Source organism: Juglans microcarpa x Juglans regia, chromosome 6D (genome assembly GCF_004785595.1).
Source record: "Juglans microcarpa x Juglans regia isolate MS1-56 chromosome 6D, Jm3101_v1.0, whole genome shotgun sequence".
NCBI classification, from domain to species: domain Eukaryota; kingdom Viridiplantae; phylum Streptophyta; class Magnoliopsida; order Fagales; family Juglandaceae; genus Juglans; species Juglans microcarpa x Juglans regia.
Window position 1 is genome coordinate 2,390,964 of NC_054604.1, and position 60,948 is coordinate 2,451,911.

The following is a 60,948-nucleotide window of genomic DNA, read 5'->3' on the forward strand; positions in this document are numbered from 1 at the left end:
CAAGCCCATAAGTCATGGTGTACATTGCTGTGTCCACAAGTAGCATTAGTGCTCAACCATATGTAGAAGAGCAAGAAACCCAGAACTCCTCTGATTGTGACATATCTCGAACTTTTTGAAGATCATTGAGCATATAATCGTGATGCCTGCTGGTTTCAAATGTTGGAAGCTACGGAAAAAAATCATGTTTAAAGTTATTATCCAACCACATGAGTATGAGTAAGTTTGTTATGAATCCATAAACCATCTGAAATTATAAATTCTTTTCTTTTTATTTTATTTTCTTTATTTTTATGTCCATAATAGAAAGTGTTGAAAATCGAAAACCATACATATGTCGATTGAGTAGAGAGAGAGAGGAGCGATGGCTCTCGATATATATAGTCTGTCGAACTAACATTAACCAGCGAAACTGATCATGACTTTGCTCTTCAATTTCCTGTAAAATTTATTAATTTCTATGAATTTATTAGTCATAATTAAAGCTAAAAATGCATGAGTTGAGGAAACTAAAAAGACATGCATTAATATTATCTATCCTGTGCTAGTATATATGTGAAGATATTGTTGAATTATGTCGATATATATGCTTTCACATCTCGTTCATGAGTGGTTTCTATTGATCAAAAGGTCATATGAAACATAAAAAAAAAAATTAAAAAAAAAAAAACAGCCCAAATTGACAACTATGCGTAAAGCAACATTGGTCTCGATCAACAAGTTTTGAGATATCTGTAAAATTTAACAACCCGTAAGGTCACATTCACTGATATTGCTTTTTAAAAAAGTAGATTCTCTGAGGTTTTTGTGGCTTTCTTTTTTGTGGTTTTGTTTTTCAAACGTTTTAAATTCCTGCATGCTTATGATCATGAGCACCAAATTCTTGTGTAAGCTATGTTTTTGGTTTGAAAATTGGTCCCGGATGTGCAATGTCTGTCTAGCTAGGCCATGTGGTATGTTCTGGCAGCTTTGCTATGTCAGTTTGCAGTTTCTTTGCTACGTAGTTAATGTTGGGGATCGATAAGCTGTAGTACTATATACTTTCCCAACGTTAAAAGATCAGTACTAGGCTAGGGCATGGTTATTGGTTTGTTGTCATCTTTCATTAAAGAGCTAGGAGAAAAGGAAGTTGTTTGTTTCAAAAGTAAACACATCTTGCATGCTCAATTCAATTCTATGATAAAAGGTATCTATCTATCTATCTAGGGTGAAAAGGGTTAAGCAACATGTAAAGCTTGTTGATATTGCAGAAGTTTAAGTCTCCTGCAATAAGCCGTGAGCTGAAATTGAATTGTCAAGAGATATATTCAATTACTGAGAGGTATTTGAATCTGTAATTACAGTATAATTGATCTGTTATATGCAAGTGATCTCTCTATATTCTCCTATATTTCTATTTTCTTACTCATATATCTGAAAATGTTACATGAAAAGAAGAAATCCTCAAATAAGTAACAGTAGCAAAAGCATTTCTGTTCTTTTCTTTTTCTTTTTCTTTTTATCTAATACGTGCCCTCTGAATCACTTGCTATATATGCTGAAGAAAGTATCAATGCCCAATCTCTTAAAATCTTTATTTCTTCACCTATCTAAGAAGATTATTTAATTCCAAATTCCCATTCCATCATACATATATAATACTTTTACTAGCTGGCTGGCTAGCTTGAAGATAGAGCGAGGCCCTTTTTTGCTTTGTGTATACCTTTGTATATGAAAAGTTGCCAGCCATCTTAAATATTGGGAAATTATCAATTTTTGGCAAAGGTTTGCAGAGAAAATGGTAGTCATCTTGAGAAAGGAGATTATAAGAATCAACTCATGTCTGTCGAATTTCAGTCCGCACCCACCCAACACTAGTTTGGCCTTCCCCATGTTTTCTGCAGAAAAAAGGTGCTTCGATATATTAGACAATAGACATGCATTTTGTCAACTTGGAGTATAAGTGCTTCACAACCAAATGAGAAGTAGTACAAAGTTATGATCAAAGATCAGCACTTTTTTTTTTTTTTTAAGAAGAAGACGGAACTTCAATTTTATTGATAGCTCTCATTTATGATGAAAGAAAACCGTAGTAACAAATCAAACACATGAGAGTTACAAATATTCATAAAAAACCAACAAAACCCAGGCATAAAAAAAACCATAAACATCCAACCACTTTACAATATACCCAAAAAATCACCCTTATGAATAGTATTAAACAAGTCTAATATAAGGTAGACCCATCTTTTCTATGCGCAAAATTCCTTTAAGACGAGAAGGAATATCCATTGAGGACCACCATTGGCAACTAATCCCTTTCGCTCCCATCTTTGCCATAAAATCTGCCGAAGCATTCCCCTCCCTGTATATATGATACTCGAACTTGAAAGCACTTAACAATATCTATGACTTCCTCCCAATAGTCCTCAAGATACTAGTTTTCACAACTCTGCTCCTTTAACCACTTAACCACCAACAAAGAATCTAACTCCACATCAAAATGCACAATACCCATGTTTTTTAACATCTGAAGGCCATGTAACAAACCCATCAATTCAACATAGTTATTAGAACTTGTGCCAATAGCAGCTGAGAAGAATGCCATAAGTAAGTTACCTTCCGAGTCTCGAAGAACAACTATAGCACCTGCCAATCAATGATTCCCTCTCGAGGCCCCATTTATGTTAAGCTTCAATCTGCCTGCTTGTGGACGCTGCCAACAAACAAGCCGTGTAACTTTCCTTTTTGGAGGCTTGACTAGGATGTTGAAATTGTTGAGAATAGCTTCATCCCGTGGAGTAAATAACTTCCTTGTCTTTAACTTCTCCCCAACTTCACCATCCAAAGCTTAACTTGAAGCCAAACCGTCGCCGACGACTGAAAGACCCCTTCCATCCTAGCACGACAACGCCTATGCCACAATTTCCAGGTAATAATAGAAGGTAAGATGCTTAGAATCTGCCCCATTTGTGAGCTCCTAGACTCCTTTATAAGTTAGACATCAACAATTTGATTCCACGTAGAACCTGACACACAGCCTAACCCAACTTGAGCTGCCGCACGTTGCCAAACTTCTCTTGCAATATCTCTTATTAAAAGCACATGATTTAAATCCTCATACCCACTATTCAAACAACAATCATATTTTGATACCACCAGGATTCCAATAGATTTCAATTTGTCATCAACACTTAGTGCGTTGTTAAACGCCTTCCACATGGTGACCGAAATATTTTTAGGACAAGAATGTCAAACCCACTCAGCCCATCGGATTTTAGGAGCTCGAACTCTATTACATTGCCATGCACTCTTAGATGTGAATTTCACATTAGTATTCTCCTTCCACACAAGCACATCCCCACCATCCCGTGCCTTGCTCAAAATTTTCATGACCTCTTTAGCTTTTTCACCACCAAGGAGACTAACTAGTAATTCAACATCTCAGCCATTCTCCACCCTACACTCATTCACTTGTAAGTTTGAATTGCCCACAATAGGATAATCATCTACCCAGTTATCCAACCAAAAAGCCACATTTCCATCCCTAAATAAGGACATCTCCGGAATACATGAATGGACCATCTTTGGAACCGAGTACTCTTACCATGTTCCAAAAGTGAAATATGGTGGTTTTTGACATATTTGGCTCGGAAAAATCTGGACCGTAAAGAATCTTCTGTAATTACCTTCCGAGCAAATTTCATAAATAAGAATTTTTGAATATCATGAAAGCTTCTGAATCCCAACCCCCCTTCCACCGCTGGCAAACAAAGTTTATCCCAAGACCTCCAATGCTTCTTTGACTTCCCATCTTTAACACCTCAAAAGAAATTACTAAAGCTCCTACTAATACTCTTCATCACCAATAAGGGAACATGAACAATGGAAAGCAAATGAATGGGAAGACACATTAGAACATGCTTCAACAATAATACTCGAGCACCATTCGATAGCAATTTATTTTTCCAATCGTCAATCTTGGGTTTAATTTTTCCCATAATTTCTTCTAGATGCACTACTTTCAAACGACCATAAATAATTGGCACTCCAAGATATTTAAAAGGCAAGGAACCTTCCGCAAATCCTAGAATTCTTAGCAAGGCTCAAAGTCTAGCAATCTCATAAATACTAAACATATCTGAAATAGCCCGTACCGAGGCTTTACTACCATTTGAAAAAATTACTATATCATCAGCATATAACAGATGTAAAATAATAGAGGTAGATCGAGGATGTGTAAACGCACCAATTTTCTTTTGTTGAAACTGATTTTGATCAACCTTGAAAGAGTTTCTTCAACAATAATAAAAAGATAAGGTAAGATAGGATCACCTTGCCTCAAACCACGTCCAACTTGAAAGAATCTTCTTGGTACCCCATTCATAACTATAGAATACCAAGGTAGGGAAATACATTTCTTGATGAAACGACAAAACTGCATCGAAAAACCAAAAGAAGCCAGGACATGCAAGAGAAAACTCCAATCAACACTATCATAGGCCTTCGCCATGTCAATCTTAAGAATAATATTCCACCCCACAAACCGATTTGTTGATACTATGCATTAGTTCTTGAGTTAGACTAATGTTATCAAAATACTACGAAGCCCAAAAAAACCTTGCTTTGGGGACACCATCCGTGAGAGAAGAAGAGATAATTGACTCACCATAATTTTTTAACAAACCTTGTAAAAAAACCAAGCATAAGCTGATGGGTCTAAATTTGTCAAAACTAGCTGGAGCCTCAACTTTTGGAATTAGGGCCAACTAAGAAGTTGAAAAAAAACCTGGGCAGGTCAGCACCCAAGAAAAATGCATGCATTGCCTGTACTAAATCCTTGCTAACGATGTGCCAACAGGCTTGATAAAAGCCAGAACCAAACTCGTCAGGTCCTAGACTGCTATCCATAGGGATTGATAAAACTGCATCCTTAACGTTTTGGATTGAAGGGAGCTGGACCAATCTATCATTATCCTCCTCCAGAATAACCTGTTGCACCAAACTAGAAAAATCCAGATACTCCTCCACCTAGTTGTGAGCCAAAAATTGACAAAAATATTCCACTACCCCATTATGTATTTCTTTCGAACTTTGTAACCATCTCCCATCATGTAAATTCATCTCCCTAATGTCTCTTTTTTTCTTTGAGTTGAAAGCCCAAAAAAACAAAGCCAATGCTTCTCCTTTATTCAGCCAAATCTACTTAGCTTGCTGATGAAGTCGCATCTCTTCTCGGTCTCGCCACACATCCAATTCTGACTTTGCCTCTAAATAATCCTGCTCATCTTCTTCATCGTCCCCTTCCTGCAATCTTTTCTCCAATCTCTTCAACCGATCTTCTAACTGATTAATATGTTGACCCATGTTACCAAAGACCTCACAATTCCATAGTCGAAGAGTTAGTTTAAGTTTTTTGAGCTTCTTGGCCAAACTTGGCATACCATGATCATCTATCCCATCCTCCCAAGCCTTAGCACACAATCCAAAAAAGACTCATGTGTAACCTACATTTGATGAAATTTAAAAGCCGGGAAACCATACGACAAGGACTCAGGTTCCAATATGATCAAGATTGGTGCATAAACTGATGTTGTGCGTGGTAAATAATGCATATAAGCCTCTGGGAAAATCGTGATAAAATCTGCACTAATCAAAGAACAATCTAATTGGGCCCAACGCTTCACCCTCCCCTCTTGGCCATTACACCACGAAAACTGATTCCCTCAAACCGTAAATCAAACAATCCAGCTACATCAATAAAACTATTAAATTCTTCCATTGCTGAGAAATGTCGTGGACGTCCTCTTCTTCTCTTAGATTCCTTCCTTATGAAGTTAAAATTACCCACAACGACCCAAGGCATTGAATCAACTACACCAGACACAAAGAATTCCAAAGCTCCCTACGTTCAATCTGCATACACTTTGTGTAAACAAAAGAGATGCAAATACATTTATTATGGGCTGTCATGGTTATAGTAATAAATTGATTAGTGGCCTCCACCATCGAAATTGATCCATAACTTTCCTCCAAACTCTTCATTAGACAAACAACTTGCCATATTCAATCTTTGTTGTAAACCACACAAATGACTCGCAGACAAAAACGGCTCCGGCACAACAATGATCTCCGACATATATTTCCTTACCAACTTTTTTAATATCCGCTTAGAGGCTCCAACACCGTAAGATTCCAAAATAAAATGAGATTCATCATAAATTGAGCTTATCAGGCTTTCTTTTAGCCTAGGTGGAGCTCCTTACCTTCATACCTCCTTTATTGACAACTATGTTTTCGGAGTCTGAAGAATGTGCATTACATTTTCCAGAGTTCTCCAACCCCTCCTCCGCCTCAAAATCTGAGTGAATCTTCAAAGTTTTATCTCTAGTATCTTCTTCTTCCATTTCAACTTCCTTCACAACAACAATCTCACATTCTTCCTGAACACCACTAGTCGTGTCAAAGTCTTCTTGAACTAGAGGACTCCCCACAACTACAACCCCATCTTGACTTACCCCAAAGGTTCCCACGAACCCCTGGGCTGCACCCTCCTTAGTCCTCACCTCTACTACTCCTTCCATTCCCACCTCCTCAAGTTGTAATCCCAACTTAGCCACCACTAGCTCACAACTAATTTCCTTCTCTATACTTAATCTCCCTCCTTGAACACCTTCTTCCACTGCTTGCACAATCTGGTCTTCCTCACTTTGTTTATTTTCCCTGTATCTTGCACCATCCTAGCAGTATCGTTAGGCGGACCCTTTAGATTGTGATTCACAACATTCTAATTACTAGTCTCCGCCCCATCATTCACTCCATTATCTATTACTATTTTTTTTAATCTTTGTGTATCCAAACTTCTCGCGCCTTGCCTCTCTCTCCCTAAGGCTTCTCTTCCCTTTTTTCCTCCTATTTACAGGTGATTACGTTATGACCTTGCATGTAGCAACGAATACAAAAGCCAGGAAGGGTTTCATAAACCACTTCTTGAAGCCTGCTCGAAGACTGATGGGGCATACCAATCCAAAAAGACTTCAGCGGTGGCTTAGAAGCATCCATCCTAATGCAAACTTGAGCACCATCTATTTGCGTTGCACACTTTGTGTGAGATCCCTATTTTTATGGGTTTTAAATTATTTATTTAAATTATATTATTGGGTTATTTTATTATTTTTAAAGTGTATTATTTTATTGTTAATTATTTTTGGTATGTTGGGATTTTAATTTCCTTATTTTTATTTTTATATATGTGTTAGTAAATTTTTGTGTAATTTTATTGTAGTGATTATTTTGCTGGGCTCTGTGTGTGTGTGTTTTTTCATTATGGGCCGTGGGTGTGTGAGTTGGTGAGCTGGTTTCACCCAGCCCGTGTGTTTTACTTGTGGCCCAGTCGTGTGGTCTAGCTCAGTCCGTGTGCGAAGCGCGGCCCAGCCCGTGAGACTCAGCCCTCACTTATAAAAAACGGCGTCGTTTTGGAGGATGGCATTAGGGCTCCATCGTTACCTTCATGCGCCGCACGACTTCCTTCTTCCTTCTTCTTATTTCTTCTCCTTTCTTCTGCAAATTTCTTCTTCCTGCAACTTATTCTTCCACACAGCTACTGCCGACGCCAATCGGGACTTCGTTCCGCAAATCAGCCGCAAGCCGCCACCTCCACCTTGCCTCTTCCTTTCCGTGTCTTTTTGTAGTGACTCCGAAGCTTGCTGTCGAGCTGCCGTTCCCCACGCCACCACCTCATTCTTCCGTAAGCATTTCGGTGGCGTTGGGCATGGGCTCCGAATGTGTGGTCTTTGCCGCCGCACCACACGTCCGTGCGAAGACATCTCACTCCTCCACGGCTTGATGCTGTTATTTTTCATCTTCTCTACCCGTGCGACACACAGCTCCTTAAACCGCCATTGTTGGTCTACTTATAGTCCACGGGTTCGTCAGATTAATTTTTCGGAGATCCTCATCCTCTTTCTCTCTTTCAAGCCATTTCACCTCTTTGTTTTTTCTGTGTTGATCTGTAAAAATTTTGTGTTAAATCCGAGAGCTTGAGGAGTTGTGACGTGCTCTGATTGTTCTTAAAATTGTGAAAAAACTCAATCGGTTTGTTTTGGTAATTGTTTGGAATTTCCGTGTGTTGAGTTTCTCAAGTTTTATTTCGTAGATCGATTTCTTTTGAGAGAAAACCCACTAGATAAGCCACTGTTTGATTCTTGAAAATTCACTGTTGCCGCTGTTGAGCCGCCACCTTGAGCAACGCCCTTGAGTGATCTTTCAGAAATACCCATCATCGTGTGCATGTAATTTTCCATCGTAAATCAAGTGATTTAAATTGACATTTCAACTGTTGTTCATTTGTAAATTATTGAACTGTTGGTTTTGTTGAAAATTGAGCCTTGAGCCGTTGGAGTGTTGGGTTTGTTAAATTGGAGTTGTTGGATTTGGGCCTTGTGCCGGATTGGAGGACGGGATTACGCGTGTATTTGTGAAACTGTATAATTGTAAATGGAGGTTTATTTTATTGTAAATGAAATATTTAATATTTATTCCAATAAACTGTTGCAATGCATATTTATCGTTTATAATAAATTGTGCTGTGATGTCACGTTGTATGTTGGAATTGAGACTACTGTATTTAATGGCGTGGGTGCGTGTGTATCACGACCCCAAGCCGAGATGGGGCATTATCTCGGTGGAGCTCCTTTGGTCACTCGGGAGCGTAACAGACTGACGTGACATCCCCTGAGTTGTCGCAGGGCGACGATGGGAACGGACGAGACGGTAACGCTCTCGTACCGATTCTGTGACCTTTTGACTGGCGAGGTTAGAGAATGCTTGGCCATGTACGCCCGAGGGCGGAACTGGGCATCGCTCGTTACGAAGTCTCATGCACGGACGTTACCCGTGATGTGACGAAGAGGGCCAGGGTGTGCGGACGGTCCATAGGGGAGACCGTGGTGCATGCGTAATTTCATAATAAATATGATTGGGACCAAAAAAATGGAATTTTAGTATAAGTATAAAAATGGTATTTTCGGAAAAATGAATGTGGGTTGTTAGTCTGTCTGTATGGGAACGCGTGTTTATTTAAATGTGTTTTAACTCTCTTGGATGTTGTTTTGGTTAATTACTTGCTGAGATGTCATAATCTCATAATGGTGTTTTACCCTACGGTTTCGTTTTATGGTGCCGTAGAGTTTGACGCAGAGCCCGAGTATGAACCTGAAGGACCGACTCCGCCAGAAGCTTAAGTCGTTGTTATGTTGTTCAGCGTTTTGGGACTTGTTTCCCTTATGTTATTTGTTTTATTTAAATTATCTGTCGGAAGACTGTAAAATTCTTGTAAAGTTATTTTACTGTTTTTTGTGCAATTATGGTACTTAATAAAGAAATACCCTTTTAATTTCTCCGTTGCGAATATTATACTGTACATTTATTGTATGTTGTACACACTTTGAGCACTGGTCGTTGGGGTGCGTGATCCATGTGATCATCATCCCGATGTCACGAACTCCACAAAAATAACACGTGGGGGTCGAGGGCACCACAGGTGGTATCAGAGCGGTCTGGCTCTGGGTAAAATAGTATAAATACCTAGGTACAGTACCAGAAAATTTTATTATAATTTAAAAATATTGAATTTTGAAAGGGCACATTTTTTTTTTATTCAATAAGATGGACCGATTAGGAATACCACATCCGAAACCTGAGATTGACTTGTCTCGTTCTGATGGGAATCTCGCCGTGGCTAGAGCTTTAACCCGTATGACAGAATTTCTTCAACATAATTTTCTGCCGCAAAGGGAGCAACAGAACGGTTGTCCGTACGAACGCTTTTTAGCTCATAGGACCCCTGCTTTTTCTGGACAAGAGGATCCACTTCGTGCTAGAAGGTGGATTAGTGATCTCGAAAAGATATTTAAGATCTGTGGGTGTACTGAAACTCAGAAGGTGTTATACGCAAGTTACCTGTTGCAAGATGACGCGACTGCTTGGTGGGGAACCAAGTAGGAGCTTCTGGAAATGGAGTTAGGATCTATTGCAGCGGTATCTTGGCCACGGTTTAAAAAGGAATTCAATGATCGTTTTTTCCCGAACACTATGAGGAAACAAAAGGCATGAGAGTTTAACAATTTAGTACAAGGGGAGATGACGGTTGAGCAGTATGCCCGGAAGTTTATAGAACTCGGGAAGTTTTCTACACATTTGATTGCTACGGAGGAGATGCGGATCGAGCGATTTCAGGAGGGTCTACGGCGAGAGATCCGTAGACAGGTTGCTTGTTTGCAAATTCTGACTTTTCAGCAATTAGTAGAGGTTGCTTCGATTGCAGAGCGGGAGTTTATTGATCCTGTTGCTGCTCCAATTGGGCAAAAGAGAAGAGTTTTCGGGGAAGGAAGTAGTTCGGGGTCTGCACCTAAGTTTATTTCCAGGACTGGGGCCCGACCGCAGATGGCCACCGGAGTACGAATGGGGGGTCGAGTGCCAGTATATGGCAAATGCAATAGGTCGCATGTCGGTGAGTGCCACATGTCTGGGATTCAGTGTTTCAAATGCGAGCAAACAGGACATCTTGCTCGTAGCTGCCCTACCATGATGCAGGCGAACCGAGGCGGTTACCGTGGTGGGAGGACTACCCCAAGACCAACTGTTCAAGCTAGGGTCTACGCAGTGACACCTGGTGAGGTAGATGATGAAGCTCAGGAAACCCAAAATGCTGGAGTCATCACAGGTATAGATTTCTATCCAATCATTTGAAGTTACTTTACTGGGTATTTTGTTTTGTTAGACTTAATTGGTAGTTTTAAATCTTTTTAGGTAGAGTTAGACTATATGATTATTATGCTTGCACTTTGTTTGACTCGGGAGCATCTCAGCCGTTCATTTCTGCCACGTTTGCACGGATGTGCAACCTGGTCTTTAAACCTTTATCACAGTCTTTGGTAGTGAAGTTACCAAATGGGAAAACTGTGTGGTGTTCGAAGGTTACCCTAGGTTGTCCTCTAGTTATAAATGGAATGACTCTTAAGGCAGATTTGATAAGGTTTAAATTACTTGAGTTTGACATTATTTTAGGAATGGATTGGTTATATCATTATTTCGCCAGCATTAATTGTCGTAGTAGGATTGTTAGTTTCCAACTACCTGGGGGAAAGTATTTGGAGTTTGCAGGAAGTAAGATTAAGGCGAAACCTACAGTTATATCTGCCATTCAAGCAAGCAGGGACTTAACTAATGGGGCAGATGCCTATTTGGTTCATGTGGTGTCTGCACTTTCGGAAAAGAAATCTGTAGCAGATATTCCGATTGTGATGGAATTCTCTGATGTATTTGTGGATGATTTGCCCGGCTTGCCACCTGTTTGTGATTTGGAGTTCGCCATTGATCTAGAATCCGGTGCGACACCAGTTCATAAGGCCTCGTACCGAATGGCGCCAGCAAAGTTAAAAGAGCTGAAGAGTCAATTACAGGAATTGGTAGATAAGGGGTTTATTCAGCCTAATTTTTCACCTTGGGGAGCACCAGTGTTGTTTGTTAAAAAGAATGATGGTACCCTTAGAATGTGTATAGATTACCGAGAACTCAATAAGGTAACCATTAAGAATAAGTACCCCCTACCTCGGATTAATGATTTATTCGATCAACTTCAGGGTGCTACTACTTTCTCAAAAATTGACTTAAAATCGGGATACTATCAATTGAGGATAAAGGATCAGGATATACCTAAGACTGCTTTTAGGTCTAGGTATGGGTATTATGAGTTTAAAGTGATGCCGTTTGGATTAGCAAATGCCCCTGCAGCATTTATGGATATGATGAATAGAGTATTCAAACCCTATCTAGATTCCTTTGTGATAGTTTTTATTGATGATATTTTGGTTTATTCTCGAGAACCGGAAGAGCACGCCAGTCATCTTCGATTGGTTTTGGGTAAGTTAAGGGATCATCAACTCTTTAAAAATCTGAATAAGTGTGAATTTTGGTTGGAGGAGATTAAATTTCTTGGTCATGTTATGTCCTGGGATGGAGTAGCAGTTGATCCAAGTAAGGTCGAAGCTGTATTGGCATGGCCACGTCCTTCAACGGTGCACGAAATTTGAAGTTTTTTGGGACTTGATGGTTATTATCGAAGGTTTGTGGAAGGCTTTGCTCGATTGTCTGGACCTCTCACTACTCTTACCAGGAAAAATGTGGAGTTTGTTTGGTCCGACAAATGCGAGAAGAGTTTTCAGGAGCTGAAGAAGAGGTTAACTACAACACCTGTTTTGGCACTTCCGGAACCTCTTAAGCCGTTTGTGGTTTTTAGTGATGCTTTCAAATTTGGTTTGAGATGTGTTCTTATGCAGGAGGGAAGAGTTGTGGCGTATGCATCTTGCCAACTAAAGGATCATGAGAAGAATTATCCCATGCACGACTTGGAGTTAGCAGCTGTGGTTTTCGCTCTCAAAATTTGGCGGTACTATTTATATGGTGAGACTTGTGAAATTTACACTGATCATAAGAGCCTTAAACATCTTTTCTCGCAGAAAAATCTTAACATGAGACAGAGGAGATGGTTAGAGTTAATCAGTGATTATCAGTGTGAGATTAAGTATCACCCAGGAAAAGCAAACCTGGTTGCAGATGCACTAAGTCAGAAGTCTTATTCAGTTGATGAGGCTGAGTCATCAGGGTGAGACTCTCTCCTTTCTGGAATAAGGAGACTTCTTGCTGCAAGTTCACAGCAGGAAGAGGTGTTGACTTCAATTCATGATATCCGAGTTCTTGATTTTGAGGAGTTGAAGACTCTGCAGGAAAATGACTCTAAGTTGTTAGATATTAAAGAAAGAGTCAAGAAGTCACAAGGACCCGCGCATTTCAGTCTAAGGAGAGATGACATTCTTTTATTCCGTAATCGTAGGGTGATTCCTACAGATTCAGAATTTAAAGAAAGAATCTTGACTGAGGCCCATGCAGCGCCTTATTCAGTTCATCCTGGAAGTACAAAAATGTACCGAGACTTGAAGAAAAGTTTTTGGTGGAAGGGAATGAAAAGAGACATTGCTTTGTTTATTACGAAATGTACAACTTGTCGGCAGGTTAAAGCTGAGCATCAGAGGCCCACTGGCTATCTTCAACCACTCCCTATTCCTGAGTGGAAATGGGACGACATCGCAATGGATTTTGTAATTGGTTTACCAAGGACGCCTAGTGGGAAGAATTCAATCTGGGTTATTATTGATCGGTTGACCAAGAGCGCCCATTTCTTAACTATTTCTAACACTGATACTTTGGAAACTTTGACTCGGATATATGTCAAGGAAATTGTGCGTCTTCATGGAATACCCAAGAGTATAGTGTCAGATAGAGACCCACGATTCATGTCTCACTTCTGGAAGAGTTTGCAAACAGTTTTGGGCACCAAGTTGAAATTCAGTAGTGCTTATCATCCTCAAACCGACGGTCAATCAGAACACACTATTCAGACTCTTGAGGATATGTTGCGAGCTTGTGTTTTATATTTTAAAGGAAGTTGGGAAAGTCATCTGTTGCTTATAGAGTTTGCTTATAATAACAGTTTTCAAGCGACTATTCAAATGGCCCCTTATGAAGCTCTTTATGGGAGGAAGTGCCGATCTCCCTTATTTTGGGATGAAGTTGGCGAAGGGAATCTACTTGGACAAGATATTGTTTAGGAGATGAAGAATCAGGTTAAAATTATAAGAGACAAGATGGCAGCTGCACAAAGTCGTCAGAAGAGCTATTCGGACACAAGGAGAAGAGATTTATTATTTGAGGATGGTGATTGAGTTTACCTCAAAGTTTCTCTAATGAAAGGTGTTAAACGTTTTGGTAAGAAATGGAAACTTAGTTCGAGATATGTTGGCCCTTTTCAGATTCTGGAGAAGGTTGGACCAGTTGCTTATCGTAAAGGTTCCCACGAACCCCTGGGCTGCACCTTCCTTAGTCCTCACCTCTACTACTCATTCCATTCCCACCTCCTCAAGTTGTAATCCCAACTTAGCCACCACTAGCTCACAACTAATTTCCTCCTCTATACTTAATCTCCTTCCTTGAACACCTTCTTCCACTGCTTGCACAATCTGGTCTTCCTCACTTTGTTTATTTTCCCTGTATCTTGCACCATCCTAGCATTATCCTTAGGCGGACCTTTTAGATTGTGATTCACAACATTCTAATTACTAGTCTCCACCCCATCGTTCACCCCATTATCTATTACTATTTTTTTTAATCTTTGTGTATCCAAACTTCTCGCGCCTTGCCTCTCTCTCCCTAAGGCTTCTCTCCTCTCTTTTCCTCCCACTTACAGGTGATTACGTTATGACCTTGCATGCAGCAACAAATACAAAAGGCAGGAAGGGTTTCATAAACCACTTCCTGAAGCCTGCTCGAAGACTAATGGGGCATACCAATCCAAAAAGACTTCAGTGGTGGCTTAGAAGCATCCATCCTAATGCAAACTTGAGCACCATCTATTTGCGTTGCACACTTTGTGTGAGATCCCTATTGTTATGGGTTTTAAATTATTTATTTAAATTATATTATTGGGTTATTTTATTATTTTTAAAGTGTATTATTTTATTGTTAATTATTTTTGGTATGTTGGGATTTTAATTTCCTTATTTTTATTTTTATATATGTGTTAGTAAATTTTTGTGTAATTTTATTGTAGTGATTATTTTGCTGGGCTCTGTGTGTGTGTTTTTTTTCATTTTGGGCCTTGGGTGTGTGAGTTGGTGAGCCGGTTTCACCCAGCCCGTGTGTTTTACTTGTGGCCCAGTCGTGTGGTCTAGCCCAGTCCGTGTGCGAAGCGCGGCCCAGCCCGTGTAGCCCATGAGACTCATCCCTCACTTATAAAAAACGACGTCGTTTTGGAGGATGGCATTAGGGCTCCATCGTTTCCTTCATGCGCCGCACGACTTCCTTCTTCCTTCTTCTTATTTCTTCTCCAAATTTCTACTTCCTACAACTTATTCTTCCACGCAGCTGCTGCCGACGCCAATCGGGACTTCGTTCCGCAAATCAGCCGCAAGCCGCCACCTCCACCTTGCCTCTTCCTCTCCGTGTCTTTTGGTAGTGACTCCGAAGCTTGCTGTCGAGCTGCCGTTCCCCACGCCACCACCTCATTCTTCTGTAAGCATCTCGGTGGCGTTGGGCATGGGCTCCGAATGTGCTGTCTTTGCCGCCGCACCACACGTCCGCGCGAAGACATCTCACTCCTCGACGGCTTGCTGCCGTTATTTTTCATCTTCTCTACCCATGCGACACACAGCTCCTCAAACTGCCATTGTTGGTCTACTTATAGTCCACGGGTTCCTCAGATTAATTTTTCGGAGATCCTCATCCTCTCTCTCTCTTTCAAGCCATTTCACCTCTTGGTATTTTGTGTGTTGATCTGTAAACTTTTTGTATTAAATCCGAGAGCTTGAGGAGTTGTGCCGTGCTCTGATTGTTCTTAAAATTGTGAAAAAACTCAATCGGTTTGTTTTGGTAATTGTTTGAAATTTCCGTGTGTTGAGTTTCTCAAGTTTTATTTCGTAGATCGATTTCTTTTGAGAGAAAACCCACTAGATAAGCCACTGTTTGATTCTTGAAAATTCACTGTTGCCGCCGTTGAGCCGGCACCTTGAGCAACGCCCTTGAGTGATCTTTCAGAAATACCCATCATCGTGTGTACGTAATTTTCCATCGTAAATCAAGTGATTTAAATTAACATTTCAACTGTTGTTCATTTGTAAATTATTGAACTGTTGGTTTTGTTAGAAATTGGGCCTTGAGCCGTTGGAGTGTTGGGTTTGTTAAATTGGAGTTGTTGGATTTGGGCCTTAGGCCGGATTGGAGGACGGGATTACGCATGTATTTGTGAAATTGTATAATTGTAAATAGAGGTTTATTTTATTGTAAATGAAATATTTAATATTTATTCCAATAAACTGTTGCAATGCATATTTATCGTTTATAATAAATTGTGCTGTGATGTCACGTTGTATGTTGGAATTGAGACTACTGTATTTAATGGCGTGGGTGCGTGTGTATCACGACCCCAAGCCGAGATGGAGCATTATCTTGGTGGAGCTCCTCTGGTCACTCGGGAGCGTAACAGACTGACGTGACGTTCCCTGAGTTGTCATAGGGTGACGACGGGAACGGAAGAGACGGTAACGCTGTCGTACCGATTCCGTGACCTTTTGGCTGGCGAGGTTAGAGGATACTTAGCCATGTACGCGCTAGGCGCGGAACTGGGCATCGCTCGTTACGAAGTCTCATGCACAGATGTTACCTGTGATGTGACAAAGAGAGGCAGGGTGTGCGGACTGTCCATAGGGGAGACCGTGGTACATGCGTAATTTCATAGTAAATATGATTGGGACCAAAAAAATGAGATTTTGGTGTAAGTATAAAAATGGTATTTTGGAAAAAATGAATGTGGGTTGTTAGTCTGTCCGTATGGGAACGCATGTTTATTTAAATGTGTTTTAAATATCTTGGATGTTGTTTTGGTTAATTACTTGCTGAGATGTCATAATCTCATAATGGTGTTTTACCCTACGGTTCCGTTTTATGGTGCCGTAGAGTTTGACACAGAGCCCGAGTATGAACCTGAAGGACCGACTCCACCAGAAGCTTAAGTCGCTGTTATGTTGTTCAGTGTTTTGAGACTTGTTTCCCTTATATTATTTGTTTTCTTTAAATTATCTGTCGGAAGACTGTAAAATTATTGTAAAGTTATTTTACTGCTTTTTGTACAATTCTGGTACTTAATAAAGAAAGACCCTTTTATTTTTTCCGCTGCGAATATTATACTGTACATTTATTGTATGTTGTACACACTTTGAGCACTGGTCGTTGGGGTGCATGATCCGTGTGGTCATCATCCCGGTGTCACGAACTCCACAAAAATAACACGTGGGGGTCGAGGGCGCCACACTTTGTACTATTATCCTGGCGAATAAACTGACCAATAGGTAGAGTGATATTACGCAGGAAAGGCTCATGATAATAATTCGGTGGCAAACTAGGCAAAACTATCCATACCAGCACCATGGATGTCTCACGATTTTCATCGAAGTCAGGACTCTATTGAAACACACGTACGACACTCGATGCAAGACTCCCTCGAAAAGGCTAATGAAATCTGGTTCATTGGAGAACCTAACAAATACAGATCTAGGATTGAACATTGCCGAAATCACTGACTGTGCCTCCAGGCCCCATCAACTTTGAATAACGGCTCTTATAATGACCAACGATGGCCTCTGTCTTGTAAACTTCATGACCAGAGAAAAACAGAAAGGATATGCAGAGCGATTGACTTCCTCCTTCGTGAAAGTAACATATGGAACTCATTCAAAAACTTTCAGCGGTCGCAGCGGAATCTCCACCTCAAGAAGAGGTTGAGGAGTTTGTGCCACCATGTCTGCGAGAGTCCACTGCCTCCCTGGTGGCGCTGGGAGACCTTGAAGGACCCAGGCGGTAGCCATACTACGTGCAAAGACCAAACCCTAGCAAAACAAAAATAAATCGCTGCCATGTTAGCAAGGCAAAACCCATCTGTACTCGAAGATCAGTACTTGGCTTTACATGCAATTATTTAATTTTTCACTGGTTATATCACATTGGAAAGTGAACGGATTAGATTTACTCGTTTAATCTCAATGAATCGTGTCCCTTCATTTTCATAACTGGACATATTTAATAATTGTTTTTAACTAAATGTAAGCCAAAATTTTATGTTCTCTGTCTGTTGGTAGAATTAACCAAAATTAACTGCACAATTTCAGAAGGCTAATTATGAGTATATATAAAATGAGTGGAGAAGGCCTTAGAAATTGCCTTTTGGATATTAAAAGGCCCCAAATCCTGACAAAGGGTCGGGAAAACTTGTACATCAGTTAAAATGTGATAAATTCCTACCACATTGTAAGACCCATGTTGTGTGTGCTTTTTTTTTTAGGATCATGACATTCAAAGTGCAAATGCCTAACCATAGGGTCAAGGGCCATCAAAGTCCCCGTCTATAAAATATGAGGACCAGACGAAAAGATGCTCCATTCACAAGCCTAAGTAGGCTAAGGTCAAATATCACAATGGACTAAAAAAACTAGGATAATAAAGGATAGAAGAAAGCACAAAGCTCAAGAAGTTTTCTTTTTTCATGTTCTTTTTTCCCTCTTAATTAAAGGGATCGACGTAAGATAATGGAAAAAAGGTAGAGCTCGAAGGGTGCTGTGTGACATATCCGTTTGGCCTGCAAAACTTGACAAAAGAGAATCTCTCTTTTCTTTTTCTTTTGTGGCTTTGAGAGCAACGACTCTTTTTCTTGTAGGAACTGTCAATCCACTAGCTACCTAGCATCTAATCTTTGTTATTTTCGCTCTCTTAACCCCCAGTTTTTGTTCTTTGTGTATGTGTGAGAGGGAAGCCAGGCACTTAAGAGTGAGAGATCACTAGGAATTCATGGAAGAAGCGCCAAACCATGGAAATACTGCAGAAGATATGGAAATACAATATTGCAGTTCCAGAATGATGTCACCTGAGATTGTGGAAATAGTAGAAGATAGCAAGAGTATTGCCAGTAGTAACCGAGACGGAGGAATTCTGCATGATGTTTATGTTGCTGTGGGAAAAGATGATCTGGATGTGCTGAAATGGGCTCTTGATCATGCAGTTTCCCCCGGTGCTCGGGTTTTTCTTGTCCATGTTTTTCCTGCTATTACCTACATACCTACTCCTGGTAACACCATTAATGTTTGGTATTATTATCTCTCTTTCTTTTTCCTTTTTTTTGTTTAATAAATTTTTTCTGTGTTTGGGATTGAGCTCAGAGCAGTGTAACAAACTGCAAATAATCTACACGTACATTCAAGCTGCATCCGTCAAGATTTTCTTCCATATATATAGATATATTGACGCATGTTGTGCTTTCCTGTCTAACATTATCAGTCATGAGCACGCTGAAAATACTATTCCTAAGATCAAAACTTATCCTGATAATGCTACCAAGAATTTTGATTTCAAAAGTTGAAAAGTGCCCTTTTTAGAAATGCTGTCCACAAAGAGCACTTTCATTCATCCTTAATTTTATCTTCCCAATCACATGACTCACTGATATGACACAATGTTTTAGAAGAATTCATAGGTTAACCATTTAAATATTGATAAGCCTCTTAAAATGTTACACATCAGTCAGTATAATTACAGATGATAAAGCTGAGGATGAAAAACAACATAAAAGAAAAGATACAGACTGAACTGTATGTGTGGCAAATCTAGGTAGGCCAATTAGAAAGTCTGGCAATGTGTTCATAATCGACTGCTCTCATGATATTAAGAATCGTTTGGATGGATCTCAAAAGATGCAAGCCAATCAAAGTTTACATCATTCATTGTCTAGAGCAGGATTTTCTTAATTTAGTGTTCTGTGCACATGATCCCTCATTGTGACTGTCTTCTGAAGTGAAATGCAGACACATAAAAAGAAATTTGTTTAGCTGTAAATTCCCCACTGGACTCAACTCCTTGACTATAACAAATATTACTGTCTTCTGAACCTTTTAATGATAGTTGGAAGATTATCAAGGAGCCAATTGAGCGCGGAACAGGTGAAGGTTTACATAAATGAAGAGCATAACAGGAGGAGGAATCTGTTGCAGAAATATATCCACTTGTGTAATGAGGCCAAGGTGCAGAACTGTGTTACTTTATATGTAGCTAGCTAAGCTCAAATGTCATGAGTTAATCACATACCAAGCACACCAGAGAATGCTTGGATGATCAAAACACTTTTTTCGCCTCTGACAGGTCACGGTGGAAACAATGCTTCTCGAGAGCAATGTCACAGCCAAAGCAATCCTTGAACTTATTCCTATCCTTAACATTACCAACCTTGTCATGGGAACCAAACGATCGCCACATTACTCAAGGTATGATGCCTGTTCTCTTGCTGCATATGACTCTGGACCTTTTAGATCATGAACTTAATTAGGAGGAACTGCATATATACCAATGACTTTGGCATTTGACTAGTTAATTAAATTTATCATTCTTTTTAGGAGATTGGGGAAAAAAATGGCGAAAGGGGAATTTGTAAAGAAGAATGCACCAGAGTTTTGTGAGGTCACCATTATTCATGAAGGAAAGAAGGTAGTGGAAAGTCAAGAGATAGAAGAACCAGCTTGTTCTACTGATCTAGCATCCAGTCTGGGGAGAGCAGAAAAATATAACACCCACCAATCTGACTGGAACTTCTTTGAGTGTGTGTGCTTTTCAGGCAAGCACCTCGATTGAAAATCGAAACTAAAACCTTAGCTTGTATGTGAATGTAATGGTATTTGCAGAAGGTTACATTCCACAATATCTGCACAAACTGGACATAACCAACTTGCATGCATGCACAGGACTAGAAGCCATTTATTGTGTATATATTGTGTGTGTGGGTAGATGATCAATTACAGATACTAAAACTTGATCAGTAGGAGAAATAGGTAAAAAACGAGCAAGGCATTGATCCAAACGTTTTTTTTAAGTGATTATATATATATATATATATATATATATCTCATCTCGATGAGGTACACCAAAATTAATTGATCAGGAAGAATAAATACAGATATAACTATTTTATAACTCATTTTATAAACACTCATAGAATAGTTACACTTCATTAAAAAGATTTTAATTTTAATTTTTTTTTTCAAATTTCAAATTTCAAATTTTGTATTTCCTGATCATTTCCAACAACACAGTCACACTAATGGGTGAAGCTTTCAGATGCGAATTGAGATGCAAAGTGTCAATGAAAAGTAAAGGTCCAAAACTTTTGCAAGATCGAAAGATAGAGTTCTGCTACGTATAGTTATTTTTGCGTATTTTTTTTTTACTCTATTGATGTTATTGGAAAAAGTAATTATTTATATTAAAACAATGATATAGTCAATCATATTAATAAGGTACACAATGAGTATATAAAAATGACTGCACATAAAACTTTTAGGAAAGATATGCGGTTAAAAAAGTAAAATAAGAGGCATATTAATGATGAACATGCTCCACTCGTTGAAAATTAAACTCAAGGGCTTGATTTAGTTCACATATTAAAAGCCCACGGCCCAATTTAGTTCACACTATTGAAATTTGACACCCCTGACCTCATTAAAAAAATTTTTAAAAAAAAAAAAAAAAAAAAAAAAAAAAAACCTCTTGAGATTCTTTAAAAAGTAAAAACTCATACAGTTCTATTTTAAATCCTTGAGTCTTCGTAAAAAAATGAAAAGTGATTTCTTGATTTTCATAAAATTAAAAAATCTTGCCTCCGATCGAGATCTTAAAAAGATTGCACACACTTAAAAAACTTAATAAACCGAGATTTTTACATTTTCAAGATATTAGTTTAAAAGAAAGTCTAAAATTTTGGCCGCTAAAATACATATATATTTTGTGAAAGAGAAAATACTAAATACATTTAAGAAAAACTTATAAACAACTTACTTATCCACATATCAGTTATTTTTTTATTTTTTACAGAAATCATAACTTTATTAATAAAAAGGAAAAAACGATTACACACAATTATCAAGCCATATGACTTAAGAAATACATCCTAGAATATAATCCCACCACATATTAATATTTTCCACCTTACAACCATTTCTAGCTAGCGTATGTACTGCCATATTACCCTCTCGATAAAAATGTGAAGAAAGACAACTACCAAAACAAGAGGAAAGCTTTTTAATTTCATGATGTAACACTCACAACACAGAATTATCCATGCTATTTTCATGTAAGGCTTCCACGATTAGCAAACTGTCGCTTTCCATCATAAGTTGTTAAATTTTCATACTAGCACACAATTGCAACCCTCTGATTCTTTGAAAATAGCCAAAAATTATATAGTTTCAGTGTCTTCAACCTCAACCTCAGCTTTACTTGCAGCCATAAGCACTTGACCTGAATCATCTCTCAACACAGTACCAACACCTGTTTTTCCCAAAGTTATAAAAGTTATACCATCAACATTTAACTTCAACCAGTCAGATTGAGGAGGTTGCCATCTGTAATGTTGCTTAATCTGTAAACGATTCTTCTGCTTCACTTGATCATAACTTCTAAATAAAATTAAAGCATTGTTAGCTACATGTTTAGGACTAAGCAGCAACTGATCATGCACATATTTATTTCTTCTATACCAGAAACTCTAAGCCAAAGCAAAAAAACACAGACAACTTTTCACTCATTGGCCTTTCATAGATTTTTAGAGCTAACTCAAATACTATAATCCTTTTGTCAATGACTAACCCAGGTAAATAAGATTGCCAAAACCTCTGGAGAGAATCAAAGCTCACCAAAGCATGATGAAGGTTCCCACATTCTGACTTTAATAATCTGTGCATTAAAGAGCTCTCATTTTGGAATAATCTTCACCCTTGCTTTGCTAGCAAAATCAAGTTGAAAATTCTTAAATCTTTAAACCCCATCCCTCCTTGAGATTTCCTTTGACCAATTTTATTCTAGCTCAACCAGTGAATCTTCCTCTCACTACCCTTTTAGCCCCACCAAAATTTTGACATCATACCCTCCAACTCAGAACATAAACTAGAAGGAAGAAGAAAACAACTCATTGCGTATGTTGAAACTTTTCTTTCCAAGATTGAAATTTTTGCCAAACCCTTTGTTTTATAGATTGAAAATCTTTGTTTTTTGACCTCCCAATAACAGGTGGAAGCCCAAAATACCTCTCATATTGTTGAATATCAAAATTATTCCACATATTCTTGATCTCATTCTTAGCTTCCACACTCACAATACCACCAAACACAATAGCAGTTTTTTCCTTATTAATCATCTAACCTGAGACAGATTCATACTTCTCTAGAAATTTTTGCACTCTTTTATTCTCATCCACTTAGCCTTATAGAAAATAACACTATCATAGACAAAGAGCGGAAGATTAATATTCAGAGCCTCTTTATTGATTTTTATACCATAAATATCCTTCCTCAACCCAGAAGTCCTCAAAAGGGAGATCAAACCCTCAGTACAAATGAGAAACAGATAAAGGGACAGAGGGTCCCCTTGTCTCAAACCCCTAGTAGGGGTGATAGGACCCTTAGGCTCTCCATTGATCAAAAAAGAAAAAAAGACAGACCTAACACAACACATAATCAACTCTATAAAACTCTGATGAAAACCCATCACCTCTATAACAGATGTTATAAACTCCCACTAAACCTTATCATAGGCTTTACTTATATCCAACTTTAAAGACATGTATCCATTTTTTCCCTTCCTTTTTTGTTTAAAATAATGTACCAATTCATAAGCAATTAATACATTATAAAAATTGAGACTAGGAACAAAAGCACTTTGACTCTCACTAATAACAAATGATAAGATAGTTTTCATCCTATTAGAGAGAACCTTGGAAATGAGTTTATAAACGACATTACGCAAACTAATGAGCCTATAGTAAGCAACTTTAACAGGACCCTTCTTTTTAGGAATAAGGGTAATATGAGTATGGTTTAGAGAAGAAGGAAAAACACATGAATTTAAAGGTTGTAGAACTGTTGAGGTAATAGAATTCCCAACCACATGCCAATACTTAAAAAAAAAATATTGGTGACATCAGGACCAGGGGCCTTCGTAGGATTCATTTGTTGCAAAGCTTCCTTCACATCATCAGCATTATACTCATTAGTCAAATCCACATTCATCTAATAAGAGACTACCAGCTAGAGGTTCCAAAAAAATTCAAAGAGCCACTCAGATTAGAACTTGTAAACAAATTCTAAAAATAGTCCAGAATGATCCTATGTCTTCCAACCCTTTCTTTCCATTGCCCATTCTCATCATGAATCTTTAAAATAATGTTATTCTTCCTGAAGCTTTCATGTGGAAATACTTAGTATTGAGATCACCCTCTTTAAGCCATAAAGCTTTTGATCTTTGCCTCCACATTACCTTATTTTTTTCTATCCAAATCTGAATCTCTTCTCTTGCCAAATTCACATCATCTATATTGACTCATGCTGGATCCCTCTCATGCAATCTTTGCATATTCAAATGAGCTTTACTAAGTTGCTTTTGAACATGACCAAAGACCTATTTATTCCTAACCCCAATTGTGCCCCACAGTCCTTAATCATTGTAGCTACCTCTCCCATATTAGACTGGCTACTACTCCTACTCCAAACACCTTTGATCTCCTCATAGTTTTTCTCACCCACCCACATAACCTCAAATTTGAAAGGTTTCTTTACTCTACGAGACTCAACTTCCCCCTCTAAGTCAACCCAAATAGGCAAATTATCAGAATAGGCCACTAGACCATGTGTAACTCTTACATTAGGAAAACAATTCCACCAAGCAGAATTAGCTAAAGAACTTGTCAATCTTTTCACTAATACAATGATTGCCTAGTCTCCTATTGTACCAAGTGAACTTATGACCAGAATATCCAAATCTCTCAAATCACACTCTCCAATCACCTCCCTAAAAGTAGTTAGTTGCCTCCCAAGCGTTGGTCTCCCTCCCATTTTCTCATGATGAAACAACAACTCATTAAAATCCCCCATAACCAACAATGCATCCTCATTAGGTTTACATAATGAACTAATCAGATTCCATGTTCTATATCGCAAATGTGTTTAAGGATAGCCATACACAACAGTTAAAAACCATTGCCCCATACTCAAATTAACATCTTTAATAACATCATCAATATGGTAGGAAGAATAATTAAGAATAGACAAATCAATATCTCTAACCCATAACAGTGCAATATCCACTTTTCTTCCACAAGAACTAAAAGCCAAACAATTAGTAAACCCTAATTTGTACTTTCAGGTTTCAAATTCACGAGTAGTGAGTCTGGTTTCCTGCAAGAACAACACATCAGGCCCTTTCCTCTTGACTAAATCATAGAGGGTTCGAATGCCCTGTGGGTTCCCAAGCGCACAGGCATTCCAACTTAGCATTTTCATGGCTCCCATCGATGTTGTACCACAGCCACCGTCGATCTCTTAGAACCTCCAAGCGAATTCTCATCCTCCTGAAATTGTATAAGTTGGACCCTTTTTGCTGACCTTCCTTAGGAAGCACCATCCTTTCTTACCTCATTTCTCTTCTTTGCAACCCCTTGCAATTGAACTTTCGACAATTGAACAATTGTTGAAAATGTGTGTACTCTTTTCCATTTCCTGCTAGATAGCCCATCAGGCTTGTTCTCAACAGGCCTGTTAAACACATCCCTATCGACATTCAACTTGGTTTTTAAAAGCCCATCAGGCCCAGGATCAACATTAACATCATTCAAGTAAGTTACATGAGCATCTACCTTTCTGAATTCCTTATCTTCTACAACGGACCTTGTAAACGAGCCCCCATTAACCTGCCCATTCCCATTCTCCTTTAATTTAGCGCCTTTGTTCTCCTGAATTTCAACAACCCTTTCCTCCATTCAAGTCGTCATAACCGCATCATCAATTACAGTTTGAATTTGAAACTGACAACCCCTACCACCATCCTCCGCTGTACCGTCCACATCTCCCTCCATGGCCTTTGACTCATTTTCCTGAATCTCCGGCGACTGCACATCCCGAGAAGAAGAGTGTGGAGAATATTTTGCAGATTCCTTTGCTCTGTTTTTCCCTGCTGAGAACCGATCACCATACCCACCAACACAGAGCCATACCCCATAAGGATAATCCTTCATGGAAGGCAGCTCAGCACGCTGAGGAACACTACCACACTCATTCTCTCCATGTCCCAAACGACCACACCAATAGCAGGAATTTGGGAGTCTCTCATAAGAGAAACGGACCCAAACAGAATCACCACCCCAAATTGAGAACTTAGTGCCCCTTAGCAAAGGTTCATAAACAAGCAAAGTAACCCGGACCCTCATATACTCCCCCCATACCATCTCCCCTTCATCCAGGTCCACTTCTTCGACTATGCCAATCTTTTTACCCAGTAAACGACCCACATATTCATTCCTAGCCATCAGTGGTAGATCATGGATCCTTACCCAAAACATTTCCGTCATTAGCTGGATCTGTTGCACCTGTTTCCTGCCAACAACTTCCTTCATCAAGACTAGCAGCTTATCAAAAGGCCAAGGGCCCTCGTGAAGGACCTTCTCCTTATCCCTCCTATCTTTGAACTCAGCAAGTAGAAGAGATGAATTGAGATCTCTAAATTTCACCCCCATCACAAGATGCCAGGCTTTCCTCATTGTACTTTTGAAAATCTCCTTATGTAGTGCTTCTCAATTAGCAATTTCAAGATCAAACCCTTACCCCCACAGAGAATAACATCCTCCAGCTGCTCTGGCTCCACCACCACCTCATTATTTTCCTGTTCAGTCAATGAGAGGTGTTGGTACAGATCATTAATAGATTCCTCCATGAAAGAATTTATGAGACTTGCCTCTATGAAAGAATCTAAGAAACAAAGAAGAGGAAGATTGCACCCCGACAGTAAAATTGCCTCTACTCAGGAAAACCTAGAGAGGAACCTCATCATACCACATGTCAATTATTAATATGCTAAAAATCATTAAATCTAAAATTTAAAACTTGAATTTCAAAAGAAAACTAACAAAATAAATCAGTTTGTAAGTAAAATTGTAAATACATGTTTCACTACTCTTTGCAAAAGTCAAAAGTCTTCCAATTTTGTTAAATTTTAAATTAGTGTATTTTATACCCTAATTTGATGCAATTTTTTTTATTAATTTACTCAAATTATAAATTATAATATGACTAATTATTTAGTCGATAAAAGCTTGTTTGTTATACATTGAACGGGTATAAAATAAAATTGTATTTATTGCATATATTTGCTTTTACAAATTATAAAACAAAAAAAAAATGCACAATAGATCGATATATAGGGTGTCGGTCTGATTGTCGTATTCAAAATTTACTCTGTACCTATTTAAATGCATGCATCAGAACCAAAAAAAAAAAAAAAAGAAAAAAGAAAAAAAGAAGAACAACAACAACAACAACAAAATTCCACACAGCAACGAGACTATATATGATGATGAAGAAGACGATGGAGCTCATGAAACTGGTAGGAAACAAACGGACAAGAAGATTAATAGGCTTTATCCTTAGGACTCAGCCGCCTTCATGCATATCTATTCCGGCCGAGCATGCAGGCGAGGATGATCAGTACCAGACCAGACCAGACCCAACAAGAAGACACATATAGATACTCAATAATTGATGATGGGTCTGGTCGATCTGGTCTGGTCTGAATTTTGGAACTGGGTCTTAATTAGACAAATGCTACAGTACTACTACTTGTTGTGTATCTAGAACTGATTAAAAGGGTGCATGCATGCATGCATACATGGCAGATCAGACCAGATCGATCGAGCTAGCTCGGAGGACCAGTACTACTCTTGCATGCATGCATGCATGGGGGACCAAAATTATATGTCTCAATCCAATCGTGCATGGTTGGTAATTATTTGTCGATCCGAGTTAATTAGCACGAGCGACTGCTTATGTAATAACAGCATAATATAATATGCATGCGTGCCATTATCCCGTTATTCTCCATACTGATCATATTAATTAATCTCTGCAGATTTTGGATTATTATTCGGCCTAGATCTATATATAATATACTGCTGGAAAACTATAATTTTAGACCCTGATCTACATGAATGATCCAAGTACTACTTCACATATATAACCAGCGCGGAACTAGGATTTGGAGTCTGACGGGCAATCAGCAAAGTGTGCGGTATGTGTTAGCATAAATAATATGTACTTTTTGCAGGCGACTATATAAAAAAATAATCACACGTAATAAAATTATACAATTTTTCTCGATTTACTCAATACTTTTCTAAACTTTAAGAAAAATTTATAGATTAAGAATAAACCTAAAAACGTATCTAATAATATAAAAATCGTTAGATTTTTTATTATATAATTGTATTACTATTAATAAGTTAACAAAAAAAAGCACGTGAATAACTAATAAATTTTTCACAAAAGAAAATAAATTCTACACATACTCTCTATCTCTCTAGAAACGTCTCATCAATCATCTATCTAGATAAATTTACTACCTCTCATATGTAAGAATCTTCCAGATTTGTTTTAACTATTAGATAAACTCTCTTGAAATTTCTAGCTAGTTAACTAATTAATGTGGTTAAAAACATCTCAAAGGTTGTAAAGGAAGATTATGTATAAGATAGACAAGAAATTCAATGAAGTTGAGAATGACCCAAATGAAAAAAAAAATTATGTAACTATATATGTAAACTCAGAAAGACAAGAAAAATTTATATGATATCATTGATATGAAACTAAACAAACCGCATAATGCACACTAAAGGCAAATAAAGAGAGATAGAGATGTCAAATTAAGACTATTATGTTAATGAACTTAAAGATATTTGAGTGACATACTTTGTGTTTGAGTATTGGGAGGCAATCTTAAATATTATAAAAATATTTACACTTAAAAATTATAATTATATAATATATAAGACTATTTTTTAAAATTTTTGGGGGCTACCTACAACATAGTTCCGCCCCTTAATATAACTGCAGACTCTTCCAGTGCTTTTTTATTTTTATCCCCATTAATTATTTTTCTTTTTTGATATTGATCTTGCTGTTCATCCTCGTGTCCTCATCTTCTTCAAAAACAATACAACATTAACCTCACTTCCTCTCAGGTATAGTTATGTGGTTGTTATATATTATTATTATAGATTCTATTCACCTCGATCGAGGGTCCATCATGGAAAATGAAATGGATGTTTTCCGGACGTTTCTGCGTCCACAATACTTCTGCTGATATTTTAAAACTATTTAGATATTTTTTTAAAAAAATAATCACATATTTATTTAAAAATACTTACTTAATTTCTAAGTAAAAAAAAATTAAAAAAAAATCAATAGAGGATTTCCTTTCCATTATCCCCCCTCCCTCCCCTCTCTCTCTCTCTCTCTCTCTCTCTCTCAATTACACACATAGCTTGCTACAATCATAAATAAATTTTATAACAATATATATATATATACGTAATTTTTTTATAATTATATTTTAAATTGAAAATATTTTTATAAAACGATATTATTTTTATAAATTATTTTATAAAAATACTTTTCATTTAATACAAGATTGTGTAAAAAGAATGGCATGTGTATCATTTTAGTATAATCAAATCGATCAACAAAACATAGGTCTTGGCGAATGGCGCCGCCCATTACAAGAGTACAGACATACTTCATATTCACAATATCAAAAAATATAGTTCTTGTTCATGATATGGAAACGACCTGTCGCCCACTTTCCAGCGAGGATGCTAAAGGTTATTACAGTGCAAATCTAGTAGCTTTATAATATTGTCAAATAGGCAGCTAATTCCAGTCTACAAATCTTTGATTTTTTTTGTCTTGTTTGAATATGTCGAATTATATATGTTTTTATTCTCTCTGTCAGATATTGGATCATCATCCACTACATGAATATTGTCGTTTTATTATATATATAGCTTTTTGCTGAAAAAAAGAGAGTAAAATAACCTAACTAATATATATATATATATATATTAATTATTTGATATCGATTTTATAATATAAAGATGGTAGTTAAAATAAAAATGAATAGTATTTAGCATTTCTCTATGAATTACACCATATTGGATAGCGAAAATGTTTCATTACATTTAATCTCATCTCATCTTATCATTATAAATTTTCTAAATTTTCACATAAAATATAATAAATAATTCAATTTTTCAAATTTAAAAATAATAATAATATTAAAAAATAATATTTTTAATATATTTTATTCAACTTTTAACTTTTATCTAAACTCATCTAATTTCAAGTCACTATCTAAACGACACCTAGCTAGATTCAAAACTCCAATAAATAAAGCATATATAATTCTTGTTGCATTGATCAACTTAATTAGCTATGTTTGGTGTCAAACTCATCTCAATCTATCTCAAATAATTAATCATTATGAGGCTCACTATTTTTTCAACTTCTCAAAAAATATTAAACATATCTCAACCTACTTTATACATTCAAACACATCTAAATGAGACTCATAAAATACTATTATCAACAAATAAATTCCAATCATCTGCGATCTCCTAGGCAACCAAATGCAGCCTTAATGATCTGAGTTCATGTAGTGCATGCAGGACCAGAAGAATTAAACAAACACATACAAATATATATATAATTAATATAAAATATAAAATATTAATGTTTGAACAATAAGAATATATATGTAGGAATTAATATAAAGTATACAGTAACAGTAAGTAACTAATCTGCCAAAAATAATAATGGTTAGTGGAGGTTGGTGCAGATCGATCGAGGGAGGTAATGATCACTCCGCTTGGATTAAAGGAAAACGCACATCTTTATCAAAGTGGATGTCTATATGACCATATCTTTTTCCACCACTGCTTGGACTTCCTAATGAATAAATAAAATATATTTAACATTGTGCTAGCTTCGTGATTTTAATGAGCAAAAGGCATGGATATTGGATATATCTTAGAATTACAAGTGGTTTGTAACCCATAAAAAGATTTTATAGAAGTAAATTTTCTTTCAAATTTATAAAATAGATTATAAAATAGATCTAATATACGTATCATATCAAGTCATGTTAATTTATGAGATTATTTTTATAAAACTTTTTTATATAACTGTAGCACTTCTCTGTCAAGATATGAATTCTCAAAAAGTTATAAGTTTTAAAAGGAGTGAGATTCAGTGGGCATGCAGCTTGTATTTAGCCTAGTGGCTTTAGATGATATAGACATATAAAGTTGATAATTAAACATGTCCACCTGTTGTTTATAATTATCTATTCGCCACTGTGAAAAAAAAAAAAAAAAGGAGCCTGATCTCCAAGGAAGGGTGGAGGAGGCAGCCAGTTTCCGTACTCCCGGCCAGGATGCATGGCAAAAATATAAAAGGGAGTGAACAAGTACCTTCACTACCAAGTATTTAACAGAATAATTAAAGTTTCGCTACAAAAAAATTAATCTTTTACTGTTAATTATTTTATATAAAAATAATTATTTTTTATCAAAATAAATATATTCTCATAGTAAATGATCATTTTCGTTATAAATATTCATTTTTAATTTAGAGAACACGTACACTACTACTGCGCTCAGCCTCGATGATCGATGGATACCAGCTCCCGGTCTTAAGCTGTTGATGTAGCATTCAACGATGCATGCACATGGAAAAATTTCAACTACCATGCATGTATATGCTCACGCTGATCTGCGACCCTCACTCATGCTTTGAATATTGGTCGCGCGACATCCTTTAAATAGAGTACTCTCCCTTGACAGGAAGGGCCTCTGGTACTGGTCTACAATATAGGCTCATTCGCTATCTCTCACATCATCATCATAGAGATCTAGCGACTCCCAATCTATCACATCCTGCACTCGACATCTCCTTCAGTTGGATCAGATCCAATGTATGAAGTTATGAACAATGTTTGAATAATTCCACCAAAGTTCTGAGTTTGGATAAGTCAAAGTATTACTTCTCTCCTTAAAATTATCCCAACGTCCAAATATGTAACTGTTGTGAAAAATGATGATACACAAAATAAAATAAACACAAACAAATCAATTATAGGGTATAAAATTAATATAATTTGCCTATGTTTAACGAATTGTAGAAGATTTTATTATATTAAAAAATCACAAAATATATTTTAGGATGAAATCTTACTGATCAGAATACTTGAAACTAGTTAAAATGTTTATTAAGTACATATTTATAATGGCACTTAACAGAAATATTAGTTTTATTTTTCTATATTATCTACTCGAGCAAAGTGTCGAGTGTTTCTAGAACAAATTCTATGTCCGATATTCGTTTAAACAAGAATTGAGCGAATTTTCTACTAAAATTTTGCTTGAATTACTTGTCCTACGAACATCGAACGAATTTTTTATTTGACTTCTTGAGTCAAAACAGTGCTAAAACTTTTTACTTGATCCAAGGCTATACTCTATTATCCAAGCCAAAAAATCATAACGCATCTTTCTCAAATCAAATCATCAAATCGAATCGACGAATCAACAAAATAAAACTCCACAAACTTTACAGTAACAAAAGTAAGAAGTAAAAACTGAGCGAAACCATTGGGAAATCAGAAAAACAAAGTCCCGACAAGAAAATAACAAGAATCTTTGTTTGTCCTTATCATGGTAAGAATATGAAAAACAGTAGCAGATCGCCCTATCAGCCCCACGTCCATATTCTTATCGTTTTGGTTCCCACCACCTGGCAAGGACCCACGAACTCCACGTTTAAGAAATTAAAATAAATAAATAAACGGGAGCGATGCACGTGGTGGCCTCTGTGCTTTCTATCTATATAAATCCATTCCTTCTTGGTTATGAAACTCATTCTTGGACTCCAAACAAGGCCTTGCATGTTTCTCTGAGTGTAGGAGTCACTGGTGTGGAGGACTGACTGAGCAAGACACAGGGAGGGAGAGGGAGAGGCAGTGTGAGTTCGGAGACTAAAGCTTTGAGTGCTGCATGTCACACGATTGCATTGAGACCTACTGCGGTGGATTTGGAGAGCTTGTTAACCCCTTGCAATGGCCTCAACTCCGCAAAAAACGACGGTCTCTGCTTCTTCCTTTCTCGCCGACGATCTTCCTTCTTCTTCTTCGTCTTCCTCCATTTTCCAGGACGCCACCGCTTCGGCTTCGGTCTTGGCCTCCGCAGCCAATGCCGAGCAAGATTGTAGCGTCGCCTCCACCGATCGCGGCAACGATCAGCTCGGTAAGAAGGTTGCCATGGCGTCAGTGATCCACGCCGTAGATTCACTACCAGAACCTTCCGCCAATACCTCTTCCAAAGGTCCCCCCCCCCCCCCTCTCTCTCTGCTATTATTCGTTTTCTGTTATCCTCTCAGCTCTAGTTCAGTTCCAATCTTGATGCTTCATTGTATTTACGGCCGTCTTATCCTCTTGATTGATAGCAGTTGTCTTAGCTTCTGAATTTCTAAAATCAATGTCACAAGCTTCATGCCTGTTTGTTGCTTGCTTCTAGCATATTTTTAAAAAATATGCAGATATTTTCTATACTGAACCAGAATGTTCCTGATTATATCCCAAATTATAACTAATGCAAATGCAAAGCTAATAAATGATGCATCCCTATCTATTTCTTCTGGATGTTCTTGATGAATTTTGCTCTACTTGACTGTATCCCTTTGTTTTATTATCACGCAAACTGCTAATATGATCTTTTCCAATTTACTGATCACTCAAGTTTGTTGCATTTGATCTGTAGGGATTCAGACTATGCTGAGGGCTCAAACAAGACATCCTTTGGATCCTTTATCTGCCACTGAGATCTCAGTGGCAGTGGCAACTGTCAGGGCAGCTGGAGCCACACCAGAGGTTGTGATTGCACTATATATTGTTTCTTTGGAAGACATCTTTTTTTTTTTTTTTTTTTGGTATAATAATCTTTAATGTTTACTTTGAACCTGGTGAACTCATCGATTTTGGTCCTTTCAGGTCAGAGATAGCACGCGCTTCATAGAAGTGGTTCTGTCTGAGCCAGATAAACACGTTGTTGCTCTGGCAGATGCATATTTCTTCCCTCCTTTCCAACCGTCTTTAGTTCCAAAAACCAAAGGCGGACCAGTGGTCCCTAGCAAGCTCCCACCAAGGCGAGCTAGACTTATTGTCTACAACAGAAAGTCAAATGAGACAAGTGTATGGGTTGTTGAGTTATCAGAAGTACATGCTGTAACCCGCAGTGGACATCATAGGGGTAAAGTTATTTCATCACGATTTGTTCCAAATGTTCAGCCTCCAATGGTAATTTTCTTTCACCACATTTGAGCCTGTAGTATATACCTGTATTCTTTGTTCACTTTGGGTAAGATTATTAACATAGGACTGGAGTTTGAAATTCTGTATTACTTACTGTCAACTGAACTCCTATGCTTCTGAGGAACATGGAGCAAAAGCATTGCAATTGTTGGTTTTTCCCCTTCCTTTTCTGGTCATTACAACTTTTGATGCTGTTTTACGTGAGTTAAAAATGGAAGAGCTATGTTGATTTAACATAAATGCTGGTATTAGATTTCTGTGAAAACTGCGGCATGTCTTCTTTGCATTGTGGTGGTAAACTTTCAACATATCATTTTGCTTTTGTATGGTTCAGTCAGAGGCAAGTAACTTTTGCGGATTCTTTTCTGGGGGGATTTTGGACATCTGGGGATCTCTCTCTCTCTCTCTCTCTCTCTCTCTCTCTCTCTGTGATTGGATGAAAATCCTATCTAAAAGTAAAAAATAAAAAAATAAAAAAACCATGAAAACCATAAAAGCTTGCCTTAAAATTGAAGTTTATTTTATCTAAACATGAGTTGCAGTTTGAGAATGGATTGTTCTTTTTCATATATAACTCATGCCTCACAACCTGCTGGTAAATTTTAATATTTAGGGTCAACCAATGTGCAGGAATTGGATTTTCATAATTTTACTCTTTCCTGATACAAATCTGACAGACAAATCCACAGAAAAGGATAAAAGAAAGCCAATTTTGGTTGGGTTTTGTTTTTCCGGGTTTTGGTCTGAACTGCTGGCTCTAGATTCAAGTTTGCTCTGAAAAACTCTCTTTCCTCGATATACAACTGTAATTTTCTAGAAGGCATGTAGTACTTTGTTTTTGGCATACTTATTCTGTGATGTTGTTTTACTTGATATCATTCAGGATGCTGTAGAATATGCTGAATGTGAAGCTGCCGTGAAAGACTTCCCTCCATTTAGAGAGGCAATGAAGAGGCGGGGTATCGAGGACATGGATCTTGTGATGGTTGATACATGGTAATTTAATTTCTAAAGCCAGTGGTTTCTGCATGTTCTATGTCAATAAGTAATTGACTTTTGCAAACTCTGTTGTTAACTTTGCTTTTACACATTCTCCATGTAGGTGTGTTGGTTATCACGGTGAAGCTGATGCTCCTTGCCGAAGACTTGCCAAACCACTTATATTCTGTAGAACTGAGAGTGACTGCCCTATGGAAAATGGATATGCACGCCCAGTTGAGGGTGTCTGTGTACTTGTTGATATGCAAAACATGGTGGTGATTGAGTTTGAAGACTGTAAATTCGTGCCCCTACCTCCAGCTGATCCACTGAGGAATTATACTGCTGGTGAAAGCAGAGGTGGTGTTGATCGAAGTGATGTAAAGCCTTTACAAATTACCCAGCCTGAAGGTCCAAGCTTCCGTGTTGATGGCTACTTTGTAGAATGGCAGAAGGTAGATGTTATTTTGCCAGACTAGGTTGAGTAATTTTTGTTATTCTAAGTTCAGAAACTTATTCAGAATATCTATATTTTTTATGGTTGTCAGTGGAATTTTCGTATTGGTTTCTCTCCTAGAGAGGGTTTGGTTATATATTCTGTTGCGTACATTGATGGTAGTCGAGGACGAAGATCTGTGGCCCACAGGTTGAGTTTCGTGGAGATTGTTGTGCCTTATGGAGATCCAAATAATCCACATTACAGGAAAAATGCCTTTGATGCAGGGGAAGATGGCCTCGGAAAGAATGCACACTCTCTTAAGAAGGTTTATAATTGTTACTCATTATATTTGTTTGTGACAACTTACAATTTCTACCGGTGGAACTTGATTTGTTTGAAACAAAACTACCATGTACAGGGATGTGATTGTTTGGGATATATCAAATACTTTGATGCCCACTTCACAAACTTCACCGGAGGTGTTGAAACAATTGAAAATTGTGTATGTTTGCATGAAGAGGATCATGGAATTCTATGGAAGCATCAAGATTGGAGAACAGGCTTAGCAGAAGTACGAAGATCTAGACGGCTGTCAGTGTCTTTTGTATGCACTGTGGCTAATTATGAGTATGGATTTTTCTGGAACTTTTATCAGGCAAGTTAAATATCAGATTGTTTGAATGCAAAATCTAGTATGCTTGTGTTTCTATAAATGTCAATTAGACCTGTATGTCATCTTTGAACTGAAGGAAGTTCTGTAAAATTGTAATACAAGTGGTGCAAAAGTAAACAAAGAGTGCGTAACATGTTCTCTGGCATGATGGTAAAATGAGTGGCAGTTCTCTTTAATGTGCAAGTTATACGCTGTTACAGGATGGAAAAATTGAAGCTGAAGTTAAACTTACAGGAATTCTCAGCTTAGGAGCATTGCAACCTGGAGAAGTCCGGAAGTATGGTACAATGATAACACCGGGTTTATATGCACCTGTTCATCAGCACTTTTTTGTTGCTCGTATGGACATGGCTGTAGATTGCAAACCTGGTGAAGCTTTCAATCAGGTGCACTGCTTTGAACTTCAGGGACTGTTTTTATTGGTTATCTCGTGCCTGATTATCATGTTGTGTCAAAATAAGAGCCAGCTGGGAGTTGCACGATACTGACAATTAAAGTCCCTGCTGGGAGTAATTGGCATGAGCTATGACATTAGTTGTAATTATTAAGATTATGGTATTGCCCTATATATACTTGAATTCTTCTGTATAGGTATGCTTTGGATCCTTAATATGCTTAACAATTCAGCAGGTGATCATCTTTCCTTTTTTTTTTTTTTTTTTTTTTTTTTTTTTTTTTTTCTCTTGAAAAAAAAATATCCCTGAGGCCATCTTTGTGCTTGGAGACAATAGGAAGGCAGCTTTTAAATTACTGTTTTCTTTGTGCCTGATGATATCTAAAAGTAATGTGGATCCTTTCCAGCAATCTTTTTTAAGTAGTCTGCAGAGTATTGATTTGGTCCTTAAAAATTCAGAACCTTAATGGGGAATGCTAGTGGGTTATTTTCCATTGGTCCACTGAGAAACAAATCTTGGCAATCTATAAAAGACTAATACGGGTAAAAATGGTTGTAAGTAACCAGGCTTGCTTCCCTGAAATCAAAGCATCGCTAGTAGATTTTACGCTCTTGTAAGTTACTGTTATCGAGAACAATGCTTCTACATTGTTGTTTTTCTACATTGTTGTTTACTTAACGATATCAGATCTTTTATCCCCCCATTTTGTAGGTTGTAGAGGTTAATGTTAGAGTTGAGGAACCTGGAGAGAACAATGTTCACAATAATGCCTTCTATGCTGAAGAGAGACTGCTCAAATCTGAGATGGAAGCAATGAGTGATTGTGATCCTTTCACTGCTCGGCATTGGATTGTAAGGCATCCTATCCTTCTTTTAGAGATAAGACATTTTTTATTACTATATTGTAGTATGCATATGTTCTTTTTCTTGAGTTCCTTTAGTTGTATCAAGCACTTTTTTTGGACTCTATATGGAATTATTTATGTTGTTTAACACAACTTAAAATAAAGTCAAATCTTTTTTCATTTCTCGATTTCAAATGAAGTTATTTTCAACTGCATAGTAGTATTTATAATCAGTCGGAATTTTGAAATGACTTCATCTCATTCCTGGTTTATGTAATTTCCTTAAACGCATTTTGTGAGCTATGTTGAGCAGACAGAAGACTTCCCATATTCCCTGAAAACTGATTGGGCTTAACCACATCTAGTTTGGTGGCAAGACCAGGTGAAGGCCCAGTCAACCAACCTAAAGCAATCGATTTCCGCTTTAGGTAATAGCTTACAGTATCTTATATATTGTCATAACTAATTTTTGTAAAGCTTTTTAGTCTGGCTAATTGATTTTGGCCTTTAATTTCTAGTAAGTAGTAGCCTATAACAGCATGTCATCAGGTCCAAATATTGTTATAACTAATGCTTGTAAAATTGGCCCTGCTGATAGATTTCAGCAATTAGATTCTAAGTAGCAGCATATGTCAGTGGGGTCTCGAGTGCAAATATTGTCATAGCAAGAGTTTGTGAAGAAACTTATCCTGCTAGTTGATGCAGTCAATACACATAATTTGAAGTTGGAGCTTCTGGCTCTAACCAGAGCTTATGTGGGCTTTTGAAGCTTTTACATAACAGTTATAAGTCCGGGCTGATCTTAGAGTTACTTGTTTCCTATGGTTGAGAATTTGCACAATTTTGCACTCCAGGTGAGGAATACAAGAACCGTCAATCGCACTGGACAGTTAACAGGCTACAAACTTGTACCTGGTTCAAACTGTTTGCCATTAGCTGGTTTGGAGGCTAAGTTTATGAGAAGAGCTGCTTTCTTGAAGCATAATCTTTGGGTTACACAATATGCTCATGATGAAATGTTTCCTGGAGGAGAGTTCCCTAATCAAAATCCACGTGTTGGTGAAGGATTGGCTACATGGGTTCAGAAGGATCGATCTCTGGAAGAAACAGATATAGTTCTTTGGTTGGTCACTTCTCCTTTGGTTTATTCCCTGCAACTTATATACTGAAGCAGCTCTCTCTATATAAATAAGCTGGAAATTCTGTTTCTGATTATAAAGTACACTTTTTCTTATCATATAAAAATTCTCCCTTGTGACTTTTCACTTGATCCAGATTTCCTTTTGACTATTTCTTTAAATTATGATTGTGTGTTGTCATCTTATTTTGATCACGATTATTCATATTGCTGCTAGCTCCATTTCTCTATCACTTCTTGATTGCAATTATTTTGATTAATAATTAGTAAGTAATCTTGTGAAATGCAGGTACGTATTTGGAATCACACACATCCCTCGGTTGGAAGATTGGCCTGTTAAGCCAGTGGAGCGCATTGGCTTTATGCTTATGGTAGTCACTTGTTAAACTTACCCTGCATATGTACTTGTAAATAAATAATTAAAAAAAATCATTTGTTGTTTGCACATCTTGATTGCGGCATTAGTAACGAAAAGACATCGGTGATCGGCCTGTATTTGGGAGAATTGGCCCGAGGTGTAAATTCAACATCATGTATCTGATGTTTGTATGCCACTTGCTTGATAGAGAGAATGCAACAATGCCGGTCTGTACCTTAGGCAAGAACTACAACCCTTATCATCACCAAAGACCATTCTTCAACTAAGTTTGTTTGAATGGTCACTTAGCAGTTTGAACATGTAGTGACCAGTGACCATAGAGTTGGCTTTTATCTGTTCATATAAGCGGATATTTTGTGTAAATTGGCTTGCCAATTAGCCTCTTGAATCGTCATATATATATATATATATATATATATATATATATATATATTATGTGTCTCATATGTGATACTGATTCTGATGATGGATGTGCGTGTGTATGCAGCCTCATGGGTTCTTCAACTGCTCTCCTGCTGTAGATGTTCCTCCCAACTCCTACGAATTGGATGCCAAAGGAAATGATGTCAAGGGCAATGGGATAGCCAAGACAATTCAGCCTGCATTGCTGGCGAAGATGTGAAGAGATGTTGCTTTCTTGTGAATGTCTTTTATATGTAAAAGAAAGGTGACATTCTGTTGCTTTCAATTCAAGCAAGCAAGAAGTGGGGAGTTCTTCAATCTCTATAAAATGGAACTTTATTCTGATTTTGTGATTGGAATTTCTTTTTTTGCTTTATGGCTATTCTGAGTTCTTCAATCGTTTATTGCTTTCGTTACGGATTCTAATAAACTTTTCAGTTTATTAGCCTAAACTTTTCGGAGTTCATCTTATCTAAATCATTACAATTTTTTTAAATTTTCACTCAAAATATAATAAACAATTCAACTTTTTCAAATCTCAAATCAATAATAATATTAAAAAATAATATTTTAACAATATTTTATTTAACTTTTATCTCAACCTACTATCCATTTTATCTTATCTCATTTCATTTCCAAAAATTACTAAAATACAAATATTTTTCAAATTCAAATATTTAGTTTTTTTATTACATCATTATAACTTTTTCAAATTTACAAACAAAACTCAAAAAATAATTCAACTTTTCTAAAAATTTTAAATTTAAAAAATTATATTCTAATAATATTTTATTTTTATAATATTTTTTATTCAATTTTTTCTTTCTCATCTTTCAAAAGAATAATTCTACTTATCATTTTCATACACCACACCTATTTTAGTTTTTTTTTTTTTTAGTAGCAAGTATGTGATGTATGAATGATAAGTAGAACAATTCAATTAATTTAAGAATCAAATAAAATAAAAAATAATTTTAAAATATATAAAATGTATGGTATGGGATGATAAGTAGCATCCTCTTTTCAAAACTTAATAAAATATCATAACTTAAATTATTTTAACATTATATACAAACTGTTTCTTTTTTTTTTCTTTTTGTTTTTTTTTTTACTAGGAACATCTCTAAGACAGGGTCCTTCAGACCCACTCCTATAGAGTAAACTCCGATCTCGTACACTGCACCTTAAAAACTTTCTCATATATGAAACAGAGTAAATAATTAACTTTTTACTAAGGAGTGTAACTCTAAAAAGTTATTTGTATTTATAAGGTGTCGAATCTTGAACTTTAAGGAGCGATATCCAAAGATTAAAGCTTTCACTATTTAGACCAACCCCTTATACTTATATATAAATTATTTTACTATCATTCATAGATTTTTGTCTCATTTCCTAAAAAGCTTGAGAATTTCATTTTTTTTTTCTATTATTTAATAATATTATATTATTAGAAATGGAGAGGTGAAAGCTCAGCGAAAGGCCCATAAAGTGGAGCGAGTTGAAGATAATAACAATATTCCTACCTACCTATATTGGATTTTAATGTTGCATTTCAATCTGTTTTCCACGTTCTGTTGCTTTTCTCTTCTGTAAAGATGATGTTTGGTCAATGGAGTCCAAAGACTTGTGGAATTTTCTTTTTAAAATTGTAATTAGTTGAACACTGTGAATGTACGTGACATTTTTTAGTTCGCCTCACTTCATGAATCCTTTTTCCTTTGTAGGATGTTTTGGTCTATGGGATTCACTAACTAGTGCCCCTCCTACTGCTTTGACACGTCGTATCGAATTTATTTATTTAATTTGACCTGCGATACTAAAAATAACACCTTTCTTGCTGCTAAATTGCATATTGATCCTGTCCTGCCTCATCGTCATAGCCAGATCAATATCATCACAAATTGTTACCACATCACCATCATAGTCAACATATGTCTGGATAAAGTCAGCATCGGCAAGGATATTTACCTTAATCAGCATATCTTCATTTAAATATATAGTTTAGATAAAATGAAATGATATATTTTGAATAGTAATAAAATTTTTAAATTAAGATGAAATAAAATAATTTATAAAAAAAATATATTTGAATAGTAAGACGAGGTGAGATAATTTTTAATTTTTGAGATTTGAAAAAAGTGTGAATGCAATTGTTTTATAGAGTACCCAAATTGTGTACTATTCATATACTATTCAAGCACTGTTCATGTTAGTTTTTACTGTCCATGCATTGTTTACGTCAGTTTAACACTATTCATATCAGTTTTTACTGTTTATTTACTGTTCATTTAAGTGAATGTTTTCAAAACTTAAGAGATAAAATATTGTGTTTAGATAGTCAAAACTGCTGTATGGAATAACTCCAGATGAGATGTTTTCATTTGTATTGGTTAACCAAACTGTGCATAAATGAATCACAGATTTCTATCCTCAATCGATCCATTCCGCATCAACCAAAAGTTTTCACACACTTTATAGTATCTCCAAATTTAACTTGTGGAGCCACAAGTTCACAAGTTCACAACAGGTTACCATTTTTCCTAGCTAGCTATTTTAAGATTCCGAGGATGTATTTTCAAATTTAACCCGTTTCACTAAATGACATGGATATCCACATCGGTTGCCTGCGTTCTGCCTGCACTTACTGACTACATTTATGCCCCATTTAGATTGAGAGATAAGAGATCATCTCATCTCACTGCTATTCACAAATATCAACTCACAAATTTTACTATTATTTATAAATTATCTCAACTCATTTCATCTTATCTCTCAATTCAAACGCCAAACAGGGCTAACACTTTTTGCCAATTAATATGATGAAAATAATCCCCCTTTTTTTTCTCTTGAGGTGACATCAAATTTGAAACATATTAATAAAAATAATAAATAATTTCTCAATTATTAATATCATATCAGAAAATTAAAGGAGATGATTAAAACAATAGGCTTCGTTTGGAATATAAATTCATCTCAACTTATCATTACAACATTTTCAAATCTCAACACAAAATATAATAAGAAAAAAGCTACTTACACCAGAGACGGGTACACGCCGCGTACTCATATTCCAAGTCAGCATTATTTAAACGGTGCGTTTGCACCCTAAGTTAAATGCACAGTTTTTCTGGTTAGTGTTGTTTCTAAAATCAACACTTAAAATCAATCTGAACCAACAAAGACGAGACAATATCTTCAGACTAAACCAGGAGGTTTTAAGGCTTCACGTCGTGGTGGGCGACGCCGTTTTGGTGGCAGAAATGCAGTGCCGATACCAGCTACTGGAAGTATCGCCACGAGGACGGCTCAGCCAGCTTTTCCCACGGTCACCCTATACTCCTCACCTAGCACTACCTCATTGCAATCCTATCCCAAATCAAAACCAAAACCTTTTTCGTTCACAATTGACAAAATCCGCAACACCCATTTCATAGAACTTGTAAAAATCATGGCCCCCAAACCTCGTTTCCTTGTTGAGGTTTGGTTGTGAAGTGTGGGAAAGTTGAGGAGGTGGAGAACCAAGAAGAGGGGACTACAAGAAAACCCATGGTTGATTATCACGGGATTGATCAAGAAAAATAGAAAAAAAAAATTGCATAAAACAAAGCATACCCACAACGGCACTCACTGGACGCCTGTTACTCAACTGGAAGTACCGTCGTGCGGACGGCTCAGCTAGCTTGCCGCAGCGTGAGATCTTGGAGAACAGCTCACCGCCCGTGGCAAGCTCCATGACCCCGTGGCAAGCTCCACGACGAGATAGATCTTGGTCTTGGTGGCCATGAACCTCAAGGATTTTGAGGATGTTGGGGTGGTCCTGGAGGCGACGGATGGCCATGATCTCTCGGATTATCTGTGGTTCCATGGCGGCGTCGACGGTTTTGGACGTTGATGATCTTCACGGCCACAGTTGTGTCTTGATGGTGATGGTGTTGGGGTAGGCACAACCCCTGGTTCTATGGCTCAAGAGACAGAGAAGGGAAAGAGATGCACGGAACGAGTTTGAAGTATCACGGTGATTTTTTTTTTTAAATAATAATATAAAGCTGACGTGGTATTAACCACGTCAGAAGATTTCGCTACGGGTACCCAACGGCGGGTACCTGTAGCAGAATTGATATAATAAACAATTCAACTTTTTCAAATCTCAAAATAATAATAATATTAAAAAATAATTATTTTAACAATATTTTATCAACTCAACTCGAATCAGTTTAACATCCAAACGAAGCAAATAAGAATATCTAAGTCATTAATATTGTTAATGTAAAAACTAAAATACAATAGCATAAAATCATCAGATTATCTAGCAATATATACATCACACATTTCATCATGGCATGCTTCATATAAATATTTATATATATATATATATATATATATATATACATATTATATGGTAAAGAGCCTTCAACTTATGCCTTCTTCCCGTTCCCACTATGAGATCCATTACAGCATGCTCAATACTTCGTTAATTTTGTTCAGCAGCCTCTCGTCCATTTCATTATCATGCATTCTATGCAGGCTACCATACAATCAAAGTAAGGAAGCAAAACTACTAAAACAAAAGCTAATATTGACAAATTTATCATGCTCTAAAAAAAAACAAAAAGACAAACAAACTTACCCCCTTGTAATGCAAGCTGTCTCCGTAAGGCATTCAAAGTTTTGCAACATCAGCCACATTTTGAGTAGTTTTTTTATTTTTCTTTTTCTTTTTTTTATTCTGTGTGGTTGAGTCTGCCCGAGATTGAGTACTTTGCGAATCCAGATTGAGGTAGGATTGTGTCATCTTTGATATAAAATCAGCAAGCTCAACAAGAACAGGACCAGTGATAGCTTTAGAAACTATATCCTCTGAAATCTTTAAAAGTGCTTCATATAGTTTAAGTGCTTCACAGATCTGTTGTGGCACAGATTGTAAACCCTCAGCAACACCTTTGTTGTTGCTCAATTGCACATTGATCCTGCCCCGTATCATCGCCTTTTCCACATCAATATCATCACAAATTGTTATCACATCACCATCATTATCAGCATATGTCAGGGTAAAGTCAGCAACGGAAGGGATATTAAATAAATCACAGATTTCCATCCTCAAATCATCCATTCTGCATAGATCAGAAATTTTCAAACACTTTAAAGTATCTTCAAATTTAACCTGTAGAGCCACAAGTTCACAAGAGGTTACTATTTTTCCTAGCTATTTTAAGATTCCAATATTTACATTTGAAAGGGCACCTGAATTAAATAGTTGAAATTCTTAGGCCTATTAATAGCACAAAAGACACACCAATGCATGAAGTAAATTGTATCGAACGAGAAAAAAGAACCTAACGAATGAAGGAGATCTTAATTCTTTAATCAGTACAACAATTTGAACAATATTTAAGAAGTGTTTTCGTTAACTCTCTATTCCAATTTTTAACAAAATATGTTAATTTTAAATATGAAATCTTTTATGCCTAACTCATAAGTAAAAATTTTTAAAAAGGTTAATAACATTCCTAACCTTATAGAGACGAGGAGGTGTTACAATAATCCAACCCATAAAACAAAGCTCAGCCCTTTAGTTAAAACGAGAAAGATGATCAAAACTGGAGTTTTTGTTTTAGAGAGAGAGACCCCCAATTTTCCCTTCTTTCTTCCTCATCTACACAGCTACCCAGACTCTCCCTCCCAATTCTCTCTGTAACATCCCAATTCAATTCTTTCCTTTGGTTTCTTCACCTTCTTTTTTGGCAAAATTTCATTCCCTTTCTTTATTCACTTCCACTTTCAAGTTTCTCTCTTCTTTACTTTCATTATTTCCTTGCGCCTCTGATTTCCTTGTGTTAAATTTCCTCAATCATTAGTGGAGTGCATGAGAAAGCATACAACTCACCTCACATTCAGTTCCCTCTCTCTTTTTCTCATGCTCTCCCTCTCTCTTGTTTTTTCCGCCGTTTCAATAGGTCTTATATTTTCCTTTCCTTGGTTCTATTTTCTTATCCCGATTCGCAGTTACCTAGCTAGAGCGCCTCGCCACTGGTTTGCCCAGTTGAAACAAACATTGAACTACCACATGACCAATCCTTTTCGACAAATCTACATTCTTTCGATCCGAACCCCAGGTAAATCTCTAGTCAGAATATAAGAACGAAAAGATCCCTTTACTAAAGTTGCTATTAAAGAATCAGACCACAGGGAAAGCTAGTGGGAACTTTAAGAAGATAAGAGTTGAGATCTATGCAATGGACTGAGATGATAATTCTTTTTTCAAGTATATTAAAATTTATTAGAACAAGAAAATAAACTTAGCCCAAGTAACAGCAAGTATACAAAAAGGAACACTGGTTATAAATCAGGCGCTAAAAAGAGAATCATAAAAACTAATCTCATTGAATACAACAAGATCAAGCCCAAAGGAAGAGAGAGAATCATGAAAAGTAATCCATGATAAACACAACAAACCTTCTCATTTTTCCAACCTTTTCTCAGCAACCAAACGCAAAACTAAACTGAAAACAGAACAAAAACTAGTAAAAATGCACCTTGATTATCACCCTGTAATTCTCATAGTCATAATAAGCCATTGCTAAGTAACAGCGTCCAGGTGAGACGAAAAGCGGAACTATTAACTCGCAATCCACGAAATGTTAGCCCTGAATAAAGGATAAGAAGAAAGGTTCAATGAATAAAGGATACAGGCACAAATGAGTCAATGACTCTCTCAAATGGAACTTTATTAAAGTAACCCATTCTCTCTAGAGAAATGCTTTGGATCCCGGTAACCAGACCCGACTATTTCTCTGTACAGTTTGTTTTTTTTCTATTTTTTCCTCCTCTCTCTTTTCTATTTAAAATTTTATTATGTACAAATAAATTTATATACCAATCTACGTATTAATATTAGAAAATGTCTAAACGCAGGCACGAGTTAGGCCTCCCCGCGGACGACATCCTACGTGGAAACAAAACGGTGTGTTTTGTTTCCACTCTTATGGCTGCCTGCGTGAACCAAAACGCGGCGTTTTGGATTTCTTCTACGATCCGTCTCTCTCCCTCCCTCCCACGAACTCTTTGCTCTCCCAGGGCGATTTCGAATCCCTCTTCCTTTCGTTTCCCATACTCATCGAATCTCCTCTTCGTTTCTCAAATTTTCTTCCCCTTTCTTATTCTTCGTTTCCCCTTTCTTCCCCTAACGAGTCCCTACCCGATCTCGCTCCCAAAGATAAACCTAACCCTAACGCACTTGTGCGACGCCGAGGAAGATTCGCGCTCTAGCGATCCACCAAACGGCTCCATCCGAGGTTACTTTCGTTTCTCCTTATGATTTCGTAGTGCTTTATAAGTTCTAATTGTTGTTTCGCTGTTAGCCCTGAATCATTGTATGTATTTTATAGTAGATTGTATGTGTTTTTATAGTAGAAGTTGTAATTGTTGTTTTGCTGTTAGCTATTTATTTTGGATATAAGGAGATTATTGAGCCTGTACTTCTGCTAGCAACAAGGCAGGCGTAGATTGGTATGAATAGCTATTTATTTTGGATTGAAGTGGGTTCCTGATTAGTTTGATTCAAGGGAGATTGGGTTTCCTAAATGGTTGGTTCCATTAATTAGTTTGCATTCCACGTCTTACATACAGGCATGAACATCATATTATAGGAAACAGAAAGAAAAATTACTTGTCAATGTATATGTACATCATGTAGTAACAAAAGTAGGATGGGCATTCCATCAACCATCACCCTGTATTTTCCTTGACTATCCATTTCATTCTTCTTTTTCATATATAATGGAAATACAAATAGAAAGACCAAATACAAAGAATTGAATTGAGTGTCTCCAAAGCCCTAATATGAGATATATCTTCCTTTTTTATTTAATAAATGCCCTGGAATCACACATACTCGGTATGCACATCTTCACTTTGCATGAATTATTAAAAATATGGGTTGCTTCTTCCACAATCTACCCTTCCACATGAAGAATTGATTTAGGATAAGAATTGATCATGCTTTTGATGTAAGGAGATTATTTTATACGAAACGCATTCCTTGATCATGATCATCATGCCATGATCGATGATGAATATATAAAGGAATTATTAGCATGCATGCATTCCTGGCCAGCACAAATTCGATTGACATGATCTTGTAAATAACACAGCTCATTTCTTGCATATATAGTTTCCCAACATTCATTGAGAGTTAAGATCAAGTCAACACCAATCCAAGCAGCAGATATATAATCCCCTCGTATTCATTAACATTAATTTCCATCCATCAAATCAACATCGATCATGTTATTATAATTGATTTTAATGCTACATGAAATAGAATTAGTTCTACCTGCCCAAGTTAAAACCATGGATATCAAAGTCTCCATTGTAACTTTGAACTTAAAACTCTGCCCAACACTATATGATAGCTTCCAAAGAACTATACTAAGATATCTACAAGAATACCCCTACTGAGTTAATTCAAACTTAATGCAAAGAAAACAATCCTACTCTCTCACATACTTAATGCTATCTTAAAAAAAAAAAAATCAAAGAAACAAGAATCTTTTAATTGCTAGTGCTTTAGATTTCAATATGACAGCATCATCGTGTTTACACCTTGGTTTGTTTATTAATTTCCAACTTACCTCAACCTGATTCTTCAGTGAATGGACATAATTGATAATTTCATCCAACATCGCTGCCATTCCCATTGTCTGTGAATTTCAGGGTCATATTACAGAACATATACACTTAAGCACACAAACAATTAATGCAAGCGTGAACTCACATATACACATAAAAATAACAAAAAGAATCTACCTTGCGGCATCCAGGAACTAGGTCTTGCAAGCATCTCAACTTGTAATTGATTTTTTGCCTTCTCACCTGATCCAAATAAATGGTATTGCATTTCAACTTCTCATGGATTTTGCAAATACATTCGATGAATAACATACAAATATACTCTTGAGCTGTCAACTGTGACTATCAGTAGCTTGGCCTCTTTTTGCTCTAACATGAATGCCTTCCTCTTGTTTTTCCTCTTCATCCTCACTGCTTGTTGACAGCTCCAGTACTTTTCTCTTCTTGCTTTCCTGGAAAACGTCATTTGTTGATCTTGAGGTATGAAGGCTTGGCAATTCATTTTGGCAGTTGAGGTGTGAAAGATTCTTGTCTCTCTGATTTTTTTTTTTAAAAAGATAGCACTAGAAACACCTCTTAGTTAAACATGGGGCTAAGTCTCCAAGGCCTAGTTAAGTTGATGTGGTGTTCATGTTATCATATGAGTTAAGAGAACATGTTCAAAATCCAACAACTGATTCATATCAGTATAATGCTACATAATAGTATATTTTCATGTAAAACACATATGAAGTCTCAAAAGTGGGTAACCTCTAGAAAATGGTCAAGGTTTATAGAAATTTAGTGCAGAGTGAATATGTTGATAACTGACGTTATGTCTCACATCTCTTTCAGATTTAGAATGTCGTCATCAGTTGCTTCAACATCGTTGCTTAATCGTACATCGAGAAACGTCCCAATGTGCAGCTGTGGGAATGAAGCTGTACTTAGAATATCAAATACTCAAAAAAATCTGGGGCGACCTTTCTTTGGGTGTCCACTCTACAACAAAGAGGTAGTCGCAATTAATAGTAGTTGCAAGTTTATGTTTTCATATTACTGTAATAATGACAAAAATTTTGACCTCAAGTTGCCTTGATTATTTATTTATAATCAGGGGTTACCACAGTGCAACTTTTTCAAGTGGTCTGATAGCAGTGAATACAAAGAGCAAGCCCTTGTAAAGAGAGAAACAGAAGTATTAAAGAAAGAGGAAGAACTTAAAAAGAGAGAAGCAGAAGTATTAAGGCAAGATGAAGAACTTAAAAAAAGAGAAGCAGAGTTCGAGAAGAGGGAGTTGGCACTCCATAATGATCACGCCCAGTTTCGCAGTCAAGAAGCCGACATGCTACATGCACGCAAACTATTTCTTGTACTTTGGCTAATAGCCATAGTTATTTACTTATATTTGATACTGTCACTGCGTTGACGAGTTTGTATTTGTATTTTATAGAAACTTAGCGTTTGTAAGTCGAGACTTTCAAATTATGTATTTGAGACGTTATTCTGATTTGTATAAAATCTTCATTCCTAAGACTTTATTTTATAATGAATATATATAAAATATTTGACAGGACTAAACTACAGGTTTATTGAGTTACTTTTTTCCATGTGGACATAAGAGGCAATATCAAACACAGTATAAGCTCAACCCATAACCAATCAAACATTCACATTCAATCAAAACCACATAAATTGAGTACTTGGATAGAAACTCAAATTTACATATATAGCGTACTTGGATACAAAATGTGCAAAGCGTGGCCTCAAATCCTATGCCACATATACAAAACGTACACTTTCACCACTAATACATCACATACTCCAATATACCAACACCAACACGCAAATTCCTACAAAATCACCCCTAACACACACAAATTCCAACAAACCCACAAACAACCCAAATTCCATCAACACTCAAGCTTAGTAAACATAATGGATCTCTAAAATCTTGCTACAAGAAACTGCTGGGTTGCGTTCCAAATTCCGTCTCCGGCTGCGTTCCATCCATTCCTAGTTGTATCTGTGAACATAATAGCAGACAAAGTAAGACCCACATAATAAAAACCACTAACTATACAAAAAAATGACCTCAAGAAGAAAGTGTACACTTTCTTGTGTCCCCATCACTGGATGTTGTCCACTTTCTTCATTGACTATTATGGGAGTTTGTACATTTTCTTGCATCCTCATTTCCGATAGGCCGAGTTGGTTTTCAGTGCTTTCCAATGGTTCGGTGTCCAATCTACGCCTCTGACAACATAAAAAATAATTAGAGTTCAGAAGTAAGTAGAAGTAACATTAGGTAATAATTTACAATAAATATGCTCCTACCACAGTGCAACTTTTTCCTTTATCTTTTCTCTTATTTGCAGTCTTAGTTTTAATTTTCTTCACTCTTTCCTCCATCGTGGACATCCTCCTCTTACACGGGGGTCTTCCCTTGCCTCTGACAACATGGGGACTTAGCACCTTCTTGGAACTTCCTTCTATGAATGCATTCACGGTACTTCCTCCAACATTGGATACCGTGTTGGAGGGCTTCGATGTGCGCCAAACCTCATTCATCGCATACAAGTTTGAAATCATTTCCTCAGTATGCCCATCGCACGAAACTGCATTTGTTATTACCTCATTGAAAGTTCTCAAAATACGTTTATACCTAACAGTTTCAGGTCTCTGATCAACAGCGTCATAACTGGTCGGAAGAATAGTATAAGCCCGTTTTATGTCTTTCCGCCACCGGTCTAATATGTACTTCTCTGGCAACTCACGGACTTTCTTAGCTGAAAAGATTGCAAGAATATGTCTACATATTATCCCTCGCATCTCAAACAACCCACAAACACACTTCGCCTCACACTCAGCCTCATTAAAGTAAAGAGTATACGTAACCTCCTTGATGAAATCTTCAGCCTTTACTTGATCATCGACCGAGTAAATTGCGATTACTCCCTCCATTTTCTCGAAACGACAATGACAATATATCATTCCCATTATCTCTTGTTGAACCTCCTTAAATTTTGCATTTGTGTATACATCTTGAAACTTCTTCTCAAGAGCCAAGTGTGATATGCAAGGAATGGTGAAGTTAAATGAATTGAAGTCAGCTTGGTTTTCGTTCTCAACTTTTTTCTTGAGAGCATTGTCGAACTGATCAACAAACTCTTTAAGGTTTGTTCTAGCATGCACGTAGCCATCAAAGAAAGCATTCATGCTCTCACTGCGTTGAGTTGTACTCATTCCAGCCCAGAACGAGTTCTTTAAATATACCGGCACCCAAAACTCTTTTTCTGCATATAAGCTTTGCAACCATGCATTTTCATGCAAGTTGAAAGTATCATTGAGGCTTTTCCAAGAATTCTCAAACTCCTCAATTGTAAGGGAGTCATATACACAAGATAGCAATTTACTTTTCAGGCCACATTTGTATTGACCATGTGAACCAAGTTTCTCAGGGACCTTTCGCAATATGTGCCACAAGCAATATCTATGCCGCGTGTTCGGGAAGACAATGGCGATCACATTTTTCATTGCGCGATCTTGATCTGTAATAATAGCATTCGGCGCTTTTCCATCCATGCAATCAAGCCAAGTTTTAAATAACCAAATAAACGATTCTGTATCCTCACTTGAAATAAGGCCTGCACCCAAAAGGATTGACTGTCCATGATGGTTTACACCCACAAAAGGTGCAAATGGCATTCCATACCTATTTGTCAAGTATGGGGTATCGAATGTTACCACATCTCCAAAGTAGTTGTCTGCCCCTCTACTATGGGCGTCCGCCCAAAACACACTTTTCAGTCTATCATCATCATCTAATTCCATGAGGCTGAAAAAACCATCATTCTTGTTTTGCATCCTTCTAAAATACTGAAACAGCGCTTGAGCACCACCTTTACCAAGACGCAGGTGTCGTGCCTTGTCAATATAGTTACGACAATCTTTTTCTCCAAATGGTACGTTCTCATACCCACCCGCTTCAGTCACAAGAGCATGGAAACTCTTATTCATCCGTATGCCAGCCTCATCATTAGTATCCAACACCCTCCTAACAGACTCGTTAACTTCTCTGTTGCATCTAAAAAACCTGGATTTTCTTGGACTGAGCCCATGATTGTGTGTGTTAACTACGGATGTCACACACAGCTTCCCATCCTTTAACATGACATTCATCCTTACTTTGCAGTCTGTCTTGCTTGTTGGCCGAGGCTTGGAGACGTTTGACGATCTATTCCGTGCCTTGCCACCCCGAGCACATCCCACAGTGACATATTTCACAGTCCCATCTTTCTCTCTTTTACTCCTTTGTGTCATTATCGGAAAACCACATTGCTTTCCGTATTGTTTATAGTAATTCATTAACTCATCCTCCGACTCAAAGTGCATCCCTGGTTTTGGCTCCTCAGTGATATTACCCCCATCAGTGCCAGCCTCCTTGGTATCAATCGTATTACCCAAAGAGGCAGTAGATTGCGCTTCAACTTCTATCGAGTCTAATGTGGCCTCACTAATTTCTTCAACAGAGTTACTTTGCTGCACTTTATTTTCCTGTAAAATAAAAGAAAAGTATTATATGTAAAAATATGTTATGGATAATATAAAAGACAGTGCATGTGGAGAATCTAAGACATCACCTCACTGCCACATGGATATGGGTTGGTAGAAGTTGGAGGAATAAATGTTGGTAAAGCCGAACAAGAGCTAGCAGCGACACTAACGCTGGTTTGTACACTAGAACTGACAGCTACACTAGAGCTGACACTACTTGCGGAGCTAGACATGGGAGCAGAAGTAGAGATCCATGGGTGTTGCTATAGTTTAAAAAAAAATGTAAACATAAATAGTTAGACCAATATTCAAGTCTAACATTAACTACAATAAATACTCTAAAAAATGATCACCTGGTTGCTCCATTGATATGGGTAGGCAGTTGGAGGAGGTCCCATCATTGGTATGGAGGAACTATACAAGGCAGCAGTGCTTGACGCGGGAGCGGTACTACTCAAGATAGCAGTACTTGACGCGGTAGCTGAGGTAGTGTTCCATTGGTGTTGCTGCAGTTTTCCATAAAAAAATTAAAGATAAATAATTAGACGAAATATTCAAGTTCAGAAAATTAAAGCACACTGACTACAATAAATATTCGAAGACATTATCACCTGGTTGCTCCATAGATATGGGTAGGCAGTTGGAGAAGGTCTCATCATTGGTATGGAGGCACTTGACGTGGCAGCTACAGTAGAGCTCCATGGGTCTTGCTGCAGTTCTCCCAAAGATAATTAAAAATAAATAATTAGACCAAATATGAAAGTTCATAACATAAAACCCATAAACTACTTTACCATCCAAAGATTACCTGGTTGCTCCATGGATATGGACTGGCACTTGGAAGAGGCACAAAAGGTGGTAACCAAGCATGAGGCACTGGACCGTAGTAACTTGGCATGTAATTTGGATGTAGTGGTCTTGATATGTCCTAACATATAGCAACATAATGTTAATCAATCCAAGTGGACAATGACTACACATAAAATAAACACATGACAACTGTTAAAAGAGGTTTACAATACCTGCGTTGATGGATTGGTGATAAGAGCTGTTATGCGGGATGCATCTTCTATTTCTTTCTCCATTTAACTCAACAATGAAACCAAGTGGGTCTTACTTTCAGTTCCTGTTTTACAAGTTCTATCACTATGAATGTTGTATCAATTATGGAGATCAGTACTATCAAGTTTGAAAATTAAAGAACAACCAATGATAATGTCAAATGTCAAATACTTCAAATGTAGTAAAAATTTAATGAATGGAATATTATGTAGAATATAATGTTTTACATTATAATGTACTTTGGCTAATACCCTCGTTATCTCTCCTTAAGAGTTGACACAATAATAATTCCTTTAAAAAAGTGGGCTTTCTTTCACTGTGACTTTTTAGATTTTTTCTACATAATTTTTTCTACATAAACCATCAATGGGTATTAACACTAGATGCGTTTTTTCTACTGCACTTTATTTATCAAAAAAAAATTCCAGTTCTTTAAAAACAATGCTAAAATACAGGGGTTCTTACTTGAAGTTGGAGACACAATAATTGCATCACTCAAGGAAAGACTATAATCTCTTACCTTGTTTTATTTTTTTATCCCAAGTCAATGCTAAAAGCAATTAGGAGACACTGCAAGTTTCTTCAAGAGGAAAGATGATAAAGATTAGCTCATAAAGGAATCCAATGCTAAATTGTATTGTTGAAAATTTAATTGGTTTGTAACTTGGTTTGTAACTCTAGATAACAGTCCGGTTATTGAAATGGTTGGGTTTTTGCCTTGGATGGTTTGGGAATTTGCACAAGGAGGTTGTGTTTACCAACTCCCACTCCTTGATTTCGGTATCAACCTCGCCACATCTTCAGGCCTTAAATTTCAAGTGCCAATGAGTTTGGATTCAACTGTTTACATATAAAAACTTGCACCAAATGCCATTTTTTTATTAAGTGGCACTTAAAATTTAGTAGTCTTTCTTCAATTAAACGGCGATAGTAACTATAAAAAATTGTCAACTCTTTCAAAATGTCATTAACTTAAGTTGCAGCTCAATCTTGGAAAGAAAAATAACTAAAATGAGAAACAGAGTGAAAAGACTGGCCGCCCCCCAGCAAGGCTCGAAAGATGGTGTGGACCATATATAATATATCAAGAACAAGGTTATCTTGTGTTTCATGGTTCAGGGGCAATTTGTCTCGACAACAAGCCAATTGGGTTCCAATTTCAGTGAGAGCAAATTCTAAGTGCAGAGATGAACTTATCTACAACATGGGACTTAGCACATTTATTCTGTTTGTCTGAAAGAGCAATGCTAAATTTTTTAAAAACTCATAGAAGAAATTTTCTCCAAATACAGGGGTTCAAAAAAATAAAACTCACAGAAAAAATGTCAACTACTGACAGATAGCAAAGCAAGATGAAATCTCAGCAAAGCAAGATGAAATCTCAGCAAAAGAAGATGAAATCTCGGCAACAAAAATTCGAAGCAAGATGAAAAAAAATCAAAAGAAGGGGTTCTTACTTTGACAATGAAATCTCGGCTTCTCTATTTTTTTTCTCAGTTTCTCCCACTTGTTCTATTCGAAATCTCGGCTTCTCTATGAAAAATTTTCAGTTCTGCCTTCCTCTTCGCATATGGGCTTCTCTTCCTTTCGTTTCTGTTCTTCCGCTTTCTTCTGTCCTGTTTTGCGTTTTGTTTTTTTTTTTTTTTTTTATTTTAATTAATTGCTGACGTGGCAAAATGCCACGTTAGTGGCGTCCACGCCGTGCCTGCCTGTAGCAGCACTCTTAATATTATTACTTTCAGATTCTAAATTTAAATTAATACTGTTTTCAATAAAATTAACTTTCTGACCAATCATATTAAATGGGTGCACATATTAGTGCATAAAATCGCTTACAATTAGATTTTTCCTTCTACTTAAAGCTCGTTTGGTTTCATAAAATTAAATTATTTCATCTTATCTCATCTCATTATATCTCATCTCATTTAATTATTATACTTTTTTTAAACTTTTATATAAATTATAATAAACAATTCAATTTTTTCAAATCTTAAAATAAAAATTATATTTAAAAATTTTATTTAACTTTCAATAAAATATCTCATCACATCTGAATTGTATAACTAAACAAGACCTTAGTAATTAAGCAAGTATTTTTTAATGATATTGTGAATTTTTTTTTAAAGTATTTAAGAATACCAAAAATATGAATGAAACTAAATCAGAAAAAAAAAAAAATTGCCTTCTTAAGAGATCCTCGTGCTACATTCCTAGCACTACTCTTTTCTTTGGACTACTTAGAGCATTCTCATAAAATTTTCTATAATTTAGTTAAAAAGTATATTCTTTAAAATTCTTTGCTAAATTTTACTAATCTTTCAAAAACCTTATACATCATATTCCCTATCCATTCTCTATTCTATTAAAATAATATTTTTCTATTATTTCTTTATTACTTTTTTCTCTTACTTCCATTTACAAATTTAACTACTCAATATTTTTTCTTATGTTTTGAACTATTACTCTAGTGAATATTTTAAATAAAAATTTAAATTTTTTTAATATTTTTAAAATTATTTCTTTTTAATATTTTTGTAGTTATTTAAATTATTTTTAAAACTATTATTTAAAACTATAATAAACATGAGTATGAGAGAAAGTATAGATGATTGGAAGAAGAGTTAATTTAATTGAAATAAATAAAATATTGATAAAAGTGATTTAGGAAATATGGGGAACCACTATTCATTCTCTCAATCTTTTCCCTAAAATAGGGATCCGATTGAGGGAGGTTTTGAGAGTATTCCCTAAATTTTTCCTCAAATTATAAGAAAAAAGAGGTTATAGGGAATCTAATGGGAATGCTCTTATCGGTTAAGTTAACTGATTGTGTAATTGCAATTGTAATTTGTCGGTACAATGCAAGAACACTATTCTCAATCTCCCAGTAAAGCTATGATAAAGAAATAGAGAGAAAATCGATCTGTTTGGTTTGCAATAGGGCTAAACAACAATGGGACAAAACCAACTGGTATGAATGCAGACCGATTGCTGGAGTACAAAATCGAAAGGAACCGGCAGAGAATCGGTTGGATAGCGGTAGCAATTCCTTAAAATCAACGTTGGCCAGTTCGATTCTAGTTTGAACCTGGTTCAAACCGTCAAATCGGCCCACTAAATAAATATATTATATATATATATTATAGTTAAAATGACACATTTTTACTTAAGTTTAAGTAAAACGGCGTCACTTTATACATAACATATTAAATAATATATATAAATGAAACAACATCGTTTGATTTTAGGGAGACAGAGAACTGCTTGAGTCGATACGGCCGGTATATCTCCTACCCATGGGCCGGTACGGTTGGTTGTTCCATGCAAATCTCTTCCATCGATCGGCGTCAGTTTTGGTAAAAAATCGAGCCACTAGAGTCCGTTTTTACCCCTAGTTTGCAAAATGGTCTCATCTTAATTCATTTCAACATTCAAACATCACAAATATTTTTCAATTTTAAATCGTTATTTTTTTTATCTAATAATTGCATAATACTTACAACCTTTTTAAACTTTCAAATAAAACACAAAACATAATTCAACTTTTTTCAATCTCAAAACAAAAATAATATTATAACAATATTTTAATTTCATAATATTTTTATTCAAATTTTTATTTCTCATTTCCCAAATCTCTATAAAATATCTTAACCCAAATCATTTCACTACTATTCACAAATCAATTCACTATTATTCATAAATTTCTCATCTCATATCATCTTAATTCAACGTCCAAACGGGGACTCACCTACTTCACGTGTGTGTGTGTGTGTTTTTATTATTATTATTATTATTGTAAGCAAGCATTTATATTATGTAACTAGTGCAGTAAATAGTTCTCTTATATGAATTACAAACCAGTGGGAGGATCTTTCCTACTATGAAAGTTCAATAAGCTAGGTGGGATAAAATTGAGGAGTATGTTTCCAAAGGTTTGCGTTGAAGCTGCCCATTACGCCAAGTTATGCGCACATCAATTCTCAAATCGATAATTTTAACAACTTTTCAGTCTCCAAATGCTAAGTAGCTGTTTGATATCACTTATAATTGGCTGCATTTTCCAGTCCAGTGAAAGAATTGTATTGTTGATGGCTTGTTCTACCAAACTGGAATCTCTGCTACTATGATTTTGTTCAAGCCCATTGAATTTGCTTCCTGTATAATCCTTCTTGCTGCAAATGCTTCTCCTACATTTGGATTAGTACTTGGAATGTAATCTGTTTTAGCCAGGCTTGTAGTACCCGAATCAGATCTACGAAGTTCAGCAATGATGTTGCCATTATTCCTAACAGCCACATCAAAGGAGATGAGGTAGTGATCTTTACAGAGTAAGTGACTCATTATCAACCTATCGATTTTTTAGGGACCAAAGCTTTTATGCTTAGAGTAATTCTTTGCTAGTTTGGTGAGAAAATCTGTCAGTGAGAGATTTTCAAGATTGTGAACAACTTTATTTCTTAGGAACCAGAGATTATCCATCACAAGTGTTGCAAAGATTTGAAAGGATTAGTGTTCACTTGCAGGTAAATGAAGACTCAAAGAGGGGTTTATGATATTTTGAATCCAATTTGGGAGAGTTAGATCAAGAAAATAGGAGATATCTAAGAGCTTCTCCATATGATTACACAAAAGAGGTGGCTGGGATTTTCTTCTTCTAAATTAAACAAAGGAGAAAGAAGTTGGTCAACTTCCAAATTGAATATTTTCTTTAGGTTGGATCTGGTTGGGAGAATATTATGGCTAACTTTCAAAAGGAAAAACTTGAGCCTGTCTTTCATTTTAATCTTCCATAGCTTCTTCTAGTTGACATCCTCATTTTAAGCAGGATTTTAGTTAAGAACAAGTGTAAAATAGACAGATTTTACAGAAAAGTTGCCAGTTTTGTGATGAGTCCATTTAATTTTGTCCTCAGTGCTATGAAATCTAAGGTTAGAGAGTGAAATTTTTTCAATTTCAGTGGTAGTGTCAGTATTAAATATTGCCTGAAGAAGAAGTGTATTCCATCTTTAAGGTTCTCAAGAGTGAGCTCAGAAACAGTGGTGCTTGATTGTTGTTCTAATTTGGGACAAGTTTAAAATGAGGGAGCGTGGAAATCCATGGATCAATCCAAACTCTAGCTTTCATTCCGTTATTGATTTGGTAATAGTAGCTAGATTTTAGAAAGTTCTTTTGTTTTAGCAAACCTTTCCAAATCCAAGAGTCAAAGGCTTTTGGATTTGCCCCTGAGAATGATTAATTTCTCAACTATTTTCCTATTAAAATCTGTTTCCAAATGCTATTTGAGTCTGTAAAATATCCCAAGCCAATTTTGAAACAAGGGCTCTATTGAAGAGGGAAAGTTGTTTAACCCCAAGACCTCTCATAGTTTTTTGGGTGCATATTGTTTTTCAAGATTTTGGCATATATTTATGAGAGTTTTGAGAATCCTTTCCCCACCAATTGTCATGCTAGAAATTAATAGAATCATCACAAATATTTCATTGACTCTCATTGTGAACAATGGGAAGAAATTTGCAAATGGCTTTCAAGGAGCAAGAGTGGTCGACTTTGGCTGAAATAAGGTTCAAGGAGGGACCATCATTCATATATCTTTAGTAAACAAAGGTGGCCCAAAGAGAGTTCGAATTAACAAATCTCGAAGCCAATTTACTATGAAGAGCTTCAGCAATGTCATGTAATCTAATACCAAGACCACCTTTCGATGAAGGTCGACATATGTGATTGCAAAAAATTCAATGTTTCTTATTGTTATCATCAATGTCACCCCAAAAGAAATTAGCAAAGGCTTTGTGAATGGAATCAATGATTTTTTGGTAGGATTGAGGACCAAAAGGATATGAATAGAAATAAATGAGAGCACAAATTTGATTAAGTTAAATTTGCCACCAAAGTAGGTGGCCCTTCCAGCTAGCTTAAAGATATTAACAATATTATATAAGAAGATTAAAAAAGATGATTCAAACTCTAAAGCGAGTAAGAATATAAGTCATGAATATAGTTAACGTAAAAACTTAAAGACAATAGTTATCTACAAGAATATAATACATCACACATTTCATCATGCCATGTTTTACACACACGTGTGTGTATATATATACACACTTTCGCGACACACTGCGATCAATTTGCCATCGAGAAAAACCATATCATTCCATTAATAACATAATATATGGTAAAGAGCCTTCAACTTAAGCCTTCTTCCCGTTCCCACTATGAGATCCACTACAGCATGCTCAATAAATACTTCTTTTGTTTTTTGTCAACAAGCTCTCGTCCATTTCATCATCATGCATTTATAAAGGCTACCATACAATCAAAGGTAGGAATTAGGAAACAAGCCAAATTTATAAAAAGAAAAAGAAAAGCCAAAGAAAACTTAATGACCTGTACTCGTCATATATCCCAATCTCCAAAAGTCATTCTAAGTTTTGTACTACCAGCTACATTCTGATTGTTACAACTTGAAGCGAAAAGTAGAAGAAATGAAGGTTAGTGGCGAGTTGGACGCTTGATCACCCAAAAGATTACCCTCCCACGATGCACAAACGATCGAAAGCTCGAGTATAAGAGAAAAAGCCCTAGGCGGCGGAAATCACCAAGAAGAGGGAGGGGGTCACATGAAACTTGTGACTGAAAATAGAGAACAAATGATGCCTGCAGAAACCCACCCCTAGGCGAAATACGTACGATTGACGGTGGGTATGCGGGAGGTGGCCCAACTTCTTCAGGAAGAAAGGCGTATGCCAGGTGGGCGAGATATGAAGAAGTTTTTAATGTGGAGAGACCCGTCAAGCAACTTCGAGTGCATATATCTCCCATAATATCCTTTGACGACGAAGATTGCCGAGGAGTCGTGTATCCACATGATGATGCATTGGTGGTAACTAGTGAAAAATTTGACCACAAGAAGGATATTAATTGATAATGGAAGTTCGTCGGACATCCTATTCTGAGATGCTTTCATCAATATGGGAATCAGTGAATGTCAGTTGAAACCCGCACCCACTACGGTCACTAGGGATGTAGTACAACCAATGGGGTCCATTACATTGCCAATATCTATGGGCAGAGACCCTTATGTCGCCATGGCGATGACTGAGTTTTTAGTAGTGAGAACTCGATCAGCATATAATGCGATCATTTGGCAACCCACATTGAATGTTTTAAAGGCTATCACCTCAACCTATCATCTAAAGATGAAGTTCCCAACATGCGAGGTGCGCAGTCCACGCAGAATAGGCGAGGTACTCGGCGAGCAGGTCTTAGCCAGAGAATGTTATGCGCAGGAACTCAAATAAGGGCAATGAGAGGTCAGTATTGTGGATATTAAAGAACACGCGATCCTCCCACTGGGACCCCAAGTAATGCTGATAGAGCTAGAGACTAGAGATGAAGATGCTTTGAAGCATAGGGAGGCAGATGAGCCCTTAGAGTTGGTCACTCTTGAACAGAATCATCCCGAGAGCCTTGTGAAGATTGGGACTAAATTAGCACAGGAAGAGAGACAACAACTAATAGATTTCTTTCTAAATCATAAAGATGTATTCGCATGGAATCATAAAGATATGCCCGGAATAGGCGAGGAGGTCATCAAACACAAGCTGAACGTAGA

At 36.7% G+C, this 60,948-nt stretch overlaps 4 protein-coding genes across 9 annotated transcripts; 2 read left to right on the forward strand and 2 right to left on the reverse strand.

The window, feature by feature from the left end:
• Positions 1-18,140: 18,140 nt before the first annotated feature.
• On the forward strand, positions 18,141-20,320 carry LOC121268800 (U-box domain-containing protein 54-like). Of its 2 annotated transcripts, XM_041173063.1 has the most exons (5): positions 18,141-18,294; positions 18,388-18,706; positions 19,537-19,655; positions 19,774-19,895; positions 20,025-20,320. In XM_041173063.1, the coding sequence occupies exons 2-5, from the start codon at positions 18,430-18,432 to the stop codon at positions 20,257-20,259; spliced, it is 753 nt and encodes a 250-aa protein (XP_041028997.1). In that variant the 5' UTR covers positions 18,141-18,294; positions 18,388-18,429; the 3' UTR covers positions 20,260-20,320. The 2 variants fall into 2 exon arrangements, with proteins under 2 accessions (XP_041028997.1, XP_041028996.1); XM_041173062.1 differs by lacking the exon at positions 18,141-18,294 and having other exon boundaries at positions 18,310-18,706.
• Positions 20,321-32,405: 12,085 nt separating this feature from the next.
• On the forward strand, positions 32,406-39,461 carry LOC121235972 (copper methylamine oxidase-like). Of its 2 annotated transcripts, XM_041132435.1 has the most exons (12): positions 32,407-32,875; positions 33,311-33,420; positions 33,541-33,846; positions 34,745-34,857; positions 34,964-35,294; positions 35,388-35,603; positions 35,697-35,933; positions 36,152-36,337; positions 37,058-37,198; positions 38,046-38,314; positions 38,619-38,700; positions 39,196-39,461. In XM_041132435.1, the coding sequence occupies exons 1-12, from the start codon at positions 32,611-32,613 to the stop codon at positions 39,328-39,330; spliced, it is 2,391 nt and encodes a 796-aa protein (XP_040988369.1). In that variant the 5' UTR covers positions 32,407-32,610; the 3' UTR covers positions 39,331-39,461. The 2 variants fall into 2 exon arrangements, 1 of the variants encoding a protein (XP_040988369.1); XR_005934635.1 differs by lacking the exons at positions 38,619-38,700; positions 39,196-39,461 and adding an exon at positions 37,505-37,619 and having other exon boundaries at positions 32,406-32,875; positions 38,046-38,182.
• Positions 39,462-43,345: 3,884 nt separating this feature from the next.
• LOC121235981 (protein JOKA2-like) lies at positions 43,346-45,814 on the reverse strand. 4 transcript variants are annotated; one of them, XM_041132450.1, is made up of 4 exons: positions 45,644-45,814; positions 44,046-44,271; positions 43,738-44,000; positions 43,346-43,635 (listed from the first exon to the last, which is right to left on the reverse strand). In XM_041132450.1, the coding sequence occupies exons 1-3, from the start codon at positions 45,683-45,685 to the stop codon at positions 43,771-43,773; spliced, it is 498 nt and encodes a 165-aa protein (XP_040988384.1). In that variant the 5' UTR covers positions 45,686-45,814; the 3' UTR covers positions 43,346-43,635; positions 43,738-43,770. The 4 variants fall into 4 exon arrangements, 3 of the variants coding, with proteins under 3 accessions (XP_040988384.1, XP_040988382.1, XP_040988383.1); XR_005934636.1 differs by having other exon boundaries at positions 43,738-44,271; positions 45,564-45,812; XM_041132448.1 differs by having other exon boundaries at positions 43,738-44,271; positions 45,644-45,812.
• Positions 45,815-49,674: 3,860 nt separating this feature from the next.
• On the reverse strand, positions 49,675-53,359 carry LOC121234569 (protein FAR1-RELATED SEQUENCE 5-like). Its single transcript, XM_041130538.1, has 8 exons — positions 53,297-53,359; positions 53,083-53,202; positions 52,886-52,984; positions 52,628-52,780; positions 52,361-52,537; positions 50,055-52,274; positions 49,830-49,973; positions 49,675-49,743 (listed from the first exon to the last, which is right to left on the reverse strand). Exons 1-8 carry the CDS (start codon positions 53,357-53,359, stop codon positions 49,675-49,677), a joined length of 3,045 nt encoding a protein of 1,014 aa, XP_040986472.1.
• Positions 53,360-60,948: the final 7,589 nt, after the last annotated feature.

What these genes read in the sequence shown, in the direction of transcription:
- LOC121268800 (XM_041173063.1), top strand. Translation starts at nt 18,430, where the DNA reads ATGGAAGAAGCGCCAAACCATGGAAATACTGCAGAAGATATGGAAATA. An exon ending in ACTTGTGTAATGAGGCCAAG is followed by an intron (nt 19,656 to 19,773) that starts GTGCAGAACTGT and finishes CGCCTCTGACAG; the next exon opens with GTCACGGTGGAAACAATGCT. An exon ending in CGATCGCCACATTACTCAAG is followed by an intron (nt 19,896 to 20,024) that starts GTATGATGCCTG and finishes CATTCTTTTTAG; the next exon opens with GAGATTGGGGAAAAAAATGG.
- LOC121235972 (XM_041132435.1), top strand. Translation starts at nt 32,611, where the DNA reads ATGGCCTCAACTCCGCAAAAAACGACGGTCTCTGCTTCTTCCTTTCTC. An exon ending in CAGCTGGAGCCACACCAGAG is followed by an intron (nt 33,421 to 33,540) that starts GTTGTGATTGCA and finishes TGGTCCTTTCAG; the next exon opens with GTCAGAGATAGCACGCGCTT. An exon ending in GCATTGGCTTTATGCTTATG is followed by an intron (nt 38,701 to 39,195) that starts GTAGTCACTTGT and finishes GTGTGTATGCAG; the next exon opens with CCTCATGGGTTCTTCAACTG.
- LOC121235981 (XM_041132448.1), bottom strand. Translation starts at nt 45,685, where the DNA reads ATGGCTTATTATGACTATGAGAATTACAGGGTGATAATCAAG. An exon ending in ATTACAGGGTGATAATCAAG is followed by an intron (nt 44,272 to 45,643) that starts GTGCATTTTTAC and finishes GTGGCTCTACAG; the next exon opens with GTTAAATTTGAAGATACTTT.
- LOC121234569 (XM_041130538.1), bottom strand. Translation starts at nt 53,359, where the DNA reads ATGGAGAAAGAAATAGAAGATGCATCCCGCATAACAGCTCTTATCACC. An exon ending in CATATCCATGGAGCAACCAG is followed by an intron (nt 52,985 to 53,082) that starts GTAATCTTTGGA and finishes GGAGAACTGCAG; the next exon opens with CAAGACCCATGGAGCTCTAC. An exon ending in TGATGGGGACACAAGAAAGT is followed by an intron (nt 49,744 to 49,829) that starts GTACACTTTCTT and finishes TTATGTTCACAG; the next exon opens with ATACAACTAGGAATGGATGG.